This window comes from Ipomoea triloba, chromosome 11, assembly GCF_003576645.1.
Source record: "Ipomoea triloba cultivar NCNSP0323 chromosome 11, ASM357664v1".
Classification (NCBI taxonomy): Eukaryota; Viridiplantae; Streptophyta; class Magnoliopsida; order Solanales; family Convolvulaceae; genus Ipomoea; species Ipomoea triloba.
Window position 1 is genome coordinate 2,505,980 of NC_044926.1, and position 70,357 is coordinate 2,576,336.

The following is a 70,357-nucleotide window of genomic DNA, read 5'->3' on the forward strand; positions in this document are numbered from 1 at the left end:
TGTTAGTCGCGTATAAAATTGTTGTCATTAAGCTAGTCATATGTTCACAAGCCATTTCTAACCTAACATTCGTTGTTATTATTATATTATTATTATTATTATTATTATTATTAGTATAAGTGTAATATATATGCTTTGAACAAAATATATATAAACATATTGAGCATAATCTTTTAATTAAAGTAATTAAAATACAATAGCGTTAAACTAAATCTTATATATGATGCACAAAATAAATAGTACTAGGCAACAACAAATTACAATATTTGAACTTGTACGGTTGAGTAGATCCAAACTCTAGAAAAAAGCAAATATGTTGAACGAAAAAAGTTAATACAAATATAAGTTCATATGAATTGTTGTTTTTAAGTTTTAAAAATGCTAGTAATTCATTCTGTTGTAATTTTTAAGTTATGTACTAAGTTTTAAGTAGGTTAGTGAACCACTATGTTGGATTAAGTTTTTAATTATATTTGTTTCTACACTATAAATAATTTTATCTTGCATGTTTGTAATGTTATTACTTCATTTAATGTTAATTTATAAAGTGCAAACTATTTTTATTTTTTATTTTGGAGTTTAAGTTGGATATGTCGAATAAAAAGGGTAAGCGGGAAGGCTATGCTAAGAAAATTACGTGAGGTGTTTGATAGAATAAATAATATTGTTTGATTATAGAATAATATAATGCAAACTATACTCACTTGTAATTGATGCACAATTAAATTAAGCCGTCATAATATGTACTTGATGATTTCATCGTAAACAACATTTTCTGTAAGATTTGTGCATGTCGATTCATCAAAATCGTTGCATATTACGATTTTCAAAGAAGCTGCAGTCTTTGCACGAGACATCGCGACATATAGTTGACCATGGCTAAAAACAGGTTCCTTCAAGTAAAGGCCAACAAAATCTAGAGTTTGGCCTTGTGCTTTATTTATTGTCATTGCAAAACACTTTTTACGGGGAATTGGCATCTTTTGAATGTATTGGACAGTTTTCATCCTTTGATGGTTGAAGTGGTATTCTAGGTATCAATACATGCTTACCCTTGTATTCCCCCACTGCGATAATGCAACTTATGGTATGCTTAATTGTCAAAGACTTAAATCTTGAATTTATGATTTTTTGGGATTGACTGGCTTTCATAGTCTCTATTATATGCCTTGTGAGTTTTTTGAGTTTATATGCGTTTAGAGTTTGTACTATATCTTTTTCAATAACGGTTTCCTTTTCTTTTATCAATTTTATTAGAATCTTAGAATGCATATTTGAATTGGTAAATTTATATGCTTAGTTCTTGTCTATTTGATAGACTAATGTTTTTGTTTACTAATGGGATAACTGTTGTTATATCAATAATGATGAATTAACTTCCATACGTTATATGTAAACTTTGGACTTGTGCATTAAATTTGTATCAAGTATCATAGCATTATTGAAATTCATATATGAACTTTCACAATTAATTGTCTCTATTGTTGTTTGTTGTAGGGGTTTAAATTATTAAACAAATGAGTAGTAGATAACTTGCTCAATATTTGCTGAGAAGCAAACTAAATTCCACCTAAATGGCTAAATGCGACATAAATAAATAAATAAGCATAAATGAATATAAATATAAATAATTTTGTAAGAATAGAAATTAGTTTTTACAATTAAAAGAGGTGTGCAAAGGTGTAATTTTTAACTCACAGTTTGAGAAGTGCGGCTATCGAAATTGACTCAAACAAATGAGCAACAGATCACTTGATCAATAACCTGTTTTGAAAAAAAAATTATCAAGTAGGAAGATGAATAATATTTTTTTTCTGTATGTATTAACCTTCAGCTCACGTAAAGAGAGATTAAAAAAAACTGGAAATCTTTTGCTTGGTTTGAGCTATGGATATATGCGTTAAAAAAGTTGATAATCTTTTGCTTTCTTTGAGGTGTGAGGATATACGTGTACTTTTACACGATTTTTTTTTTAAATATAGAGATTTTAAACAAGTTGTAAACCATGCGCCCAAGTAAAAAAAGGTGACAATCTTTTGCTTTCTTTGAGATGCATGTATATACGTGTACTTTATAATTAAATAAGAATATTTTTTTTTAAACCATAAAGCTGCAAACCATGTGTCCAATTCTATAAGTTGATTAAATAATTTTTTGTTATATTTTTTAAGAGAAAATTGCCATTTTGGTCCAATGACTATTATAGTAATGTTAATTGCTATCCGTGACTTTCAAAAATATTAATTGCGTAACTTGACTATGCATTTTTTCTAAATTTTGGTCACGCCGGCCAAATTAACAGTCAAATGTGACTGGAAAATATTAATAGTTCAAACACTAAGGGTATTTTTGTCATTTTACTTTATATTATTTCATCTTCGTCGTCTTCTCCATTCAACTGTCGCCGTCAACTTGAAGCTACTGTCGCCGTCGACTTGAAGAGAGAAGCAGCAGCAGATCGAAGAAAGAAGCAGCACCCGTGGCTCTCTCGGCTCTCTCGCTGGTTGAACGAAGAAAGAAGCAGCAGCCGCGAATTTCTGTCACTCGGTCTTCACTGGTAATGGCGACGGAAAGAGGTATGGGAGTTGTCGATGAAGCAGAGTGGCGGCCATGGCAGTCCGGCGGTGAGCACCAACCAGCGACCCCGGGTCTCCCTCTCGAACTGCAGACCGACATCGACCAATAGCGAGCATTGGCGTGGCTCCTCTTCTCTGACGAGCTGGTTGGTAGCTTCAACCATGGCGAAAATGGTGGAAATGGATGATGTCGGTAGCTTCACCATGGCGAAAATGGTGGAAATGGATGATGTCGGTAGCTTCACGTCGCCTTGAAGCTATCGTCTCCAGCAACGATGGTGGGAATCGTCGCCTTGAAGCTATCGTCTCCAGCAACGATGGTGGGAATGGAAAATGTCGGGCTATCGTCTCCAGCAACGATGGTGGGAATGGAAAATGTCGGCAAACATAACAAGAAAATGACTATTTTGCCCGAAAATGTCGGCAAACATAACAAGAAAATGACTATTTTGCCCATTCCAATTAAGAATAATATGTGATTTAATTTTTTCCGATCACTTTTGACCGGAAATTTAGTCGGCGTGACCAAAATTGAGGAAAAATGCATAGTCAAGGTACGCAATTAAAATTTTTGAAAGTCGCGAATAGCAATTAACACTACTACAATAGTTATTGGACCAAAATGGCAATTTTCTCTATTTTTTAAGCATGAAGTTGAACAATTTGTCAGGATCCGTTGTAAATTCTTTATATATGTTTGTGTCTTAAGTAATGATGTATATAATTATATATGTTTGTGGCTTAAGTAATGATACGACGAAGAACAATCATGCAACATACATATATATAAGCTATGAGTTAAGTAAATCGAAGATGAAATATACATATCACGCCAAAATATATAGATATATCAGCCTAACAATGGAAGTTCAGCAGTTTAGCAAATTACATGGATATCATTTGATAAGATCTCATGTCCTTCAAAATTATTGTTTTCACTTATTGTAGTATGGAAATTGTAAATTCGGAACTTAGCTTTTCATCATCAGTACAAAAGAAATACCTGAGCGTCCTTGTAGAAATTTTCTTTTTACATAGATGTGATTCCACAATGGTTTTGTAAGAATTTTTTTTAGCAAAGGTTGTAAAAAATTTTTGGTATGGAAATGGCGTTGTTACAATGGTCATTTGTATTGAATGTTTTTAAAACTGTTTTTGGCATTTATTTCAATGTTATTATATATATATACACGTGGTATGGAAACTTAGCTTTTTGGCATTTCTTGTAAGTGCAGCATGAGTCACGTGGTATCCCACCCTAAATGTCGATTTGTTCTTTAACCATAGTGAATTTGGTCGTCCAATCCAATCACTCCTATCATTTTGTTGTTGTATTCACCAAATAACAGGTTTATGCGATCCTATCTTTCTCATTATTGATGGTTGCGGCTAACTATTCCGACACAAAAAAAAATCCAATCACTCAATTTTTTTTATATATTTATGGTCTTCTTAATCTTGTCTTTTCTTAATCAGTATCAGATCCATAATTAAGAGTGCATAATGAGTCATGTTGTGGTCTCCCACCCTTATATTATAGCATTTTTTTTTGTTTTGTAGATCTTGTTTATGTTGTGGTCTCCCACCCTTCTATTATTGCATTTTTTTTAGATCTTGTTTTTGCTTTATTAGTGGAGTTGGTTTGCTTAGTGGAGGAGTGGGTATGCATGTTAATAATATAATATTGAATCCTAAATTATGTATACATACCATGCGGATATAATATTCAAAGAAGGCCCATGCAAATAGTGTCAGAGTTGTATTTAAGCAGTCTGAATTTGAACGGCACGGCCGATCATCTGCAAGGGCAAATATGGCATTCTGTTTGCAAAGCACATTCGCAAAAGCACAAGGTACAAGAAATTCCGTCGGAAAAAGTCTTGGGCAAATTATAAGTGACTCTTTATATTATTTTAAGATAAATTACTCTAGACTGTAAAGGAATTGAGAAGAGTGAGTGAAAGAGAGTCTGCGATCTGCAACTCCATCTGTGAGGCAAAATGGCTGTCAATGAGGAAGAAAATAACACAGTGGAGTGGGTGGGTGGGTGGATTAAAAAAAATTTAAAAAAAGATGAAAGTGGAGTGGTTGGACGAAAAGACAAAAGGATAAAGAGGAAGAAAAAAAAATGCCAAACTCGTAATTTGATTAAGATTTGGAATCCTGCTTGATTGTCCCCATGGCCCTCATTTTTTTTTGTCGGCAAACTTTATGTATAATATAGAAAGCAGGCCCACGAGAGTAATTGAATATTTGTACTTAAGCAGTCGGAAAGTGAACGTCTTAATTGAATATTTGTACTTAAGCAGTCGGAAAGTGAACGTCTGAATTGAATATTTGTACTTAAGCAGTCGGAAAGTGAACGTCTGATAATCGGCAAGGGCAAATTAGATAGCTATTATTGCAATGTACAACAACATAAGCACAAAGTGCAATAAAATTCGCCTGAAAAATTCTTGGGCAAAAATAAGGTGAATGTAGAGTTGCCTGAAAAATTCTTGGGCAAAAATAAGGTGAATGTAGAGTTATGAATATGGAGTATAGGACCTGTGAATATAGAGTTTTGAATGTGTGAATGCATAACAGTGGTAATATAGTTACTAAACATATAATCATGTAATGTGTGAATGTGGAGTTTACAAAGTATGAATGTAGAGTATAGTGTATGTGAATGTAGACCCAGGTCCACCTTGCAAGATGGACCTGGGTCCACGGCATAACAAATTCCCTCCAACCAAACACTGTAATTGCCAAATTCATTGAATTCCAATTCAATGAATTACAACTCCCCCAAATTACACCTAACCAAACAACCCCTTAGAGCAAACTCAGCTTAGTTCATAGGCTCAGTAAAAATCAAGTCTTTAAATCACTAAATCAATCACAAAATTATCATTCCTAAACTCAGACATGAATCATGAGATACAGTAACTAAAAAAAAAATCAGCCTTTCGAGTTAGAAACATTTAACCCAAGAATGAATTTTGGGGAAGAAGCCGGAATGCAGTAAGCATCAAACTATGAACATGAAGAAGAAGAAGAAGAAGAAGAAGAAGAAGAAGAAGAAGAAGAAGAAGAAGAAGTGAACTGAAAGTTTTACCACCAAAAGCGAGATCAACAAATTTCAAAGAGGACACTTGTTTATGTGAATTGACTGTAAAAATGAAGTTAGTATTATTGAAAACGAAAAAAATAAACATTTCCTAATTAAACCTTAACAACGTAACTATTACTATTACAAGAAATGAGGAACATAAGATTCAAACTGTACAGGCTATAAAAAACAGCGGCCGTGGCTGGCGAGTTAGGTTGGAAAGTGGCAAGCCCAGGCGTGAAGTGCACCGAAGATACCAACCCAAACAACGAACTATTATTATATAGCTCCGTGCCTGACTTTAACCCATAACTATCACGTGGTCTATCATCCTTGATGTCAGCTACATTAACGAATCAGACCAGTCGCCTGCTGGAGATCGAAGGAGCACCATCTCAGATCGTAGACCTCCTTCGCCACCAAATGCTACTGGTTCGCCGAGGCGAAAGCATCCGTCGGAAGATTTGGGAGACGCGTGCGAAAGTTGAGATAGCGGGTTTGATCTTACAAGCTGCTGCAAAATGGGTTGTTTTCTTTTGATTTAGGCAGAATGAAGAATAAGCCAACCACTCTTCCAAATAATGAAACCCAACCACTCTTATTTTGTTGTTTTTGTCTGATCTTCAACAAAGTCACTCCGGGGAAAGAAAACCAACTACTCCAATTGTTTTTGTTTTTGCCTTTGCCAACGAACAAGTATAAGCACCACAACCAGAAATAATTCAACCACTCCAATTTTTTTTTTAATTTTTTTGTCTTTTTTTTCTTGTTGTTTGCTATTTAATATTGAGCTATCACGTGGTGGCCTTCAACTTTTAACTGCCCGTTCGTCTTTTTCAACCGGAAATTGGCCGTCCGATTATCGGCAAGGGCAAAATAGGGTACTAATTATGCAATGAACAACAGTAGAAGCACAAAGTACAAAAAATATCGCCTGAAAAAGTGCTGGGCAAAAATTAACTCGCTCTTTATATTATACATAGATATCAACTTTTTTGATGGATTTTTACTCTATACATGTCTAATATCAACCATTTATAAATGTTTTACCCTCGTCGAAGTTGTTTGATAGGGTTACCACATTGCTTAACCAATACCTCTTATTCACTATTTTATTGCATAGTGTAAACATTGAGTCTTACATTTGGTCTAATTAACATTATTAATTTTTTTTTATCATACATTACTATATGTATATTTAGTGAAATATAACAAATTTTGAATTTTTAAGCTCATTCATAATTCACTTAATCCATCTTATCGAGTCTAACATTTTTTCATTTTTTCTTTTCTCTGCTTTTATGTAATAACTTATAAATCACTCGAATATATTGTCAGACAAATTTAATTAAGAGGGTGGTTGCAACTTGCAAGAATCAACGGGTAAACATTTTATGTTTNCCCACGAGAGTAATTGAATATTTGTACTTAAGCAGTCGGAAAGTGAACGTCTGATAATCGGCAAGGGCAAATTAGATAGCTATTATTGCAATGTACAACAACATAAGCACAAAGTGCAATAAAATTCGCCTGAAAAATTCTTGGGCAAAAATAAGGTGAATGTAGAGTTATGAATATGGAGTATAGGACCTGTGAATATAGAGTTTTGAATGTGTGAATGCATAACAGTGGTAATATAGTTACTAAACATATAATCATGTAATGTGTGAATGTGGAGTTTACAAAGTATGAATGTAGAGTATAGTGTATGTGAATGTAGACCCAGGTCCACCTTGCAAGATGGACCTGGGTCCACGGCATAACAAATTCCCTCCAACCAAACACTGTAATTGCCAAATTCATTGAATTCCAATTCAATGAATTACAACTCCCCCAAATTACACCTAACCAAACAACCCCTTAGAGCAAACTCAGCTTAGTTCATAGGCTCAGTAAAAATCAAGTCTTTAAATCACTAAATCAATCACAAAATTATCATTCCTAAACTCAGACATGAATCATGAGATACAGTAACTAAAAAAAAAATCAGCCTTTCGAGTTAGAAACATTTAACCCAAGAATGAATTTTGGGGAAGAAGCCGGAATGCAGTAAGCATCAAACTATGAACATGAAGAAGAAGAAGAAGAAGAAGAAGAAGAAGAAGAAGAAGAAGAAGAAGAAGAAGTGAACTGAAAGTTTTACCACCAAAAGCGAGATCAACAAATTTCAAAGAGGACACTTGTTTATGTGAATTGACTGTAAAAATGAAGTTAGTATTATTGAAAACGAAAAAAATAAACATTTCCTAATTAAACCTTAACAACGTAACTATTACTATTACAAGAAATGAGGAACATAAGATTCAAACTGTACAGGCTATAAAAAACAGCGGCCGTGGCTGGCGAGTTAGGTTGGAAAGTGGCAAGCCCAGGCGTGAAGTGCACCGAAGATACCAACCCAAACAACGAACTATTATTATATAGCTCCGTGCCTGACTTTAACCCATAACTATCACGTGGTCTATCATCCTTGATGTCAGCTACATTAACGAATCAGACCAGTCGCCTGCTGGAGATCGAAGGAGCACCATCTCAGATCGTAGACCTCCTTCGCCACCAAATGCTACTGGTTCGCCGAGGCGAAAGCATCCGTCGGAAGATTTGGGAGACGCGTGCGAAAGTTGAGATAGCGGGTTTGATCTTACAAGCTGCTGCAAAATGGGTTGTTTTCTTTTGATTTAGGCAGAATGAAGAATAAGCCAACCACTCTTCCAAATAATGAAACCCAACCACTCTTATTTTGTTGTTTTTGTCTGATCTTCAACAAAGTCACTCCGGGGAAAGAAAACCAACTACTCCAATTGTTTTTGTTTTTGCCTTTGCCAACGAACAAGTATAAGCACCACAACCAGAAATAATTCAACCACTCCAATTTTTTTTTTAATTTTTTTGTCTTTTTTTTCTTGTTGTTTGCTATTTAATATTGAGCTATCACGTGGTGGCCTTCAACTTTTAACTGCCCGTTCGTCTTTTTCAACCGGAAATTGGCCGTCCGATTATCGGCAAGGGCAAAATAGGGTACTAATTATGCAATGAACAACAGTAGAAGCACAAAGTACAAAAAATATCGCCTGAAAAAGTGCTGGGCAAAAATTAACTCGCTCTTTATATTATACATAGATATCAACTTTTTTGATGGATTTTTACTCTATACATGTCTAATATCAACCATTTATAAATGTTTTACCCTCGTCGAAGTTGTTTGATAGGGTTACCACATTGCTTAACCAATACCTCTTATTCACTATTTTATTGCATAGTGTAAACATTGAGTCTTACATTTGGTCTAATTAACATTATTAATTTTTTTTTATCATACATTACTATATGTATATTTAGTGAAATATAACAAATTTTGAATTTTTAAGCTCATTCATAATTCACTTAATCCATCTTATCGAGTCTAACATTTTTTCATTTTTTCTTTTCTCTGCTTTTATGTAATAACTTATAAATCACTCGAATATATTGTCAGACAAATTTAATTAAGAGGGTGGTTGCAACTTGCAAGAATCAACGGGTAAACATTTTATGTTTGATTGATTAACATACCATATTAAGTGAGATTTATGGTGTCAAATACATGATTTTCTTTGTTTTCATCTATGAATATGAATATGCTTAATGGCAAATTGGCATGATTATAAGTTATAACAGATTTAAGCTCAGACTCTGAGCAAGCCAATTGACAGAAAAATGGCAGCCCTTTCAATCTCTTCACTGTCTTCATCCTCCAAACCCTTAAACCTCATCAAACCCCTCAGAACTCAACCAATTCTCAACCTTCAAACCCAACAATGGCTTCCCTCTCTCACCCTCAAGAAACCCATTTCTATTCACTCTCTCAAACCCCATCCCCTTCCCCTCCGATTCACCCAGCCTCTAAGAAAACCCTACCTTCTTTACTCCTCCAGACCCCTCCCGATCAAATCCCTCTTCACCGGCATAGTCGAAGAGATGGGCGAAGTCCGACACATCGGGTACGAGGATCCCGAGAGTTTCACCATGAAAATCGGCGCAAAAACCGTTCTTGACGGCGTCAATCTCGGCGACAGCATCGCCGTCAACGGAACGTGCTTAACCGTCACGGAATTCGACACCCAATTGTCGGAATTCACGGTCGGATTGGCCCCGGAGACCCTGCGAAAGACCTCTCTGAGTGAACTGGAACACGGATCTCGGGTCAATTTGGAGAGGGCATTGACGCCCAATTCAAGAATGGGCGGCCATTTCGTGCAGGGCCACGTGGACGGCACCGGAGTGATTTTAGGGCTCGACCCAGAAGGGGATTCATTGTGGGTGAAAGTGAAGACTACAAAGGAGCTGATAAAATACATTGTGCCCAAAGGCTTTATTGCAGTGGATGGGACAAGCTTGACTGTGGTGGATGTGTTTGACGATGAGTGCTTCAATTTCATGCTGGTGGCTTACACGCAGCAGAAAGTGGTGATTCCATTGAAGAAGATAGGGCAGAAGGTGAACTTGGAGGTGGATATACTGGGGAAGTATGTAGAAAGGTTGCTTAGCAGTGGGTTTGTAGATTCCATCAAATCTGCTTGAGCTGAAAACAGGTAGCTCCTTTCAGTGTTGCTCCATTTTCTATCTTATCCCACTGATTTTGAATGTTGAATAAAAAAAAATTTGATCTTGATTGTCTACATGTTTGAGCATGATGCATTATGGCAAACATCATCTTGATAAAGGTGTTATCTTTTTGGGTTACGGGGGGAACCCGCATCCACTACATGACTTGAGTGTGCAATGAGTAAAATCCCGCCTTACGAACCTAGTCTGCAAAGTATCATAATGAGTTAAACCAGTCTAGATTGACTTAAATCAGTCTAGATTGCTTATAGTTGACCGGTTCAAATCAAGAAGGATAATAGGATTCTCCTATTGGGAGTCGAACTGCCTTACGAACCTAGTCCGCAAAAGATCATAATGAGTTAAACCAAACTAGATTGTTGATAGCTGATCCGCTCAAATCAAGAAGGCCAATAGGATTCTCCTATGGGAGTCAAATCGCCTCACGAACCTAGTCCGAAAAGGATCATAATGAGTTAAACCAGTCTAGATTGTTCATAACTGACCGGCTCAAATCAAGAAGGCCAATAGGATTCTCTTAGTGGGAGTTGAACTTATAACATTGTGGTTATCAAGTCCCAGATAAAGGTGTTTTGTTTTAGTTCTTTATTTCAGGAAGTTGTTTAGCTCAGAGCACTAATACTCAACAACATAAGTTGTAGGTATCTGTTTGGGATTGATTGTACCATTAGCCTTTATATTAAACTGAGATACATTAGTTAAAAGAAGAAGAATGATTCAAAGGTCTTGGCTGAGATGCTGAGAATGTTCTGAATTGAGTGGAAATCTTTTATTATTTGGTAAAGGGTAATGAGTGATATTCCATTTTTAAAATTATGATGAATAAACATAGAAAGGAATAATCTCAGTTTCTCCAACCAAAGAAAGCCACTTTCTTTGGTGCCCAATATTTTCATATGGCCATAGAAGGGATTTGCTGAAATCTCCTTCCCAATATGAACTCGTAAGATGATCTCATATTAACCTTTCATTGGTATTGAAATTCTATTCATGCACTCTTATAAGGTTACATCCTAATGTTTTCGTAACAATATCTGAGCCCTGAGGGGTGTTAATGTTATGGCCCGAAAGCTGCCTGCAGTGTTTGAAATCGCCATAATATTTGCCGGTATTGAGTTCAGTACCTCTGAAATCAATGCTTTTTATCGAGCAAGGCAGTAATGATAAGAAAAACTGTAGGAGACAGGGCGCCCACCTAACGATCAAGCATATAAACCAATTTAAAGAAAGCTTGGTTTGGTATTAACTTTATTTGATGGTCGCATGGCACAACATTTTATGAAATGGATAAAAAGTGTTCTGTGAACCTATTCTAAAATCCAAAATTGCCATTATCAACGATGAGAAAGATGTTAGGCGAAAGTGTGTGATCTCTACTTGATTACTCCTTGTCTTTCTTTTTGTCTTTTAACATTTATGTGACAGATCATGAGTAGTCTGCATTCCACCATCCCTTCTCTCCGTAATCCATGGAAAATGAGGGAGGATCGGGGATGAAAGCAAATTGAGTACACAGTAGGAAATTCAGGGGTGTGGGTGCTGGCTTTATCACTTGTAAGTATTGTCATCATCAACACTCAACATTTAGACCCCATGTTGCTGCAAATCATGTGGTGTTGCTCTATTAGATTGGATTTTTGCCTTTTATATTGTGTCCATTGCTGCAAATCTTGTAGTGTTGCCAAAAAGTTTCCTATTTGAGATTAGACTATCACTCCACGGGGCTAGTTCAGTTAGTTCGACCAATCACCTTAAAATCTCGCTCCAGCGGTAGTGTAGGGGTTCGAATCCCATGGAAACCTGGGTGCCATTGTGAGACCTTGACCTGATGGGGCTACTCGCGATTTACTTCCTCCACGGGCTCTGGGAGATTAGAATTAGTTTAGTTTAAGCTGGGATACGTAACGTTTCAGTAGGAAATGTTGCAGGAAAGCACTTTGGATTCTCCTTGTGATATGATGTTAGTGGGTTCAGTAGTGGACAAAAAGCATGCTGCAAAGTTTCTGTAGTTTTTACTATCTGGGAAAACTTCTGTAGTTTCCCTCTTTCTTCCATAGGTGTTGACAGTTCTATAATTTCCTCTGGACTTCAAGAATTGATAAATTTGGTGTGCAACTTTTAGAAATTGGATTAATTAGTCCCTTCTAAAATTGGACAAAATGTCACTCATGACATCATTGTTTGTCTCCTTACAAAACAGAAAAAACTTGATGTTAATGGTGTCACCAACGCACCATACTCAAAAAGTGAATTTATTTCATTCAAACAATAAGGAAGGAGTGGATAAGAATTGCCATCATACTCAAAAAGTGAGTTTATTTCATTCAACATGGGGAAGGGGGTGCATGGGAATATGAGAGTTTCAATATGGTTTGAGGGAATTGTAATTCCCTTCAACCAAACAATTAATTTTCGATTATTATGGAATTGCAAAGAAATTGGATTGCATTTCATATATACCAAACACTCCATAAGTTCACCACCAACACCTTGGGGCATGGGTTGGTCTACCGTTGAGATTTCGTAATAATCAGTTAACATGTTAAAGAGTAAAATGAGAATACATGTAATAAAATTTAATATTATTTTAAATCTATGATATTTTGGAGTGATGCTTTGGAAGCGATGAAAGTGGCAGCACTCTTTGTGATGATCATCTCTGTCGGCGCCTTTATTCTTATCATTTTATCATCACACCTCCCCCTTTGATGCCTGCTTTTGTTTAAACTCTCTTAACCCCATAGACAAACAAAATTCTTTGCTTTTCATGTGATTTGAATGGTTTCATATGCGCCATTTTCTTAATCCATTGCCCCACCATTTGACTCTTGACTTCAAAACCCATATCTTCAACGCATCTCTCATTAGCAAACACCAATCATGTAGCCCACCGGCCACCGCGGGTGAGATCAGAGTAGTGACGGTGAGATTGAAACGATCTATTCATGTGGTTAGAGCAATTAATCATTTTAATTTGTCTAATATCAATTTGTTCAAATGACTTTCTAGAGAGTACTCGACTGTCCCAATCAGTTTGACCGCAAATGCATCTTGAGCATCCGTTTGGAAGGATAATGATGAGGTTAGAGACTTAGAGTGGTGAATCATTTTAATCACTCCAATGCCAATTCGTCAGAGAAGGGAGAGTTCCCCGACAAACTATTCGAGCTAAAATTGATTATTGTTCTTATCCAGTTCGAACTATCTATAAATGACTTTCTGTAGAGCGACTGGTTGCTCTAATCACTTCAATCTCTATCCCAAGCCCTAACATCTGTTTGAAATGATGGTGAAATTAAAATGATTAAAATGTTGACAATAAGATTAGAATAGTTAGATTTCTCTCATTAAATTCTCATCCTTCTAATTGAAATTTCTATAAACAGGGCATAAACCACTCTAATCACTCCAACTACACTTTCTTCCATCGCTCCCCAAACGCCCTCTAACTGTATTAATTAAGTAAAAATTACATATTTAATTTTTGCTCAAATTTAACTAAATCACAACAAAATTTATGACAATGATTAATAGATAATTAGATATACAAAAAATTGTAAAATAACATATCATCAATATAAATTTGATTATAAAATTTGGTCAAGAAAGATATCAATTCCTCGACGATGTGCCGCGGAAAATTGTCGCTGTTAAACACCCTGGCTGGTCTCCGGAAACAACGGAGTACCATGTTCTTAATTTAGTAAATGTCGCATGTCCTTTTGTAATAGCTTAATAATCTTTTATCCATAAACTTTGTCAATATCACTATAATTTTCAAACAATTAGAGTATCTAAGGGGTGGCATCCAAACAATATATATAATTATAAATGAGATCATTCTAGGTTTAGTGAAGGCGGGTCAAAGTCAGTCAAGAGCACAAAACAATATATTCTATTGAGTAGTCTATTCTATAGGTTAGACACATGATGTCTAAATAGATAGTTTTCCGTAAGTGTCGCTCAGTAACTAACTACAAGTCTTGCTGACATGGTATAGTTTTATGGGTCTCAGAGCTAGCTCAGTAATTAACTTCAGGTCTTGCTGACACGGTATAATTTTATGGGTCTCAAAGCTAACTCGACAAGGTGACTCCCCTTGAAAACTGAAGCAAGTATGTTAGGACCTCATCCAATTATTCTTTTAATTTACTGAAAAGTCGGAAAATGACATCTTAATATGGGTGAAACACACTTTGTGACCCTGACTGACAAACAATCAAAAAGAGGTAAATCAACATATGTTGCGACTCAAACTAAAAAGGCCAATATATAGTTACTACAACAAATCAAACTTGAAATCCTGTGATTACCCAACCAACCGTTCTGCCAATTATTCCGTTGAGACTTGAGAGCACCATAAGTTCTGTCCCGAGCCCCACTAGAGTATCTACTTAGCGTATGAATGGGTTGGTTGCACCTTATAAATTCAAACATTGACTTACTTTCTACACCAACTCCCTCCCCATTTTCCCACTTTCCACTGCACTTTCTCTCACTTCCTCCAACAAAACAAAAACTGTGTTCTTAAAGAAAAAACTGAAATTTCCAAAAACATGAAGAAAACAAGCCTCACCGCAGCTTCCATGGCCGCAGCCTCCGCTGCTGCTCTCTCCTCTGCTTCATCCAAAGCCCATACCTTTCACACGGTAACACTTCTCTACTTCTTTCCTAAATGACAAGGCTATATTCTTTTCAGTATGCTGTATTTTCTTTTGTAAATATTGGATTGTAACTGGGTGGTGGGGATTATTTGATCAGAGTGATGATGGTACCGGGAAGAAGACTGGAAAATCATCATCGACAGCAGCAGTGCCACCCCGGTCTGATAAGTTTGCCCCGAGGTTTGATGGATTGAGGTTCATAGAGACACTGGTCACTGCTCACAGATAAAGCTTCATCAATTCATCAGATGAATCTGTCCTATTTTTTCCACAAAAAAAAGTGTGAACAGTTTCCTAATTAGTTCACGAGGAGGAATCAGAACTGTATGGTTTTGTTGTTATCTTTAAGCTGGTCATCACCTTTTTCATCTTGCTTTTTTGATGGGATTTTTTCTTTTGGACTAGTTCAAAGTAACCGTAGAATCTCTAAGTGCAATTGGTAGTCAGCAAAATATCACGTCAGCTTGTTGTGATTTCTAAGGCTCTAAGCTCATTATTCACATTAATGAAAATTTACTTAAGAGGTCAGTGAATGCTATAGTATATTAGTATGGTTATTGAACAGCAAGCATGAGTTTTGCAGACTTACAGAGTTAAGGATGAATCTGCTATCGTAGTTTCCCTGCTTTTCCTTTTCTGATGTAATCTTCTAATCTCTGCTCAAACTCTTCTGAGACCAAAACCCGCTTTTTAAGCAATTTTATGATATCCTCTGCAGCTTGAAATTTTCCATTGGATTCCAAATATGTCAGGCAAGAAGCCAATAGGTGCAGCGGAAGGTTAGCTTGTGTATGAGCTGCTAAGATTGTTTTCTTCAACGCTTGCACTGCCTTATCCATCTGCTTGTTTTCGCAATATCCACATGCCATGCGACTCCAAGTGCCTGCACTGGCTTTCTGCCCACTCTTGATGATTCTCTCTATAATCGCCTCAGCTTTTCTCAAATTACCCTTCTTGCAGTAAACATACACGAGGAAATTTGGGAATCGGATGTCAAAGGATGTCTTGTGGGATTCCCATTCCTCCACTATTTTCTCCATCGCATCAAGATCGTCAAGCTTTTCTAGTGCACTAATCATAGAGAGATAACCATTATTCCGCAATTTTCCCACTCCCTTGTACTCATTCCAAATACGGTACACATCACCTTTCCTTCCCATACTACCATAGAGAGTAAGTAGACACTCGTATTCCCTCTCAGTCCTCTGGCGCCTAGTTAGATGTTCACATTTCTTCGCTGCTGCCAAAGCCTTTTCGAAATCACCAGCTCTAATGTACGCATTGGCAACTATTGTGTAACAAACAACCGAATCAGCAACCATCATGGGATTTGCTTCCATCTTCTTCAAAAGCATTTCCATCCCATCCACATCACGAGCAGTTGCATATGCATTTAAACGGATGGTGTAGAAGAATTTGTCAACAATGACTCGTTTTTCTTCCATCTCTTGCGCTAGAGAGTGTAGCTCCTCAAATTTTCCCACCTTGGAGTACAGATTCAACATAACATTGAACGCCAGACAATGAACATAACCAAACTCCTTTCTCAGCTTCTGCAAGACACATTCTGCTTTTTCCACCGATTTTCTATGAGCATAGCAGTTCAAAAGAGCAGCATACACCTTATCAGCTCTCAAATGGATGGGAATGCTATAAAAATACTTCTCAGCCGCTTCTAGACCACGGGTTTTTTGTATAAGATCCACTCTTACTGCAATATCCCTGGGCGATAGTTGAAGGCGTTTTGACACATCAATCCATTCAAAAATCTGCAGTTAAATAGAAACAGAAATCAGGCACCAAAAACAGAGTTTCTAAAGAAGAAGAGCTGAATCAGTTCAAGCCAGCTGAGTACATTTGCAATGCTAAGGTCTTGTTTTCTAATATTAGAGACATCATTACTATGTAATACAGAAGCAAGAAATGAGAAAACAACAATTTTAAAATATTAGGAAATGAAACATGTAAATATAAATAGAATAATGATATTTTTCCTTCTTAAGTTTTCGGTGACAATAAAATTGTTTATATTCAATTCAATTTTAAAATATTAGGAAATGAAACGTAATATAAAAACAATAATGCTATTTTTCTTTCCTAAGTTTTCAGTGGCAATAAAACGGTTTATATTCAATTCCTTGGGTGCCTATAAATTGGCCAATCCAATTAAAACAAGAATCTACTTAGTTATCAGTCAAGGATATATATTAATTATCCATTAATTCTCTAATTAAAAATATTATACTAATAAATAAATAGAAATAATAATGTATTAAATCACTAATGTATAGAGCAGTTAATGAACCGAGCATGAACAAACATAGGTTGTTCGTGTTCGTTTGTTAAGATTTTTAGAGTGTTCGTGTTAGTTTATTAAGGTTTTTAAAAATCCAATTCATGTTCATTTGTTAAGCGTTCATTAGTGTTTGCTAACATTTGCGAATGTGTTCGTTAAGGTTAACGTGAGCCGTTAAGGTTAACGTGGGCGGATGTATTCGTTAATGTTCATGAACGCTAAACAGACAAACACATGTACATGTTCATGATCATAATCATAATTTGTTTGTAAACCTGAAATCATCTATGTTCACGAACACGAACAATGATCAAACAAAACCACTAAACAAAACCTACCTAAACTGAATGTGAATTGAGAGTGCCGCAGGACTGCAGGAGTGGTAAGAATTAGGAAAAGATAATTCATAAATCATCATTGGTAACCTGGTAGGACTGTAGAAAGAATAGAATTAATTTTTTTTTTTTTAAAAGACTAAACTAAAATAGTATATTAGTACGGAGTATCTTAAAACTAAAATAAATACAATAAAAAATTGTATTTAAATGAACCTGTCCGTGAAGAATCTTAAAGGAACACTAACCAAGCAACGAACACATTACTAAACGAACACTAACGCAAATGAGCATACAAATATTCATACTATGTTCATTTATTAAACGAGTTCTATATATAATGAATACTTAATTCAGTAAATTGTATTTTGATTTGGCAAATGAAAATTAGACCAAGTTGGGCAGGGTTAATGATTAACTGAATAAAAAGGGTTATGAAAATGGGCAAAGTGAAAAACCTGGAGGGCATGTTTGGAGCGTCTATGTTTACGGAGTCCTTTGATGATATATCGAAGATTGTCAAGCTTGATTGGGCGATCTTCCCCAACCCACTGCTCTAATATGGGCACGATTGAAGCCCTGTTCCTCTCCACTGCCATGAGCCGATCGAACAGACCGTCATCCGTTGGTGGAGGAAAAAACGAATCAAGTGTTTTTGCTTCATTGGAAAAGAATAGAACCCTAGCTTTGCTGTTGAAATTCCAGATACATTTCGAAATTGAGCTCGGAAAAGGAGTACTGTACTGAAAGAGCAGCTTCTTCATCTCCATCTTCAGATTACTACACGGTGACATGAATGAAAGAGGGGCGTAGAAGAAGGTGAAAACGTTTCGATAAATGGGCCTTATTCAGGCCATTTTATAGAATTTGGGCCCAATTCCAATCTAAAATTTGCTTTAGCATGTAAACCCAAATGAATAATTTATTTATTTAATTTTTATTTTTTTAAAAAGAAAACGACACCCGCCAAAACTTGTGTTCTAGTGACACTAAGTTTTTTTGGTAAATTAACTGTCTGGGTCCACCACAGGAACTGACCCAGAGGGAATCATCACTCATATGGGAATTGAAACGGGTTCTCCCGAAATTCTTCCCCACAAAAAGGGCTCACTTGCCACTTGAGCTACCCCATTGATTCTAGTGACACAGAGTTATATTCTTATATGGGAGGTTGTGAGTTCGAATCTCCGTGAAGGTAATATTAACTCTTTGTGCTTCAGTAGGTTTTGATTGAGAACCGTTAATTTTATTATGAGAGAAAAAGAGGCTATTTGACAATTAGCTGAAGTTTCCATCACAAATGTTGAAGCATTCAGCTGCTTCATAAGATAACAAACCAATGACTAGGTAAATGCAATTTGTCTGAGGATGAGAACAATCACTTTTTGTAAACAAGTGAATCTTCCCCTTAACATCAATTAGGCTACAACCCAACTCTTTTCTGCTTTCTCTTTCCCTCTCCATATGCCTCCTCATCTCTGCAACCTCCTTCCATTTCCCAGCCAAAGCATACATGTCAATAACCATCAAACAAGCACTGGAATTATATGGTTCAAGTTTCAATATCTGATCTGCCACATAAATTCCCAAATCCAGATTGCCATAAATCCTACAACCATTAAGTAGTGTTCTCCAAAATATAGGTGTTGGATCAAAGGGCATGTTCAGAATTACCTCGTTCGCCTCTTCGAGCTCCCCAGCGCGCGATAGAAGGTCCACCAGGCCCGCGAAATGCTCGGGTCCTGGTGAAATCCCATAGTCAGTCTGCATTGCAAGAAAATGTTGTTTCCCTTCATGTACAAGTCCAGAGTGGCTGCAACCCTGCAGAACTCCCAGAAAGCTGATTCTGTCGGGCAAAAACCGAGCTTTTTGCATCTGGTGGAACATAGCCATTGCTGCTACACCATGGCCATGCTGTGCATAGCCCATGATCATAGAATTCCAAGTGACGGTATCAGGTTTATCCAGCTGGATAAAGACATTCCTCGCGTTTTCAAAGCTGCCGCTCTTGATGAACATGGAAATCGCTGAATTCCCAATCCGCGTGTTGGTGTTGAACCCCCGTTTGTAGAGCTGGGAATACGCCTGCTCGCTCACAGAGAGCGTGGCCGAATCAGCACAGGCAGCCAAAGCACTAGTGATTGAATGAGAAGTTGGGTGGAACCCAGCCACCAGCATTTCCTTGAACACATGTAAACTTTCCAGGGGAAATCCATTCTGCTGAAACCCTGACACAATTGAGGACCACGAAATCGAATTAGCTTCTGGCATTTGCTTGAACAACCTCCACGCCTCATCAACTCTCGATGCCCGACACATCCCCGTGATGATAGCTGTCCAACTCACAACATCTTTCTCCGGCATAACTGTAAAGAGCTTCAACGCAATGTAGAGCTTGTTGCCCTTTATGTAACCCATGATCATAGAATTCCAAGAATACGAGGTTCTCTCAGGCATTTCGTCGAACAGCTCTCTTGCATCATCTAATCTGTTGTTTTCTATATACGACTTGATCATAACATTCCAAGAAACGGCATCTCTGTGACGCATTTCATCGAACAGTACTCTTGCACGTCCCACGTCCCCCTTCATGGCGTAAGCTGATATTCGCTTTGTCAAATTCACTAAATGCTTATTCATTGCTGTACAAAAAGAAGCATATGAACTATTCCTGTTCGCTAAACTCACTACACTACTGGGAAGAGTGCTCTATTTACCGGAGTTGTTTTTGTTTGGTCCACATAAATTTTCTCCCATGAAAGAACGAAATGCAGCTGAATAAAAACTTAACAATTAATGTTGCTGCCCAGGATCGAACTGGGGACCTTTAGTGTGTAAGACTAACGTGATAACCACTACACCACAGCAACTTTGATGTTGAAGTTAACGCTTTAATATTTATGGATATAGTGATTTGAATTACTTATCCATTTGAATAATTGAATCAGAGGATGAATTTCTGCCACCAGCTTAGCGTGAGAGCCGGGACCGTGTGAGGGAGAAGAACAAAATCCCCGAGAGATTCACACAAACACACACAGAGGAGCGTCTCGAAGAACTTGAAACCCTAACCCGCTTGATTGATTTCGATTGGGGATAGGGTTGGGGATCTGTTTTTCCACGCAATTTAACCCTGAATTGAATCCCTAGGGAGGGGAAAATTAAAAAAAAAAAAATGGCATTAAGATTTGCTCGGAGCTGCATCCAGTCGGTGCTGAAGGTCGTGAACTCGCTGTTAGGGATGGTTGGGATCGCCATGATCATGTACGCCCTTTGGATGTTCAGAGTTTGGCAGAAGCACATGGCCGGCCCCTCTCCTCCCCCCTTCTTTGGACCCAATGATGCCCCTATCCCTTGGTAACTAACATCTCAGCTTTTCCTCTTTATATCCTTTCTTTCTTTGCATTTTGGTTGTGTGTATGGTAGTTGAGAATTAAATCCCCAGATGTGATATTTCAGATTCACATGAAAGTTATTTGCTTTTTCTTTTTCTTTTTCTTGTTTTTGAGTGACCAGGAAACTATAGCCACTCTCCTTGTCTTGTGACCCTAGTCGACACACAATTAAATCCTGTTTTGTGAGTCTAATCGGCAAAGAACAAATTAGCATAGGTTGTTCATATCTCACCCTTTTAGATCAGGAAGGTCAATAGGCTGCTCCCGCTGGACTCAGTCCTAGGTTGTTTATAACTGACCGGCTAAGAATAGGCCGCTGGACGCCTGGACTCGAGCTTACCAAGTCAAGAGCCTAACCTACTTGGCTGGGTTACCCCCATTATTAGCTTTTTCAGATAATGTGTTTTTCGGACAATGGCTCCTTTTTCTTTAAATGTGACTTCTTTGCACACAAATCCAATTTGCCTTTCGGTAAGGTTACATGTCATTCTTGGATATCTTTGATTATCCCATTGTTGCTTGCTTTCTGGAAATTTTAAATCTTAAGGTGAATGAAGAAATGCGAAATCTTTGCTATTTTGCATTAGATGTTTAAGCAGTGCCCCCGTTATGCCCACAACTGTTGTTTTCTAATAAGGAGTATTGATTATTACTCCATACCATTCATATCAAATGGATCTTCCCAAAACTGTCATCAAATGAACACTGTGAGTCTGCACTTTAACAAGTAATAGCATATTAGCGTGCCTACTTTGATGTCAATGCTAACCTTTCTTGTCTGTTCTTCATTATTTGAAATCATTTTGAACTTATCTGATATGAGTTTGCTTTCCTTTTGAAATATTATGCCAGGTTCATTTATACTATTCTTGGCCTGGGTATCACTTTATGTTTCATCACCTGCTCTGGTCATATTGCTGCAGAAACTGCTAATGGCTGCTGTCTGTATATCGTATCCTTTTGAGTAAATTCTCGTGCCATTGGAAAGGCCTATGAATTTTTGCAGTTTTTTGTGTGTTTCTTAAGTTGTATTTTGTCTTGATATGTGGTAGTCTGGTACTTCTCTTTCTTGCTGCAATTTGATCATATGCTTCTCTGTCTCTGCACATTAAAAGAATCAGCTTGCGTGGCAATGAATTGATGAATGTAATACACTCGTATCATATGAATGCGGCATTGTTCTTGAGACTTCAATGCTAAATGCATCTCTTTCTTGATCACTGCATTGCGAAAACGTGGATCAATTAAAGATGCCATTTTGTGTCCTTAATAATGGTAGTACATGGTGTTTATCTTTCTACTTCTCGTGTTGGAAGCTGCAGTGACGGTGGATGTTTTCTTAAACAATAACTGGGAAGAGGTATTCTCGCACGACTTCTGCATCATTCAGTTTGAATTTCAGCATTGCAATGGTTAGCTTCATAATTATTTTATTCACGGTTTTCTATTTGATCTGGCTGGAACAGGACTTTCCCGAGGATACAACCGGGAACTTCGATGAGATCAAAAGTTTTGTTAATGACAACTTTGACCTGTGCAAATGGATTGGCTTGTCAGTGTTGGCCGTGCAGGTGTCTGTCTCTATTCCTACTAATTTTTCAAACCGATTAGCTCCTTAATCAAACTCTCCTTTGAGAATGAACTGATGGAAGCGGGCTTCTCTCATGTTTCCAACTTTTTTTTATTTGTTAAAAAAAAAAAAAAAAAACTTTACGGGACCTCAGTTTACGTTTTATATTGCCTAATGGCTGTTTCTTTGCATGCAGGGACTGAGCATATTACTGTCAATGGTTCTCAAAGCTATGGGACCACATCGCGAGAGGTACTATGAGAGTGATGATGATTATACTCCAGATGGAGCCCCGCTTTTGAAAAACTACGTCCCTCAAACTTCATACGTTGTTGGTGACCCCGTATATGGCTCCAAGAGCGATTCTTGGAATATCCGGATTAACAGCAAGGTAACATGCACTTGAATACACTTTATGAGCTTCTAGAGTTACACTAACATCTATTACTTCGGTTAAATTGCTAATTTTCCACGGTTTTCATGTCAATGAGCCGAATCATTGGTTTGATATCTTGTGTACATTCAATTTAAACTACATCGTTCTTGGCTGTTTCTTGTTTCCATAGTACTAGTCATGTGATTCTCTCGTTTTGTGATACATTGACGTTCTACCTAACCTTACTTGCTAGCGAAATTGTGCATTATTCCTTGATTGTAAATATCCTTTTCGTCGATTATAACCCTTTGCGTTTGCAGGCAGCCAGATGAGCAAAATCTTCTCTAGATTATGGAGAATTCAGATTGGCGATGAACTTGTACAAGGTTGGAGATGGAGATTAGCAGGCTTTCGATTTGGTCGTAGGATTCATGTAATATATATGCAGTTAATGTATATTCTCCCCCATCCACTAAACATTTGATGTTGTGTATGTTGTCCCTGCAAATGACATGAAAGTCTTATGAAGATAATATGTAGATCTACATTCTACAAATGCCGCTTCTTGTTTGGCAATTGTTATAATGCCAGATTTTTGTTCAATATCTCAAAGTTAAATTGTCTTTCAATTTGATATCAGAGCCGGTAAGACGGTCTTTTGCCCTACCCAATAAGGGAATATGCCGCTCACGTTATTGAGAAAGATTTTGTTGAGTTTTTGACATAGAAACATAACTGATAGGACTATAGAGCAATCTTAATCCGAATATTGTATGTGCGGATTCTCGTTATCAATGTTCGAACCCTTGAAAAGGTTTTGTGTGGACTCTCGCTATCAATGTTTGAACCCTTGAAAAGCTTGAAAAGTTTTTTGTGCATCGTAATAACAGCAGAATAAAATGATTTTATTCAATGAAGTTGTGGGGGTTTCAAATGAATTCAATCATATTTATAGGCAAAGTTACATATGTAAAATTCTCTATTTTGGGTCACAACAGAAACCCACCGTCACTACCCGAGGGCGTACACGGTATAAACAACGCAACCACTACCCGAGGGGCGTACACGGGATAAACTCTGCGTTGTGGGTGTAAATTTCTCTTTTACATATATCTATTCTTGCTTGCTACCATAGAAACAAGATGCAATGTTAGTTTTCCCTCAATACTTACCACAAAGATCTGTGCTATTACCATATTTATATGCTCACAATGGATGTGAAATGCACCAAAACTATCCTATTGGATATGAACCAATCCTCCATAATAGAGATGAAAGAATTCTTGCAGTCAAGTAATGACTCACTCTTTCTGCACATCTCTGAGCTGCACTTCTTTCTGCACCAGATGTTCAGCATCTCCAACACGGACTTCACCGATGGGCACAGCCTCGTCGTGTCCATTTTGGAACAACGACTCGATCTGCTCCAGGGATTTGCCTTTTGTTTCGGGGATGAATTTATAGGTGAAGGCGACAGCGAGGGCAGAGATTGCTGAGAAAATGAAGAAGGTACCGCCCACTGTGATTGCCCGGGAGACTGAGAGGAAGGACATCGCGACGAGGCCACTGCACATTCGGTTTCCCACCGCTCCCAGTGCAGACGCTTGGGCGCGAAACTTCAATGGAAATATTTCCGAGGTCACAACCCAGCAAACTGGACCCAACCCCACCGAGAAAAACGCGACATTGCCACAAACAAACAGAATTGCTAGTGAAATTCCAACGGATCCTTCCCCGAGGAAAGTAAGGGAAAACGCTAACCCAAACAGGCACGCGGTCATTCCTATAGTGCTCGCGTACATCAGTGGCTTTCTCCCAACTCTGTCGATGAGAAAAATGGCAATTAGTATGAATGCGGTCTTCGTGACCCCCACAGCAACAGTTGCAGCGAGGAGCTTCGACTCGCCAACAATCCCGGCTGCTTTTAGGATCTCGGGACTGTAGTAAACCGTTGCATCGATGCCCGTTATCTGCTGGAAACACTGGATTCCAAAGCCAGTGATCAACATCCTACGAAGGGCGGGGGAAGGACTCAACAGCTCACGCCACACCGCTTTCTCTTCGTATTTCTCAGCATTCGTTACTCCAGCAGCTAATTGTATCTCTGCAAGCCTCTCTTCCACTTCTGCATCATTATCGTTCGTTTTCATTAGCACTGCCTTGGCCTCTTCCACTCGGTTCTGCACAACCAGCCATCTCGGTGACTCCGGGATAACAAAGAGGGCAAACGCTATAAACACCGAGGGAAGAATCCCCACAGCAAGCATTATTCGCCAGTTTATATGCGCTGGAAGTCCAGAAAACGCATAGTTAGATACATAACCGAGTAGGATCCCCAGGTTTATAAAAATCTCGGGAAACGACGTCAATGTGCCTCTCTCGACTGTAGGTGATATCTCCGCTATATAGACAGGCGCAATCATCACGCCAAATCCAATGCCAACCCCAGCAAAAAGTCTTCCTATCATGAGTACTTTAAACGAAGGAGCAACTGTCATAATCGCTGCACCCGTCTGGAAAATAATCGAAGCCAACCCCATCGTCCACTTCCTACCAATGGCATCCGAGGTTCTTCCCCCGACTAAGCTACCCAAGAGCGAGACAATACTCAAAATACCAACTAGAACTTCTTCTTGCACCTCTGTTATCTTTAGATCTTCTTGAATAAATAGGATTGCTCCACTCATGACACCCACATCTGCAAATCAATAAATACATAGGTTATAAATCTTTCTGCAACTTATGCATCTGGCCATATCAGATTCAGACACCATTAATTCGAGCTTGTCAACATATTCAGATCAATTTATGATTAGTATGCTTGATTAAAAGCTCATAGGAAGATTCACTGTTTATGGCAATACCAAAAAACAATTGCATTGCCAGGACCTTATGGTCCAGTGGAACCCGGTTGCACTCCCATATAGAAGGGGTGGGTACGAACCTCAGTGGAGGTGATATTGACTCTTTGAGCTTCAGTAGGTTGAGAAAGTAGTTATAAATAGATACTCGAGGGTGCTAAATCTCACTTTGTGACCCTAGCCCGGTAAAGTACCACCAGAAGGTGAATCAGCCCAGGTTACACATAGCTTATTGACTCAAAACAAGAAGGCCAATATGCCGCCTTGTTATGAGTCGAACTTTACCAAATCAACAGCATGACGAACTTGGCTAGGGTTGCCCTAAACCATTGCACTATTGAAGTGACAAACCATATTATATTGGCTGGAAAGATTGAAATTAAACAAAATTCATATCTTTAAGTTCTAATTTCATTCTTGGATCAATCTAACTTTTGACTACTAATATCAGGCAGGAATCAATAATAAACAAAAGAATCTGCCATCATTCTAAATCTTCATGTCTGATATGAAATCAATCAAAACACAGCAAAACAATCAACAAAGTAAATACAGAAACTGTGGAAAAAAAAACATTACCATAGCCAAGGAGGACATTATTAAGGGATGCAAAAACAGCACAGGCAAAAACATAATTCCTAGTACTCTTCCTCCTCTTCTCAAGCTGATGATGATGGTGTGAAGGATCATCATCATAATCTGCCACTTCATTCTCCATCCTCTTGTATTTATTCTTGCTCCCCAAAGGAAACTCAGACATCCCCATCCCCATCTCCACATTCCCATTCTCTTTCAACCCCATCTCTCCCACCAAGACTCCACCTTTTTCAGATTCCCAACTGCAAAAAGACTGCACCTTTTTCAGATTCTGAACTGCAAAACCAGAAATTTGGACCAACCCAGAAGCCTTGAAGGTGAACTGGTTAAGATCCTACCCAGTTTTGGGAACTTGGGCAAGTCAATCCCAGATCTGAGGGGCAAGAAAGATGAGCAGGAAAAATGGCAACTTTGGTCCACCTTTACCTTTGGATTGTCAGCAACACACTTTAGCGATGAAAGGGTAAAACCCACGCGGCCTTGACTTCAATTTTAGAATTTATGGAGCTTTCAAGGTAACTTCCAATCCTGTAACAGCTGGGTTAAATTTAATAATTTTATTTATTTTGAGTATAAAATAAGGATTTGATTATTGCTAATCAAGGAGCATCTTTCGGTAGCACATGCAACCCTACCATTTACTAGTCAATTTGCCCATTTCATATGCTAATTCAATCCTGACAATTTTTGTTTGTTTCCAAAATTTAACCCCATCAATATTTTTTCCACAAAAAGCTTTTAGTGCAAATAATATATTTTACTGTACTTACTAACACGCTGAATGGATGGATTGGTTAAAGTTAATTAAAGTTTCATGGTATATTCATGTGCGATATTATGGGGAGCTGTCGGTGGAACTAAATGAATGCATTAGTTGTTGAATCTTTGGTTTCCTTGTTTGTTGTCTATTCTGTTTCTCCAACGATAAAGGAGATTCTGTCTGGATCCTATCCTAGTTTGCATATTCAATTATTCATACGCCTCATCCTCGTGTATTTATTAACAATTGCTTTAGGTGCATTTTTTTCTTATTTATATCACTTGCATCATTAATTTGAGATCGGATTTATTGTCTGAACTTTAGAAAAATTTTGTCCCGTCAAATTGACATTATAAAAAGATAGTAGGGGAGGGGGACGGGGCATGTGGTGTTTCTCGTGTGGCAGCATTGTAGTTGAGGAATATAATGTGTTCTCGAAAGGGGTATCTGAAGTAGGTGAAATATGATTATTGTACGTCAAAGTAACGAGTTCAATTCTTACCAATACAAACAAAACCCTCTCGATTGAGTTGATCAGATTGAATCTTTTTAGTGCGATTTATTGATTTGCTGGGTATTAAATAAGAATAGAGTTTATTCAATATACATCTTTAAATAGTGACTGCGAGTTCATCCTCTTTTAAACACAGAAAATTACGGAGTAAATTAATTTCATGTTTTGTATGTAGGCATATATTTTCTTGAAATTCTTTATTTGACAACGACAGCATGCCCTCTTCAATAGACACAGTGGAACAAATTGAGTGCATGTTTCCATCCCAGATATTTATTTGTTGCAAATTTTATTGAAAAAATATACAAATATCACAGGTGGTGCCAAACCGAAATAGTGACCCCAAAAAATTAGGAAAAAAAAAAACTTTAAACTTCCTCAATTTGGGTTTCTTGAAATTAGTATGACCTGGAATTCTGGGAATGGCCCAATCTAATAATCTATATTGGTAGATTAGGCCATGTATACGGACCTAACAATAATGTCCAACAAAACTGTTAGCCCTTCCTCAATCGTTAGAGATTTTTTTCTTAATTTTTTTGTGGACTCCAACTTCCACATCATCATTCATTACTTCATTCAATTATAAAAAAATTTCTCCACATTAGTTTTAAGTTTTTTTCTCAATTTTTTGTGAGTCCATCATTTTACTCTACTATATTTTAATTATTTCTTTATCTATTAACATTCTAAAAAGTATTATTGTAATTATAATTATAAATTTAAAAATTAAATAATAATAAATTTAACAATATTAATTTAATAGCAATATTAATAAGTTAATAAAACTAAATTAGAAAAAAAATCGTTCAACGCCCAACATGTTTTTAAATTAAAAAAAAAAAAAAAAAACTGGCCTACGATTGAGTGGCCGCCGAGTGGACTATATTTATACAAGGAGAATATAGTCAATATACAAGCTTTAGTTTAGCCCCTACCTAGGAAAAGACTAGTAAACCAAATAAAAAATCACACTTTTAGTGTCTAAGTTATAAGGTAATTGTAGGATTTGTACTTGTTAATCGCGCTCACTTCTCCTCATGAAACTATAACTAACCTTGCAAATTTTGTCATTTTTCTAACAGGTCGTGTTCACTTCTCGTCCCTAAACTATAACTGACGTTATAAATTCCGTCCATACTGTTTTGTTAGAAAAATGAAGAAATTTGCAACGTTAATTATAACTTAAGGACGAGAAGTGAGCATGACCAACAAGTCGAGAAAAATCCTACAATTACCATTTAACTTAGGAATGAAAAGCGTAATTTTTCGTAAATTAAATTTGCCTAAATATCAGTTTCTCTATATGAGGATGTGCACATTGCATTGAGTGATCCCGTGTAATGAGTTTGACCGAAAGAGTGTTGACAAAAACTGAACTTATAACTTTTTGACACAAAAATTATACTCCACTTACTCATCTATCCTTTGGAGGCTCACACACTGGGCTCTTAATTTAGAGGATCTAATCGTATGGAGACAGGCCCCCACACAATTGCCAAACAAAAAATTGTCAACATTAAAACTTAGAGAAAATGAATTTCTAGCGGGAAGGAGATTGGGCCACACAATTGAAATAGAGAAAATGAATTTCTAGTAAAGCATCCCCTTAAAGAAAAGATTTATATAGGTATATTTCTTCCGCATGGAGTTATTTAATGTAGGTAATTAAATGTCTTGTAATAAAATTAATTCTGGGATTCATATATAAATTTAACTGGGAAATAAGTTACTCCGTACATGATTTCTTAGATGATAGATTTTGACTGTATACCTCATTACTTTCATTTCGGATGAGATGCTAGTTATATGATTTCAAAAACAATAGATTTTGTCTTTGAATCTCATTACTTTCATCTCCGATAAGATGTATTTAAAAAATTATAATATTCACGAATTTGATTCTGGTAAATACTCTCTTTTGTTTGAGGCGTTGAGCTCGTTGCATATGATCTTCTTAATGTGATTTATCTCTCATGTGTGATTTATAGGCTATATTATACAAGATCATAAGTTTATCGGTGCACACTCTCAAGTAATAACTGTGAACTTTCATCACGATTAAAATAAATAAATATTATAGTGAGACGGGTCAGGTAGAGAGTCCTTTCGTTTTTGTTTTTTTTTTGTTTTTTGTTTTTTTTTTTCTATTGATTATTTGTTACTCCATATTTATTTATAGAAAATTCTATTTGCTTGCAAAATTTTATACTTTACAATAACTTTTAAAATTTTTGTAATCATTAGCCACTTGTGAACTAATCTATCCACTATGAACTAATAAAATGAAGCAACCAAAATTTTTTTACTCAATTCTATACCATAATTTCATCTAATCTTCTGGTGTTTACTAACTACATAAAGTTATGATACTTTATCATAAATTTTATAATTTGATAGGTTAATATACTACCTAAATTTAACATAATATTAATATTAGAATATCTAAAAACATGGTTCTCCTCAATAAAATTTACTGTAATTTTGGTGTAATTATTAACATCTCAAGCATCTAAATGTAACTATGTCAAACATTTTGCAACTACATGTATCCCATTTTTCAATTACATTGTACACCCCACTAGAATTTTTATTTCCTGCATCATCATCTTTCCTAACATTCAACACCCTACAAGTTAAACACAATGCACATATCTCAGCATAAATATCATAGAAAATATTGAGTGTATTTTTTTCTTTACTATGCCGTTGTGATGCCAAAGCATTGTCAAAGTTACACTGAACAAGTTATTCTCACTTTTTGACCGGGTGTAGTTTTAAGTAAAGGATTCATAACAACATCTCTAAAATAGGTCGGATCCAAAATTTTCATAACTCCAACATATGTAGAAACCAATTATTATTAACTAAGTCAAACTTTTACATGAGCAACTGCCTCCCGAAATCAACAGGCTCTTAGGGTTTAAAATTATGCACCTTAAGGTTCAAAGTTATGCACCATAAGGTGGAAAGTTATGCATCTAAAGGAATTGAACTCATTTGTATGTCGTCCGACCCGACTGCAGGACGGGGGCTGCCTCTCCTCTCTGATTCACCTCCACGGGGTTTGGAGACTAAATGATCAATATATGATTTCACAGTGAACGGGAGGAAGAAGAGGGAGTCAGTGCAAAATGAAGAAGTGTGATTTCTTTAATCACCAATCCATTGTATTTATAGGTCGAAAATATGAGAATTATAAATTTGTATGATTTTTTCAAAAGAATACTTTTATTTAAGATCTTTAAATATTAATCCTAAATGATATTTTTGTTCAGATGTTAATTGATATAACTAAATTGTCCCGGCCTGAGTTTGGGCGAAAAAATTTTATAATCACTTTTATAATTATATATATAGATATACATATAAATTAGTATGACAATTTTTTAATGACTAATCAATACGGACTGCATAGAGCATACCAAAAGTAATAATGTCCATACCGATCTATTGCTTAATTGAATATTTAGAGGAATGCAAAAGTCAAGATTGGTGTATGATATGCTCATATGCTTAGTTTTGCAATGAGAATGTTAAGATTTTGATGCTTTCATTATCAGCAAAAAATCTTGTCTTGGGACAAGCAGCCAACTTTTAGACATGCATATGATGTTTGTGAAAAGAGATTTTGTGGAGTAGCTAGCTTTACAATGTGTTGCCATGCATCTTTCTTTGATATGATAAAAATTCCTAACTTCCAAACTATATCTCTACTATTACCTTATAATTAAGTAAAAAAACTCAATTTACTTTAAATAAAATTTGAAATCTAAATTTTGTTAGTGAAAATATTAGGGGTGCAAGTGAATTGAGATGAGCTCGGACTTAGGTAAAACTTGAGTTTGAACTTGAAATAGTTAAGTGGCTGGAGCTCGAGTTCGCTTAAAATTTTTAACTCTACAATCATATTCGAAATGTATTAATAACTACAATTATTTAAATCTAAGAATTATTCAATATTAATTAATTTTGTTAGTGAAAGTAGTATGGGCTAAACAAGTCGAGTTCGAGCTCAAAATAGTTAAGTGGCTCGAGCTCAAGTTAAACTTACTAAAAAATTTAGACTTGAATTCAAATTGCTAATTTTTTGTAAAGTTCGAGTTCGACGAGCTCGAGTCACGAGTTGAAATATTTTAAACTAGAGTTCGAATTTGATCAAATTCGAATCAAGTTTTGATTGAATAGCTTGACTCTTTTGCGCCCTTAGAAAGCAACAATAGACCTGATAGAATTCCTTCCTTAAGTTTGATAGGGATCTTGACTCCAAATTAATTGAAATTAATGACTGAAATATCGAAAAATTTACTCAATTAACATAGTAAATTTAAAAAGAAAATTGTACACCCTTGTTCTATTATTAGAAGAAACAAAACATGGGAAAGTGACTTGATTGTACATGTGTTCTTATTACCATGCATGAATCTAAGAGTTAGAAGGCTCAAGCAAAAGGCCATTATTATTGGAATATTAGAGCTGCAATATAATGCTTGGGACTTGCGAGCTTTAACACCCTTTTGCAGGACATAATCATCTACGGCTACATATAGTGGAATATTAGAGCAGCAATTCTTTCGAGCTTTAACACCCTTTTGCAAGACAACATTATCTGCTTTATGGCATGCATATGAGCATATCTGAGGAACATGGAAAAACACTATGCAGACAAAAGTCGTATTTGCGAATTAGTTGCTAACGAATTGTATTAAGTGATTTGACTAGTTAACGGTATTAAGGATTTGTACGAATATGATTGGTAAAAAAGTCTCACTATATATGTCTCTCTTAAAATTATCTTGAATATAATATATTTTTCAAAAGGGTAATTAAGAATATTGGAAATCACACGCTAGCTCTTATATAATAAAAGATGTCTTGGCAAGAAAGTTGATGAATCTGTTATTTTCTCACCCATCTTAATATCTCAATCACTAATAGCAAATTTTCAAGGTAAAATCAAGTTTATTACTCCATAAATTTATGCATAGAGTAGTCATTTAATTTGAAATTAAATTACAAAATGTTATTCTAAGAGCACCACCATTGGTAGAGATTTTCATTTTCCATGTTTTTTGGACCATATATAGGAGTATTATTAAGAGGATTTAAAACAAAAGAAGAATTTCAAAAACAAAAACAAAAAAAATAAACAAGGAGAGTGACCACCTATTGGCGATCACTCTGGAAGTGATGTGCAACCCGTGATATCAAATCTCCACTTGAAGTGTCTTAGTAAGCTCATTTTATAAGTTTGAATTTTAAACTTACGAATTGCTTAACATACATTCCCTTGAAAACTAACGGGATGTGCCTCAACTAGTTGTATATCATTGCCTACAATTTGAGCCCTACACATTGCTCCTACTATCAAAGTAAAATTTTACAATTTATTTTAGAATGGTTGACCAGTTTAGTTGTACCTGAATAATAAGCTTATTTTATAATTAGTAAGTAGCATTCCCTTCTCCCATAATTGGCTTAAGTTTGAAACAATATAAGTTTGCTTTGAAGTCTAACCTCAATTACAATAGTCCACCATCCACCTAAAACTTATTGTTATTTTTCCCAAAATTAAAGTTATATTATTTGCCAGATCTTTATCCTCATTTACAGAAAGCCCTTTTCTGTGCATTAGATATTAATTAGCATGCAAGAAAGTCAGTTTAAGCTAGGCAACACTGAAAAAACTTCTGGGGAAAAAATGGGAAAAAACTATGATATAACTGCAGAAAACCAGACAAAGATTGGTGCAGTATTAATGTGACCTCAAAATTTAATAAACCTCAGACTAGTACAGAACTCAATGATTGCAGATTAAAACTTGGCTTGTATGGAAGGACTGCCTCCTTCCATATATGCATGCCACTCTTGAACTTCTGGTTTTTGAATGATGAGATCACCTGCAACTAAAAACTCTTGGCTAAGGCGTAATATGCTACTATCTCAGGTCCAGACAGTTGGTAAGTGAACTGCTAATGTAACTTCAGCTAAACGCATGTAATATATATGCTACTCCATATTTAATAGAAATTGTTTAGAACTCAGCATTCGAGACTGTTGGTAAGCAGATTGCTCAGGGCTAATGTAACGCTTGTAATATGTTACTCCATATTTGATAGAAATTGTTTAGAACTTTAGCATTCTGGACTGATGGTAAACGAACCGCTAATGTAACTGTAACTCTGTAAGGTAGAAGGATTCAGGTTTTTTAGTTTTGATCTTTCCAGAAAAAGGGTTTTGCAGGGCATGAAGAGGAGGAGGAAGAAGAAGAAGATGGAGCAGTAGAATTGTCTTGTTTTTGAGGATCATTAGAATGCTGAGGTTCTTGGTGATGAAGATTGGAAAAGGGAAGATTAAATGGCATGAAATGATTGTTTGTGATGTATAAATCATCCCAAACTGGACTTCCTGGACCCCAACCCGCTGGTATTGCGTTTAACCATTCTTCATTCATTTCTCCCCACATAAATTCAGACGATTGCTCCGCCGCCGCCGCCGCTGCCGCAGTCTCAGAGTTTTTTTTAGCTTCGTCATCGTCGTCGTCCTTTTTCTCAGGAGGAGGAGGCGGAGGAGGCGGTGGCGGTGGTTCAGCCTCTGGCGGCGGAGATTTAGGGCTGCCGGGAGTGTTTTCCGACGGGGATGGATCTTTGTCTTTTCCGAGAAAGAGTTCCGGGAAATTGAGCCGAGCATTCTCGCCTCTGAGGTTATAAGCCTCGCGATCATACGCCATGGCGGCTTCCTCCGCCGTGTCGAAGGTGCCGAGCCAGAGGCGAGTCCTGTTTCTCGGCAAGCGAATCTCCGCCACCCATTTCCCCCAGTGCCGCTGCCGCACTCCCCGGTAGAGCTTCGTCGTCGAAACCGGCATCGCCGCCGCCGGCGGCCTCTGCCCTAACCTCCCTCGCGGGCTTAAATTCAAAGTATCATTCCAATACCTCAAAAGCTGCTGCTGGTGCTGCTGCAACGGAACCGAATCCCCCGCAAAATACGGCGGAAAATCCGCGTTCCGTTGGCGCAGAAACGAAACCATACTCTGCTGATTCTGATACGCCGCCGTATTGAGCAAAGGAATCGCGTTCCTATTGTTCCATCTCAGTTGTTGTAATCTCTCCATGGATTGCTCCGCTCCGTCCAAAGCAAACGGAAAAACAAGCCTCGAACTCGAAGATGAAGTTGAAGATGAAGACGGCGGAGGAGGAGGAGGAGGATAAGCCGCCATGGATGACGGGAACGGAAGAGATTGAGATTGAAATTGAACAGAGCTTTTGTGTTCAGGACTTTTCATCTTCTTCAGAGGCCTACTCGACATGGAACCATCTTCAAAAACTTGCCTCCATTGCTGATCGTCTCTTTCAGAATCCGTTTGGTCCGTCACCGCCGCCGCCTTCGACTTTCCACCGTCCTCCGGCGCAACCATTCTCTACAGAAATCCAGGTCAATGAGCGCCGGTTCTCTCAACAGAACAACAGAGACGGTTTACCAAACCAAAGAAGAAGAAATAATAGTAAACAAATCTGCAAAACCCAATCAGAAGAAAAAAAAATCTGTGAAATCAAAACCTGGCAAGCTAAAGTTACAAAGAAACAGGCTTTCTCTCATGTTCACGAAATAATTCGGGGTTTCTTTTGGGGGAGATTATGGAGTTCCAAGTTGAGAAAGTCGGAGAGTATATAAGCAAGAGGGATATGATGAAAGGGAAAGAAAGAAATAATACCTTTCAAATAATGAGTTATATTCTTAAGGACACTCGAGTTATGGTCCAGTTCTATGATTTATCTCTCATATATAGTTTATGAACTATTACATAAGAGATGTTTTCTGGTGTACACTATTAATGATGGTAAATTTCCTTAAACACTCTCAAAAAATGAAGCCGATCAAAGGTTAGATACCAATGCACTATGCATGAAGTCGAATGCATGTATATATAGCAATATCTTTAAAGAAACCTTGTAGACAATACTAATAAAAATTAAACTGAATTAATTTCATAGAGTACAATTCATGCCTATACAACAATATCTTTAAAAAAGTTGTTTGAATGCGGTCCATTAAAAGTCAGATCAAACCGCGTCTTCTAGAATTCTAGTCGAGTTAATGGCACATTATTTTTGCGATTTATTCCTCTTGGTGTACACTATTAATGATGATAGGTTTCCTTAGTAAAATGAAGCCGTTTAGGGAAACTGTGTGGACAATACTAATCAAAGGTTAAACTAAATTAATTTCATAGAGTTGAATTCACGCCTATACAACAATATCTTTAAAAAAGCTGTTTGAATGCGGTCCAATAAAAGTCAGATCAAACCGCGTCTTCTAGAACTCTAGTCGAGTTCATGGCACATTATTTTTGCGATTTATTCCTCATATGTAGTTTGTGAACTATTACATAAGAACGATGCTTCCTGGTGTACACTATTAATGATGAAGCCGATAAAATGTTAGATACCAATGCAGTATGCATGAAGCTAAGTCGAATGCATGTATATATAGCAATATCTTTAGGCAAAGTGTGTAGACAATACTAACCAAAGATTAAACTAAATTAATTTCATAGAGTTGAATTCATGCCTATACAACAATATCTTTAAAAAAGCTGTTTGAATGCGGTCCATTAAAAGTCAAATCAAACCGCGTCTTCTAGAATTCTAGTCGAGTTCATGGCACATTATTTTTGCGACTTATTCCTCATATGTAGTTTGTGAACTATTACATAAGAACGATGCTTCTCCGTGTACACTATTAATGATGGTAGGTTTCCTTAGTCATTCCCAAAAAATGAAGCCTATCAAAGCTTAGGTACCAATGCATTATGCATGAAGTCAAATGCATGTATATATAGTAATATCTTTAGGGAAACTGTGTGGACAATACTAATCAAAGATCCAGCTAAATTAATTTCATAGAGTCGAATTCATGCCTATACAACAATATCTTTAGAAAAGCCGTTTGAATGCAGTCCATTGAAAGTCATATCAAACCGCGTCTTCTAGAATTCTACTCGAGTTCATTGCACATTATTTTTGTGATTTATTCTTCATATGTGGTTTGTTAACTATTACATAAGAACGATATTTTCTGGTGTACACTATTAGCGATGGTAAGTTTCCTTAGTCACTCCCAAAAAAGAAAGCCGACCAAAGGTTAAATACCAATGCAGTATGCATGAAGTCGAATGCATTGAATGTATATATAGCAATATCTTTAGAGAAACCACGTGAACAATACTAATCAAAGATTAAACTGAATGACTTTCATAGAGTCCAATTCATGCCTATACAGCAATATCTTTTAAAATGCTGTTTGAACGCAGTCAATTAAAAGTCTAGATCGAATTAACCGCATCTTACAAAACCGTAGATACAAATGAAATATCATAAAATGGTAAATGAAAAGGAAGAAGAGTGATTGTGGAGGCATGTGAATCAGTAACGTAGTCATGGTTGGTGTGAGCAGCATCATTGGTCCCTCCCTCACCTTACTTTTTACTATTTCCGTGGCTTCCACTCCAATCCTCCTTCTCTGCTTTCCCCACTCAACTCCTCCTCTCCCCTATTGTCCTTTTAAAAATTATTACAACCCGAAAAGATTTTAATCCAGAATTGAACTTAAAATTTTATAATTACTGAACTAACTGTTTAAGTAACTTGGCTTGAATTCTTTTAATGTATTTGCGTTCTTGAATGGCAGTAACCTTCATGCAAAGGATGGTTAATGTAATGTGGATGGTGTGTCATCGACAAATTCCGGGCAAAAACATTTTTGTTGGCTTTGTTGTTGTACGATGATGAATGCAGCGAGCAATGATTGTCTCCTGGACTAAGTTTTGGTCATCAACGGTCTGAGTTAAACCCAACATTAAAATCCACTTTGCTTGTGCTTTGCCGAAGCGTGCTTAATTAGCCACGTGCTTGTCGATTCCATACACATTTTCCAAATCTGTAATCACAAAAGGATCCCTCCGTTTTTCTTTTTTACATACAACATTCCATATCTATTTATTTATAGAGTTACATTGTATACATATTACGTTCTCTAACGCTGCACTATGCTTACTTTCATCCTATTTAAAACCTCCACAACCCCACGTCTTGAATTCCCTTCCTAATATCTATTGCAACTTTGATAACCAAACTCAATTGTGAAACCTAACTCAGTCTTCGCGCCCATCATCTCTTCAGGGGGCTGGACTTGACCCGACCTATGTCCACATCCCATTCGGGACTGGACTTGACTACCGCCTAGCTATTGATTAGAACCTGCACCTACCATCCCCTTTTGGGACTGAATGACCTACTGAAAAGTATGCATAATCAACAAATTAGTAATAAGTATGCGAACATTAATCATTTAACTACATCCCTTCATGATCCACGTCTCAAATCCAGAGTCGAACTCGACTAATCTAACTAACGCTCAACAATTTGTATTTATTTGTAGAGTAGCACTCTTACTTACGAGGTACGAGAATGCTTGTAGGTCTCACTTTCGGTGGACGAATTAAGAGCGCAGACATGGTCGTTAACCGACTACTTGCAAAATAGTCAAAGGCCTATGCAAATGGCCAAAGGCTGTACACAATAGTCGGTGGGAATCGGCAAGTTGCGCTGCTCTATGCCGCTACGTTTACTTTCACGAGTATATATTATCAGCAATTGTGGGCTAATTACATTTCATTTTCAATTCCCATTTTTCTGTTTACTATAACTCGAATTTCAATATTTTCTCTAGTCTCTTCTATCACGTTGCACATATAATTTTTATTGTCAATTGTTTCCGTCACCTATTTTAACACCATCTTTTCTACGATTTTTAAATTTTCTATATCCAAACTTCAACTTTTTCAACTGAATAGCCTCTAGTCTATGCATACATATTATTTGAACAGTAGCATTGTAATATATTGAAAAACTACACGGTCCATATATACTTGAAACGTGAAAATAATTTTGAAAAAATATTGAATATATATAAGATTATTTTTCACTAATCTAAGGATCGGATGTTGCAAGTTGAAAAAAATTTACAAGTAATACTCAATCAAGATTTTTGACATTAAAAAAATTCATAGACATTAAACTTCTATGGAATGTGTAGAACGCAGATAGTTATAAGGTGTAAAGGATCAATATGCATACTAAGATGATATAAATGTATTTATAAAGTGTTTAGTGTCCAATATCTAGTTTATAGTAAGCCATGAAAATACCAATAATACATAAATTCATCATTATTAAATGCATGTCAATTTCATCTATAATGTAAGGACCAACATCAAAGTCAAACTTTTACTTTTCACATCAAGGGAAAGAAAACAATAAAAATGAAATAATTGTATATGATATATATAAAATAAATGTTAAAATGTACCGTTCAATTATCAGTTTCGAATTTTAATTGAGATAAGTTAAAACACATTACGCATAATTTAATTTGATATTAGAGTCAAATATGTCCGCACCAACATATAATATATATAATTCAATTCACGCATCTATGCATATAGATCTAGTTTGACTTGGTCTTTGCTCTTAGTAATGTTTGTATGAATTTTTCTTTTTTAGGTTATGCCTTGTCGATTTTGTCGAATATTTTGATTTACATGTGTTCCTAACTTCTTGGTGTTTGGTTGTTAAATTCTTGGATTACACCCACAATATAATATCCACGTGATGCATTAAAATTCAACTTATATAGGTAGAACTAAGTGCACATATGATTCCAATTCAAACAATAAAATTGTCCATGTATATATGCATGCGATGCATGCGTTTTTTTGGGTGAAGAAAAAATTCATAACGATTACTTAAAAATGTGCACTACATAATCTCCTTTTTAATGAACTGAACCATAAATATATTGACAATAATTAAACTCGTGGCCACGAAATATTAGAATTATGTTTTACATACTTAGTCGCGGATGTCATATTTTTTAAGAAGTTGAATTAGTCTTGGATTGTGTCATGAGGATGCATGAATCCTGTTAAGTCTTTATTTTATTCGCAAGAATTAAATTTGATGTTTTATTTCAAGAAAGTCAAACTCATTCTACTTACATTTAATAATTTTATTAATAACGTTGGGTTGAAGTGGGTCAAACTGTATATTAAGTTTGCATTATTTCAAGCATACATGTAACACTAAATTAGGGAGTGGATGGATCATAAGAAATAAAACTGGAAGGAGACGAGTTTAGATGAGAAGGAGAAGAGAGATTGAACACAATATAATAAGATCATATATAATTGAAATTCGTTAATTTAGTCACTTTTTTTTTTCGAGAGAGAGCAAACACATCGAAACTAAGGTGATAATACCAAACATTCTACTATATATGACATATCACATTCCACCTTTTCAAGAACATATTGTGTATCAATTACTCTTCGATCTCATTTCTAAATAAAATAACAAGCATTAAAAAAGCTTTTATTTTATAGATGAATTGAAATTACTAGTATCATGAAAATTTTCTATAAATATTTAAACCAAAACTAAAATTTACCAACCTTTATATAAGATTTTAGTTTAAAATAACTGGCCTGGGCCGGGGCTAAAGCATTTAAGCATGCAATGCAAGATTTAAAGTTCCGTGCCGCAGAAGCAAAAATCCTTTGCTTTGACTCTAATATGCATACGGAATATATGTTTACTGTCTATATATAACGTGCATGGCAATGTCTTATTAATTGGTAATAGTAATCATAGATTCATAGGACATACCATAGTTTAGGTGCTTTAAGGAAGTGGTCCATATGGGCTCCTACACCCCTTCTTTATTATGCATCATCATTTGACCATGGAATCTCAATAGCCTCATCTCATTACTTTTTATATGTCTAAATTAAAAATTCCTCAATATCAATCATTTTTTTTTAATTGTTCAAAAATATATATAAAAAAATTAAATTTTTAGTGAAGAGAGAAATCTCGCACATAAAAGTTTTATTAGATAAATTACTCGCATGTGTAATAGTCTACAAACGCCACATGAGAGATAAATCGTACTAGAATATCTCTAGTAAAATGGTGGACATTTTGATGAGAATGTCTATAATTCATTTTTCAACTTTTCTGACCACTTTGATGGGTGGTTTGAAAATAAACAACTCTAGTAATTAAAATAAAATTTAAAAAAATTACATGTTTACTAACGGGAGAATTTATCTTCTTTTTTTTTCTTTTTTTTTTAATTTAGAAAATTATAGAATAGAAAACAGTGTAAATAAAAAATATAGAATGGAAAAGAAAAATTATAAAACAGAAAACATAGAACATTTAATTTTCTATTAGTAAACTGGATCACAACATTGCTGGTTGATTTTTTTACCACTTTTCTAGGTAGTAAGTTTTTTTTTTTTTTTTTAAATTTTTTAATTTTTTACTCTTTTATATGAAAAAGTGGCGGTAAAAAGAAAGAATTTTTTTTTTTTTTAAAGGGTAGGGGTGGGGGTTGCTAGCAACTATGTTTTGTTTTGTTCTTCTTTTTTCAACCACCAAATTGTCCGCGACCCTAATTTTATTGATGGGTTGAACTGTCCAAATTTGTTAACAATTTTTTTTTATGTGGTTAGTGTTTTCAGCCACTTCGACGGGTAATAAAAAAGAATAACAAACTTGTTTTATATTCATATTCAGAAAGCTGGTCAAAAACTCAATTTAGTAGCTAGAAGTTGATCTCTACCCACTAAGAAAATCAATTTATTAATCACTTTCTGATGGCGGAAAATCTCTAGTTTTTTTTTAGTATTGTTACAACAACATAAATTATTATGCTATTTTACATTCTAATATGAATTTGATAAAAATTAAATATAGTTTTCTAAAGTATAATCTAATGTTCCTAGATTAACTTTGAAGGACAAGCACAAATATATAGGATAACTGATATTTTGTCACGATTTTGTCCTGTGAATGGTGTTTCTTTTTTTTTTTTTTTTTTTTTTTTTTTTTTTTTTTNACCCCTTCTTTATTATGCATCATCATTTGACCATGGAATCTCAATAGCCTCATCTCATTACTTTTTATATGTCTAAATTAAAAATTCCTCAATATCAATCATTTTTTTTTAATTGTTCAAAAATATATATAAAAAAATTAAATTTTTAGTGAAGAGAGAAATCTCGCACATAAAAGTTTTATTAGATAAATTACTCGCATGTGTAATAGTCTACAAACGCCACATGAGAGATAAATCGTACTAGAATATCTCTAGTAAAATGGTGGACATTTTGATGAGAATGTCTATAATTCATTTTTCAACTTTTCTGACCACTTTGATGGGTGGTTTGAAAATAAACAACTCTAGTAATTAAAATAAAATTTAAAAAAATTACATGTTTACTAACGGGAGAATTTATCTTCTTTTTTTTTCTTTTTTTTTTAATTTAGAAAATTATAGAATAGAAAACAGTGTAAATAAAAAATATAGAATGGAAAAGAAAAATTATAAAACAGAAAACATAGAACATTTAATTTTCTATTAGTAAACTGGATCACAACATTGCTGGTTGATTTTTTTACCACTTTTCTAGGTAGTAAGTTTTTTTTTTTTTTTTTAAATTTTTTAATTTTTTACTCTTTTATATGAAAAAGTGGCGGTAAAAAGAAAGAATTTTTTTTTTTTTTAAAGGGTAGGGGTGGGGGTTGCTAGCAACTATGTTTTGTTTTGTTCTTCTTTTTTCAACCACCAAATTGTCCGCGACCCTAATTTTATTGATGGGTTGAACTGTCCAAATTTGTTAACAATTTTTTTTTATGTGGTTAGTGTTTTCAGCCACTTCGACGGGTAATAAAAAAGAATAACAAACTTGTTTTATATTCATATTCAGAAAGCTGGTCAAAAACTCAATTTAGTAGCTAGAAGTTGATCTCTACCCACTAAGAAAATCAATTTATTAATCACTTTCTGATGGCGGAAAATCTCTAGTTTTTTTTTAGTATTGTTACAACAACATAAATTATTATGCTATTTTACATTCTAATATGAATTTGATAAAAATTAAATATAGTTTTCTAAAGTATAATCTAATGTTCCTAGATTAACTTTGAAGGACAAGCACAAATATATAGGATAACTGATATTTTGTCACGATTTTGTCCTGTGAATGGTGTTTCTTTTTTTTTTTTTTTTTTTTTTTTTTTTTTTGAAAACCTGAGATTGGTGTTTTAATTGATTAATTTTTGACAAGTTTTGGACTAGATTGTACTTTTTTTTTTTTTTTTTTAAATTTCTAGGTAAGAATGAGGCATGTGTGGAACATGCTTAATTAGAAACAGGCATATGTTGGTGCAAATTAAAGTCAATAATTGTGGCATATAGCGAGGACACAAGTACAGGGCATAACTTTGAAAGCTAAAGGAGCAAGGTTTGAAACTTTGAAGTGTGTCACGATCATCTCCACGTCGTGAAGAAGAGCGTGAAAATTCAGACCACATTCTAATATTGGTTATCGCGCTATGTCTCGCGTATATGATTGTCAGCATGACATCAAGGATCAGAACCTAGAGATCAACCATCACAAATACACAAAGTTGTTGGTGATTTATGATTTGGATTATAAATGTTGACACAAATGTTTTCTTACATGAAAAATCACAAATTCCTGATGTATATATAAATCACAATATGACCCTATCTGTAAAAGATGAACAAAGAATAGAACAAACCAATGAAAGTGCATAAAAACATAATGCTCTTAATCCACCAAGCTAAGGACTCTGCAGGTGGCATTTATTCTGGATTTTTTCTCTCTTCAGAGCCAAGAACTTAGCTGCTATTTCGTCGTAATCTGGGAGCTTTGGATGAACATGATCGGGCTGTTGAACCGGGAACGAATTGGATCGCGAAATGCTGTCCAAAACAACACTCTCTTTAGGCCTTTCCGGGGGCATAGTTACTGCCCTGCAGACATATGGTGGCTGATAATTATGTTTTCTCTTCCAAGAATCGCTGTTTTCTGCAGACGATGAATCGGAACTGTCTTCTCCACTCGCCACGCCTCCATCTGATTCGTTCGCGTTGCTTGTTTCCCTGTCGAAACGCTTGTACACTATAAAAGTGAAGAGGCAAGGCTCATATATACTTTGATGATCTGCAGAATATGATCTATGGCTGTCCTTGACTAAAATCTTCATATGATGCCTTGTCTTGCCACTATAATTCTGCAGTGATTTCCCATAGTATATCGCGGTTTGAATGTCTGTCGTGCTGGTAATCTCCCGAGAGATTGATCTCCTGCTCGGCTTCTTATCAGAACCATTCCTGAGCTTTCTTGGCTCCCCTTTCACAACCCGCGATTCGAGTTTTTCCATCTTAAGACCATTTTTAGTCTCTGCATTTGAGTTTTCTGTCTTTGAACCCAGAGATGAGTTGAACATGAACAGCCTTTGATCCTGCAAGTATGCATCTTTGCTCAAACTCGACTCGAACTCTGCAATGTCATCGAGATACACCATCTCCTCCTGCAATTTCCCGAAACTTTCTGAGGAAGATGTTGCAGCCCTACCCCACTTTTTTACTCCCAAACCTGCAAATTCCCTATCAGGATTCAAGCATTTCTTTGCTTCTGATGAGCCATCGATAGACACGAAGTTTTGTTCTGTGTCTGCAGCAGCCTCGGAACCCTGAATCACATTCTGCTCATCTTTACTGTCACTGTTCTGAACATCACCTCTAGAAACCTGATCAACAATACCCTCATTTTCCTGCAATTTCAGAACCATCAGAGCATTGTAACAAAGCACAAAGAAACACCAGAGTTTCGGGTCATAAACATGAGTGTTTCCACCTGTTTTTGCCATTCAGAAGTGTATCCCAGGAGCAAAGGCCCTTGCTGGAAGCAACTCCTGGTAATTTCATCCACTAATTTATACTTCACATCATCTGAGACAGACCTGATTGCCAGATTTTCTTTTATCTGATTTTAATGAACAACTTTAGCTTCTGTGTTGAACATATATAATATATAAACATAAATGTGCAGTCCAACTATCAACTTAGGCTTTTAGTTGAGATTAAGCACATGCTTGAATTTTCTGAATCTCAGGACTATATATACACAATATCATCAAAAGCAACACGATTAACCTGACGATTAACGAGATTTCCAGGGAGCAGATCAAGAGCCACTGCTGCAAATCTCTGGCCGTAACGTTCTGCAAAGAGCTTCCTTATCAACAGAAGCTCTGGCAGATCGCCTAATCTGGCTGACGAATATATGAGAGTCGACACTGCTTCGTTGATGTCATTAGGACAGTCTCTGCAACAGAAAAATTCTCAACACCAAATAAATTAAAGATTCAATCAATCAAAGCACAGAATGACAGAACCATTGAACTGATTCATCATTCATATGTTCTTGTTAACTAACAATGCTCACTTGTTCTTGCGGATGTAGGGAAGATTAATGACGATAAATTCACAGTAATTGTCCAACAGTTCATACACTGCCAGCAGATTCTCATCCATAAACAGCTGCTCAACCTGAAAAGTTCAATCTTTAGTTAAGAGTTTACTTTTTTTTTTTTGCAGAATTTAGATTAACTAACAAACCCTTAATCCCAATCTAATTTGGGAAGAATTGTGCTAAACAGACAGAGAAACATCAGTTTAAGAATGTTCCATACCCTGTCAAACACAAGCTGATGATGTCCATCTCTGAGAAGCTCACCCAAATCCTCCCTTAACTGTCTTGCAATGCAACTTCTCTTGTTCTTCAGCAGCTTCAGCCTGCACTGCACCCTCCCAATCAACTTCTTGCTGCAAAAAAACCACGAAATTCGATCAAGAACAACAATAACTTACAAACACACCAATTTTAACAGAAGAAGAAGCAGTTATCACTCTTTTTTGAGTGACAAGAGAAACCCGGAGTCACTACACACTGGATAAACTCGGCTTTGTAACCCTAGTCAGCAAAGGACCAGTAAACCAGCCTAGGTTATCCATAGCTGGCCAGCGCAAATCAAGAAGGCCAATAAGCCGCTCCTGATTGGAGTCATCACTCTTAACATACCATTTGGAAGCTTTTCTCCACCCAAAGAGTTTATCAAACATGGCTGCCAATTCTTGGTTGCTGCTTAAAAGGGTAGATGGAGAAGAAGAAGAAGAAGCTGAAGATCATTCATCTAGAGCTGGGGAACTTGTGAACATGAAGCAGCCATGGGACTATTGATTAGCAGCTCCAAGAATTGAATAAGGGGACCAAAAGAAAGGATCAAATGGAGTAGGAAGAAGATGAACTGAATCACTGGTGCCCTGACAGTTTTGTTTTATTTTAATTATTATTATTATTTTTGTTTGATGAGTCTTATTGGGCAGTTATTTTAGGATTGTGGATTAGTGGAGATGAGTTGGTTTGACAATAACAAAAACTATAAATGAACTGGGACATCTTAGTATTCTATAATTATTCTCAGATACTGTTGGTGTTGATTGACATCAATATGGATAATACCCCAGCATCAAAACATCAATATCAATAATATCGAGTATCAAGTATTAATCATAATTGAAGTTAAACTAATAGTTGCATTACACATTTATATTTATATATTAATGACTACTGAGTATATGTTTATATAAGAACATTGATTCTTGAATCTTGATCAACTCCTAGGTAAACTGCTCCACTTTGTCGACAACCGTTGGGCAACGAGAATGCGGAGTTAGTTACAGATTTACAGCCCTACTGCATTTCTTTTCACCAACTTTTTTTCTTCTCCAAACTTGAATCCCCAACTCCCATAACCTTACACTCGATCCAACAGAGTACGTGAGAAGATTTAAATCACGGTAACTCAATGGCTTAGCAAACATGGTCAAATGTCGATACACACCAGGGATCTGTCCACTTTGATCAACCAAGTTTCGAGCCTTGGCCTCTTCTCTCAAATATTATCTACTGAACCAGTGAAAAGTCCGCAACCACTATTCAAAGATGTATAAACTAGTATAAATTGTTCACGCCAACTCAAATAAAAAAAGTCAAACCGTTAACTGATTTCAATTTGTAACTTTATAGATATCGTTATTAGTTTATTTTTTTTACTGCAATGGGAATCTTAAAGCTTACGCACTGATTTCTTGTCGGGTGTAAACACAGGTTTCGAGGGTTTTGTTGTTTTGCAGGAGTCAAAGGAGCAGGTTATCGAACTGGGTTTCCCTCCAAATGAAAACTTTATCACTTTTAGGAATTTTGATTGGGTTTGGTAACCAACTCAGAAACTGTTTTTGTGGGCGTGGCATGCGAATGTGGGAAAACGTGACATCCTCAAAAGTGCGCATGAAGCTGAAACCTAGGCAGTCGCTAATCATTGCGGCCACGCACAACTAGGTCAGCCGCTCTCTCCCTACTGCTAGCTATCATGCTTAATTCTTTTAGCTCTGGGAGTCTGGGACTGTAAAATTGTTGGCCAGTAAAGCGTGCAGGTCAGGTGTTTGTTGTATTGACCCAGAGACTGGTAAATTTTGAGAAGTTAATTAAGTGTAGGAAATAACTTTGAAAATTTTTGTTGGTTGGAGATTTCATTTTTGAGACTAATGAGTACACCTTCATACTCGATTAAAAGATCTAATCTTCAAAAAGATGCTAGATTGGAGTGAAAGGGCTTTTTTTTAATATTTTTTTTCTGGGTTTTTTAGTTGTTCTCAGCCAGTATGTTTGACAAGTTGACACTGTTAAGTTTGAGCATCGGTAATTTCTTGAGCCAGTTCTTCAGTTAATCTGTCTGCACGGTCATCTTGGCCTCCTGCAAAGCTGTAGATGCGAAACGCGAGCTGAAATGCCCTCCATAATTGCTTTACGCTCCCTCGCCTTTTCGCTTCACTTGCTTCCCTTCTTTCCTGTGGTGGAAATGAACATGTTATTTACAGATACACTCTGAAATGCAGAAAAATGTTGTGAAAGAAAGGACTTCTATGCTGAAATGCAGAAAAAATGTTGTGAAAGAAAGGACTTCTAGGCTGAAATGCAGAAAAATGTTGTGAAAGAAAGGACTTCTAGGCTGAAATAAGCATAATATGTCATTTTGTGTCTGAACTTTTCAGTAGTCCAATTGAAGTTGGAATGGCTCTAATACCAAATTGAAGCATGTGCTCCATCTCAACTAAAAGCTTAAGCTGATAGTTGGATTGCACATTTATGTTTATATATTATATATATATGCTCAACAAGTCCAATGTTGGGCACTATAGATTTATAGTACCTTGAGTGCCAACTCCATGCAACTTGAAGAAATGTCCACCATGGATTCTTTCACTCTGACTAGGATGTTGAAGTCAAATGAGATGTTGTGTCCCTGAAATTTCTTTGCCTGCTCATCTTTGTTTCTTTCCACAGCTTCCATTTCTACTTTAATCTGTTTTCCAAAGTTGATGCCTTGTTAAATTCAGATGAGCATAAATTTTTACTCGAATTCTAAAATTTTTACCTTGTTGAAGAAGCTCTCAACCTTATCCAGAAACTCCCCAAGAGGAGACTCAATCTTCCAGTTCTGCAAGGTGTCGATAATCTCTTTCAGTTTCGAGTACAATGCTGATGCTTCCCTCAGCGATTCCAGTTTCTTTACGGGGAAATCTTCGAACCTTGTCAGCACCTGAATCTCATAGCATTTGAGATCATGTCTTAAGAAATAGATATGTTTTATATGCCCTCTTAAAACTCGGGCTTATCGAAGTTCACCTTAGTTTCATCGATTAACTTCTCTAGTTGTTCCTCCACTTCCTTGTGAAATTGCAGAAGCTTCTGCATGTCCTTTGTCTGGAAAGAATGTATGGCTGATCTCAACTGGATGATTTCTTGGTGGTGATTACTAACATCTTCCTCGATAAGCTGAAAATATGCTGATCTGAAATGATCCAAATAAAAATGCACCCCTTATTACACTGCCAGAAACAGCATTGAGTTGAATGTGTTTATTGATCAATGATCAATAATGTACCTCTTCATCATCTCTGCAATTGCTTCATCCAATCCATGTTTTTCCCCAGAGGTACCCTGAACCCGAGTTTTCTTCCCCACCGCATTTTTCACCTGTTGCATCTGCCCCTCCAGTTTCCTCTTCAGAGTTTGATACCATTTCACCATCCGGACTGATCTTTTCAGTTTGCCAATGGCCTTCTTGGCACGGAGGTGTTTTGAAGCCTCGGGTGGTGGAGGAGGCGGTGGAGCAGCCCCCGCCCCCGGTGCCATTGCTTGAGCTGGTTTGGCAGGTGGGCTCGGGCTCGGGCTCTTGCCAAGATAAGCTAATCTAAGAGGCTTTGCAGGTGAAAGTAGGGGGAGATTAATCGACAGTGACCGCAGCGGAATTCCTCTCTGCAATTCAAGACTGGGAGTTGGTGGAGAAACTGGATGGCTTTTGGCATTGGAATTAACAGGATCATCATCTTCATCCCATGAAGGCTTTCCAACCTAAAATTTCAGAGATTCATCAGGCATATTGAGCCTGTTGAGCATATAATATATGTTAATAAATGTGCAGTCCAATTATCAGATGGAACACATGCTTCAATTTGGTATCAGAGTTAATCCTGATAAAAAATGAGACCCCCACAAGCTGAGATGGAGCACATGCTTCAATTGAGCCATGCAGGTACCTGCAATTCAATAATTCATTAATGATGATTACCTGTGGCCTTTTGCTGGAATTTTTTCTTGATGGGGGTGATGGTAAGATGCGTAACCCAATGGCCATTGTAAACCTTGGAGATCAGCTTCTCCGGTGCATCAAAGATCAGTCATTGGGATCTAACAAGACTGCAAATGCAAGAACAGCAAAAACATTGTGGGTTTGTGACGATTCCCAGGCTATTCATGTTGTGGCAGAAAGGAATTTCCGAGAGGTCACGTCGGGGTCTGATAATACGAAGGTGGAAAAGAGAGCAGAAGGGGAGCTGTGGATCGATCTCTTCCTCCTTTTGAATGGCCAACCTTGTTCTTGCTGCCGGCCAGACTCTTCAATTGCCCTCAGCAATTTTGGGGCCAATAACTTTTCCATTTACATGCATACAAATAATAAATTATTTAATAGACCAAGCTAGGAGTCCTTGTCTACATTTCGTAAAAATAGAGATATAGAAAATATAGACCAAAGGTCCAAAACTCGACACCAGCAATGTGGGGATTATGTCTAAAGTTGACGAATTCCTTGTGCCTCTCAAATGCTTTGTTCGGCTAGAATGTGGAAGGTTGGGTTTTATATAAAATGCACCATCAGATAGCGGCCGGTTGGTTAGGTTTACCTTCTTATAATCCTTCGCCAACTAGGGCCAAAATGCGGGCTTCACTCAAAACGTGCCCATTCGAAACCCCAAGTGGGGTACCCAGTCGGATTGGCCGAATAGGCTATTCGGTCAAGACTAAGTGGTCGGGGCAACAAGTGGTCGGCAGCCGGGAAGGTAGAAGAACTGTGGGACGACTTAGGTGAGAGAGACGAATATTTCCATATTTTCTTTGGGATTTAGGGCAAAATTTTCCCCTTTACATTAGGAAAGGGGTCTCGTAACTTAGGGAACAAGGCCCAACATAGTTTAAATCAATTGTTATACCATGCACCATGGTGCACATAACAATGTGCACCACGTACGTAAAACGACGTCGTTTCGGTGTTAGTTAACGCGGACGCGAATGACTTCAGGGAATTCATTATCTATAATACACATAATCATTATCTAGAATACACAGAACGTTTGCCTAGAATACACAGAATGTTTGCCCAGAATACACAGAATATTGACACAAAATACACAGAACTCATCCTCTTTACATTCGAATGCACAAATACATAACAACCTGTGTTAATAACACGAATACACAGAATATTGACACAAAATACACAGAACTCATCCTCCTAAACATTTGAATGCACAAGCACATCATAACATGTGTTACTAACATTAACACACATAAGGTTGTCTAGAATACACAGAACGGTTGCCTAGAATACACAGAATAATTGCCTAGAATACACAGAATATTAACATAAATACAAAGACTGGCCGAAACGGGAAACATGATTTCCAAAAAAAACGGACAATTAGTTTACAATACTCAAAACGACGTCGTTTAGGTACGTGATGCACATTGCTATGTGCACCGTGGTGCACGATATAATTTGCCAGTTTAAATAGGTTTCTCATACTCAAATTTGTTAAGCTTTTCCTTGCTTATACTCTACCACTTGAGCATGTATAAATAACACCTTGAATCACAATGTAAGGGATCCAACTCTCAATTCTTACAACAATAATACTCCTCGTACTCGTTCTTGCCTCTTTTCATTGTTTCAACATCTTTTCTTATTGTTTTACAGTTATGTTGACCCATTCACCACTTACCATGTAGCCATGAAACCAACAACGCCTTCCGATAACGGTCACAGACTTTCTAGAGAGATATAGACAATATTACTATTTATTGTTGGTCCAAGCACAATTAGGGTAGTGCAAGGAAATCAGATTCATAGATGATCTAGAGTACAAGACTGCAAGCTAATTATATTGAATCCAAATTATTGGTGTCATAGTGAAACTTTACAAATGAGCTAACATATGGCACTACTCAATAACTACAAATAAAACATAAATATGGCTTGATAGAATACAAATTGTAAGATCGAAATTGTAAAATTAACCTTTTTGGGAGAAAAAATTGAAAAATAAACGTAATAAAGAGAGATTAGCCGCACTTAATAACTTGAGCAGGAGAAACGACAGCAATGGCGGACTTGGAGTTACAGTTCCCGATCGCCCTAATCCTCTTCAACGACGAAGCAAACGAAACCAAAGCCGATTTCATAACCCTAGCCACCAGTTTCCTCAGCTTCTCCGACTTCAATTTCGCCGGCGACGACGCTTCCAGCTTGTATCCTTGAAGGAAAACCTGTCGCCGCCGCGCCCTCTCGCGCCGGTAGCTCAACGAACTCCACGCCACGGCGGCGGTATGGCGGCGGCCGCTCTGCTGCCGGCGGCTCCTGATCAGCTTCCTCGAAAACGTTCTCCAGCCGCGCTCATCGTCGCCGTCGCCGTTTTCTCTTTGGATTTGATCCAACGGCTCGTAGCGATCAGCTCTCCGGCTAAAACGCAGCGTGGTGCTTTTTACTAGAGTCTCCATTGCTAGCTCAGCTCAAGCTTTAGCTCAATGATTCTAAGAAAGTTAGTCTCGAAGACTTGTTGATAGATCACTCCTTCATAGGTTAGATTATATAGTATATGCTGATGATGTGACTAAAATGTGTTATTTAACATAGGTTTGACTATGATTAAGGTTTTCTTGTTTTCTTCCATGGCGGGCGGGAGATGAAGCTTCGTGTGGTCTACACTCTACACTCAACTACAAATAATGAATGCCTTAATTATATTAGACGGTCAAAAGATCAACAACCATGGATTGTCATCCTTCCATACCAAGAAAGAAGAACTCTAGCCCCTCCGGGCTTAGCTTATTTGATTCGTCGTCTGACTTAAAGGTCATGATTGGAGTCTGGAGGTAGCAATGTGGGAGTTTAGATTTCACAGAAGTATATAAGGGAAAAATGCCTAAAGATGCTGAAAAGTCAGGATTGGATCCTTTGTGTGCACATGAAGATTAAGATTTAACCGGTGGGCTAATCGCGCGACTCGCGATTTACCTCCGCAAAAGCTCTAAGGGCAGAGTCATATGAACTTAGATTAATTCGGCAAAACTGAGATCACCTAGGTTAAAAAAAAAAACACTCAAACTCTACTTTGAGAGAGGTTGCCGTCTAGATGAAGCATAATTTTCATACCAAAAGATCATTAATTTGATTCTTACTAACAACCTTTTGATTGAGCGCATAAAGTCTTTTTAATATAGTTTATTTCTTAGTGTAGAAATAGGTTTATCCCATGCTCACATTTGGATAATAATTTTCTTATCATTTAAAAGAAAAAAAAAAAAAAAAACTCTCACAAGGTACTAGATAAAAGTTAAAATATAAAAATGTGATTTTAATTAATCTCTAATAATTTAAGAGAATTATATAATCATACCTTTTTTAAAATTCAAAAAGACTTTGATTTCTCATAAAATGCTAGCGGAGTTTTAATAGTATAGTAATCTCTATTGATAATGGTTGATGACAATATTAGGGACTCTTGACGAGAAGTTATTAGGCCTCTAGAAGTTTGTGGAGTGATTAACTATGCGGATATGTTTGGTCTTAATTAAGCAGCCAATTAATTTGACTATGGAGCATGTAAAATCAGCCAAAATTTTCATATTTGCATAGTTATTCTATGTATGTTATATTAAATTTGGGGTCATTTTCTGTGACGGCTTGGTTTACCTTGTTTCATCTATCTCCAAATTATTATTATTGAAAATATTAGTCTCGAATACCACATTCTTATTGACCAACTGTTTAATTATAATTTCTAATTAGACAACTAATAATCATTAAAAAAAATCATCTAAAACATTCTTATTGTTTGTTTGTTTTTTTAAACTAAAAATTTTAATTGAATAATTAATCAATTAAAAATGTCATCTAAATCGGATTTTGTCCTATTTAAGAAATATATAGTACTAATTTTGATTATTTATTTGGACTGCTTGCTAGCTAATAAGAAACGTGGTATAAGAACTTTTCAAAAACGAGCATGTGACAATATTGATTGGTTTTGTATTAATTGGATAATGATTAGTTTTTTTTCTTAGAATGGTTTAATTAATTAATCATGCACAACATATATATGCCGGCCGGCCTATAGCTTAACAATCATTAACAATCGGAGTATTTATTTATTTATTAATTATTGCATTAGGTCACATCTTATCTTATACTCCGTACTAAAATAAATAAATTAAGTTTATAAGAGCAACTGCATGCTATTAAATGATTAATCAAAACTAGTAACTTAATTAAAATACATAACCAACAAAGAATAATACCCAAAGTGATAATGATTGTGGGATAAGGTTAAGTGTGTACACAACAATTTAGCTGAAAAAGGAATTCAAGGATTAAGTTAAAACAAAGCAAGATGTGCATAGATTCTACTAAGAGGAATTAGGAGCTAATTGTAGAAAAGTTGTAAGGGTAAAGAGCTTCTCTCAGCAATTAGTTGGAATTGTTGTTGAGATTTAAAACTTAAAACTCGTTTTTCACTATGAAGCAAAGTATAGTGCTAGAAAGAAGGGCATTGGAATGTGGGTCTTAATCCACAAAATAATTTTTTGTTGTTGGAGTAATGGTAAATTATATTATTATCTCAAAGACTACAATTACACGTACGGGACATACCCTAGTCCAAAAGGAAATACAATATCTTTCATATTAATGGTGAGAAACAACAACAACAACAAAAAAATAAAATAAAAAAAAATGCCTACGATTGACAACTAGAAAAACTTAGATTGGTAGATCAAAATTATGTGATTAGACGTTATTTCATCAAACCGAGATAGATATCCATCCAAGGGACTACCAGAAAGGGGAATAGTTCATTCCCAAAATAAAAGTTTTTACCAAATAAAGTAATAGGCATATTACTTAAAATGTTATTTCATTCTAGGCCTATTCCGCGAACTAGACGTGCCATAAGACCTTCTTAACAAGATAGCTCATAAGAATTGGGCCAATCAAGGCCCACTAATTGAATGGCTACAAGGCCCATATAATAGATCCAAAGTGAACTATATCGCCCATTAGTCCGATCTAACTTCCAAGTTTACATCCCAACCATAGACTATATCCGGATAAATTATTTGGATTTTGGTTACATTCTTAACCGATTTGGATTCTTAACTTTTAACGGGATTACAATCGGTTAAATCTTGTTATCTAGGAGCACCAATTTATAATTAAAAATAAACAATATATAATTGAGTTTAATTTTGAGACAGTGGTCAAATAAACTTTTAAATTATTTATCTAACAACAATTAAATTAGGAAAATATGTATTCAAAAAAAAAAAGGAAAATATAAAACTTTATGATTAAACGCCACAACTCATAAGAACAGTGCAATTGAGTCATTTAATTCATAAATTTTTAATGAAATGTCTTAGTTGGTGCTTACTTTTATATTGCTAAAACAAATAAGTTGATATGGTGTGCTGGTGTTGATGATCGGGCTAATATGTTTTTTTTTTATTTTTAAATAAAAAAAAATTGCTTTCTTCGCAAAAATGTTTTCTTTGACAAATAATTATCTTAATCATATCTTGTCTTATCTTAATCCTTATGCACTACATCCTAGAAACTGCAAAGTGGGACATTACTTCAATACTTAAAAAAAAAAACAAAAAAAACAAAAAAAACAAAAAAAAAAACAAAACAAAACAAAACATTATTATTAGTGGATGACATGGGGAACGTACCCAAAAGCGTACACTGGATAAACTCTACTCATGTATAATGATAAACTCAATCTAGAGAATTCGAGAAGGTGTTGCATGTTAACTCCGTGACCTTAATAAAGATTAATAATCATGTTTCACCTATTTGGCAACCTCTTTCAGACCCAACGTTATTATTTTCATTATATTATTAGTGGTTCATTCACATGTCAACCTCTTTTGATATACATCTCCTTCATTAGTAACAAACTAACAACTGGATGAGCTTATATATAGAGAGAAGTGAGAAGTGGCATATATATATATATATATATATATATATATATATATATATAACCAATGTTAAGAAGCCACATATAAGTCCTAGACTAGAAGGAAGAAGTAATAATTAAAAGATATATGGTGGTGATGTATTAGTTATTGTGGTACAAAATTTAGGGGTTGTGGGGATGGGAGTTGTTTGTTGGTGGTTGCACTCACATACAAGTGTTGCTAGCTGGTCCAATACTTGGGGTTAGTGGTTCCACTTTTAGGATTAGTGTCCGATCCGATGATGTTTGTCTCAATGTGGGTGGGTGGGTGGTGAAATCATGTTATCAGATTATCACTTCCCCTCGTTTGGACCATTATATTAATGCATCACATCACTCAAATTATGTGAATTGTGATGATGGATAGATTATTGGATCATTACAATATTATCTATATGCATATATAAAACACAAGACAAAGACATATTCACACAAAAACAAATTTCAACCACAAGTTTATATTGGGTATCAGTAGTGCTTCTTTTCTTGCTTAGTTTCTAGCCCAAATCAAGAACTAAAAAGTGCAATTAAGCTCATTTCACATGTTATTGCACGTAACCTCTAAGTTAAAGGTGATCGAAATATCATATATGTTTTGATGAATTAATTTGAATGTTCAATTCAAATAATAATAATAATAATAATAATAATAATTATTATTATTATTATTATTATTATTACTATTATTATTATTATTACTACTACTATTGTTATTATTATATGAATTGGGCATGGAAGTCATCAAAACATATTGATGTAGTATTCCAATTACATATAACATGGTGGTTAATTGTAAAAAGATCTAACGATACTACCCATCAAATATATAACACGTTACACGTGTATAATTCCATTCCCAAGTATTTATCTAACCAATTCAAAAGTAGATAAGTATGTCATATTCTGACACAGACTGTTCCCTAAACACACAAAACTCAACCTGCTAGCTGAGGCCTACCAACACATGCAGATGGAAAATTTTTCAACTTAATCTTCTCATGTACACACTGAAGTAAGTTCATAGTTGGTTTATATATATATATATATATATATATATAGTAACTAATATATAAAAACAAGATGTATATACAAATTATTATTATATGTTATGATAATTTAGTTGATTGTTTCTTAAAATTGGATATCTTATATCAATAATATCATGGAATTAAACCCTACCAGCAACACTTTCTCTTTATTATAGCTTTTTCCTACCTCTTCACTCGATTTTTTTTACTCTTTCACAAGGCTGGGAGGAGAATATATATATATGTGTGTGTGTGTGTGTATATATATATATATATATATTTGTGATTCATATCAAATTTTGATATTTTGTCATATACATTTTTTACCCTATAACAAGGGGAGTAGAATATATTTTGTCATAGACATTTTTTAATTCATTTGGACTTCACCCCCACTCAGAAAAATTTCTTGATCCGTCCCTACTTGTAGGTACCATGTCTAACCACCTAAAAGGTTGTTGAGTTATTGTGATTTAACTCTTGTAGGGTCACGATGTGGATGATCCAGGATAAGAGGTTTCACCTTTTGTACTCAAGGAAAAGATTGCTTAATTAATTTATGTATAATTAAATCATTGATGATTCAATGGGTCACAAGCAAATGTAATGATGGTTTTAGAACATTTTGTTAATCATGGTCTTTGCACCAGGCATAGGCTTGGCTCGCCACTACACATATAGTTGTCTGTCCTAATTTAATCACCCTTTGGATAAGGATGAACAAGTTTTTCATTTTTCCAGTCAAAAGTCAAAACTTATAAATTACATTTCAGTTTTTTTTTTATATGATGTCAAATTTATATATATTGTGTTCTTGACTCATAATTTAGATAACCTCTTCCAATACATGCATGGGAAAAATTTATTCTTTTAGTTTCATGTCTATGGCGTAAAAGTCAAAGAAACTAGATATTTCATAATGTTAACTGATTATCGATTAACTTTTAATTTATATTGTATCGTTAATTTTTAATTTAGACAAATTATATGTATAACTTTCACGTGATTAGAGTTGTCTAAATATTCTTAACCACTTCGTCTTACCACATAGTAAAGTGGTGGGATACTGGGATGGAGACGGGGTGAGGTGCGGGTCAGAGTATTTTGAGTTTTTAAACTTTGCAGTAATTTCATTTTGATTTATTTGAACTTATTATTAAGTATTAACTTTAAAATTTTGCATTAATATTTTCTAACTATTTAGACTATTTTATTATCCAATTATTAACTTTCTAAATTAGTATTTTACTAGTTTTTTCTTTAAAAAAAAAAACAAAAACAAAAACTTTTTTAGTATTGGCGGGCTATAGCAAATGCATGTGAGGTGCTATAATTTAGGTATTTTTAAATGACAAGTTGTCCCGTTCAAGATTTTGCATATATGTGTGTGCGCGCACACACAAAGTTAATTCTTTTAAGTTTCTATTAAAATGTAATCAACCGTACCTTTGGTATTAAAGTCAAGAAACTAGATATTTCAATGATAACATTAATCAATTAACTTTTAATTTATATCACGTTGTTGACTTTTAGTTTAGACAAGAGAAAATTTTCATTTTTGGTTCTATAACTATTGGGATGTTGTTAATTGTAGTTCACGACTTTCAAAACTATCAATTTAATACTGAAATTATACAATTTTTCTCAATTTCGATCACTACAGCTAAATTATCGTGTAATAAAAATAACTGAAAAGATAAATTTATCTTAAAATTTCAAAAATACTAAATATTTTAATTTTTTTCCACCTGCAAGTGCATTCCGGAGCTTCGCTTTCAAGATAGCAAAAAGCTAACAGAGCTCAAAGGATGAAGACATATCTTTACTGTCTTTATTAGTCGTTGCCGAAAAAAAAAATCTTTAGTAATTTTAAAATTTAAAGGTAAATTTGTCTTTCCAACTATTTTTAGCTAGTAATTTGGCCGAAGCGATTGAAATTGAAAAAAAAAATTGCATAATTACGGTATTAAATTGATAATTTTAAAAGTCGGAACTGTAATTAACAACACACTAATAATCATGGGGCCAAAAGTAAAATTTTCTCTTAACACGAATATTGTATATACCTTTCACAAAATATATGTAATTAGTCCTCAAGATTTGGCACATACATGTGCAAAGTTAATCTTTCACAAAATATATGTAATTAGTCCTCAAGATTTGGCACATACATGTGCAAAGTTAATTCTTTTAGGTTTGTAATAAAAAGTAATTAATAGTAGTCTCTATCATATAAAAGTCAAGAAAGGCATTCTATGGAAAGCATTAACTAATTAACTTTTAGTTTATAATCTGTTAAATTTTAATTTAGACATTTCACGAATGTAGGTTAATTTCAACTAAGTTAGTCAGTCAATTGATTTGAAAATCACAAGGTTTCTATATTGACTTCATGTAGGAGTTACTTATCGATCATTTTGATTTTAGCTAATCAATTATAGGCAACCTAGACATGTTTATTTCATTGTAATCATTTGCCGGCTATAGTCACAAAACAAGCGAACGAGCTTCAATCAGAAAACACTTTCCTATAAATCAAACACCCATTCGCTATCCTAATGGTTTATTACAAAAATTGACGATTTCGATCATTTTCTAAAGATTACAATGGGATTGAATGTGGACAAATTTTGCAAAATGCAATTGATGTCCAAATATAACCTAGTTAAACATTATCAACGATGCAAAATATAAAATTGTTGTTACAACTTACAAGTAATATCAATTTTGATTAAATATTCATTATAAATAAGCAAAATGTGGTCCATTTCATAAAGGACCAATTGCTCTTTTGATCTTATCCCATATGGTTCGATAAAATATTTTTAAAAGAGTGAAGAGGCAAGAGTTTCTATCACAACAATTATCCACGTGCAAAATTATCGGACCAAGAAATTATTAATTTGGTTTGCTAAAAGGACAAGACCACAGCAACTGCATCGTACCATGAAACCAGACATTGTAGCATGTGAGAAACAACGATGATCATTTACCTCGGACGTATTAGAATCCAAGACCAAAATGGAATCACCATTTTTTTTTTTTTGGAGTTATTCAATTTCTAGCGAGAGGTTTGAAATGTCTAATTCAAAATATGATGTTAACTACTCATCATGTTAATTAGGTAAACTCATGAGTATTATGTCACAGTTCTCAGTGTTATTACCATTAGGGTAACTAACGTCTAACGGGTCTTTAATTTACAAAAAAGTCCGTTCCGATTGAAATCCGTCTAACTTGTGATCTAAATGGCAAATGATTACACTGAGGTAAACGTGCCTAGTTGCCTATAACTAATATTTTATAATTCAAAATATGGTATTAACTACGTACTAACCATGTTACGTTAACAGAACAAATTCAGCATCGTGTCACAATTTTCGATATTACTTAAATTTATCGTGACGTTAACTATTAGTCTTAATTGTTACCCTGCCAAATACGACATCATTCTCAATGTTGGCTACCACATCTTTCTAGCCAAATCATATATTGAAACGAACCAAATCCATCTCAAAACGGACCAAATTCAACCAAATCCGTCTTAAAACGGACCAAATCCAACATCTAAACATAGTTTGGAATGGTAGCAAATTATTGTGTGGACCATAAGGTTCAAAACGACGTCGTTTTGATGTTAAAAAAAAATTATTGCTTCCCACGTGCTAGAATAATAAATAACATTCTGATTGACTATTTGTATCACAACATATCATCATTCAGACACCTTAATAAGCACAAAATAAAAAACTACAAAATCCTTAACTGATTAAGAAAATGGTGATAATGATACATTAGTGAGTTAATATACACCTTAATTAGTAGATGTGCAGACTGAAAGCTGATATCAGATGTTCACAAAAAGTTTTTGAGGGCAAAAGCACTAACAATCTCATGAACATGCACTACTACACCAAAAAAAGTTAAAAGAGCCTCCATGGAGGTTTGGCCTCTCTCTCTCCCCTTCACTCTCTATCTCTCACTTTCAAACTCTTGTCTCCAAATTCAACCCTATATACACAAGTCTTCAAAAACTCCCAAAAAAAAAAAAAAAAAAAACGAAACAGTTAAAATTCGCGCTAGGAATATTAGCAACGGGAGGAGGTTCTCTGTCCCCGGTTAGTTCATCTCGCGTGCTCTAGACAACATTGCACCGCGGTTTCATCAGCTCCGAATGCCCATGAAGTGGTTGAAATCGTGGTGTTGGACCCCTAACTGCTTTAGCCAAGAATCGGCAACGCTCAGCAGCGACACCAGCCTCTCTTGGTCCTTCCCGCTTTTGTCCGAAATCCACACGTCCCCTTGCAGCTTGTACGAGGCCAAGCCGAAAGGCGGGAGGGGGACGCTTTCCCCCGCTTTCTGCTTCCTAATTCGACCGTTCAAGTCATCATCGAGGTCCATATCTGCAACACGGAGCAGCTAGGGCATTACAGATATTTCAAACACTACAATGATTGCTAGTCAAAAGCGGAATATAAAGTTTTTAAAAGTGAATTGGAATATAAGCAAAGGTGAATGCTTGATGGACCAAAGTGAATAGTACCTTGAAAAGACGACGAGAGAGTGTGGAATGTTAGAAAGCATGTAGACAAGTCCTTGCTGGTTTTTCCCATGGGAATGTGATATATCGGGTACCTGAATATTGTTAACATCATCAATCACTCGATTTTTCCTTTATTCCCTTCATATTTTATTGGTTACGAGAGAATCAAAGGCCATTTGATCCACCGTAGGAAAATAATCCACTTGAAAACCAGAATATTGACCACAATAGATGAATTCTATTAACCGAATGGAAATGTTGATGTTTTTAAAGAGAGGGAGGGGGAATATACCAAGCAACCGCCATCCAACTAGCGGGTGAAAGGTCTACACTTCTTAGAGACATTAATCCCGGGTACCTTTGAGCTAAGCCATTAATCTGTAAGAGAAAAAAACAGTCATATCAGATAGACGTAAACACAAAACACAAAGACAGCCCCATTCGTTACTGAACAAAGAAAAAGGGGCTTTAAGAGTCTAACAAAATCGACCAAACAGAAGCAATATGAATTGTTATGGCTTTTGTTTAGAAAACATGACTAGAAAGTGGCTTTGTTTCATTTTTCACTGTCAAAGAATCACAGGCCTTTATTACCATTCAAGAAAAGACTTCGCCTTTTTGTTGCATAAGAAGTCAATATAAGTACAATGATCTAAAAATAACTCATCCATTCATGTTATCTGCCAAAAGATTCACTATCGCCATTCTTTTAATTCACTAATCATAAAAATGATTTCTAGCGGTTCATCATATGAACTTAATAGGACAAATTCCCAGAGCATAAATTGGAGAACAAAACGAGAAGCAAGATATATTATTCTGTAAATAAAACGAGCTCGAAGGTGGAAAAGACGAACCTTGTCCATGAGAGGAACTCTTCCATACGGGGTAGAACGCTCAAAGTACTGAAAGTATTGGTATCCCAATCTATAATTTAGTTGCAAGAGGCTGTCGTGCTCGGGCATACCCTCCTCAGAGGAACACCCATCCCATCTCGAGAGCTTCTCGCTCTCGCTCTCATCACTGAAGGAATCACTAAACGAATCCCTCGTCTCGCAGGACGAATCGCTCTCGTCCCTACAAACATATACATACATACAAACTCAGCCAAATTCCAGCACAGATATAATCATATAACTGATCACCATTCCAATTAAACAACACAAAATCATCTTCTTAATAGCCTTCATAGCTGCAATTAAGGAACAACACAGCCAACACTGCAGTCCATTCATCATAATTACAAACATTAACCATCTCTAATCAGTGCTAAGCAAATTCAGACTCACAAAATCAATCCAAGAACACAAAAGCTAAACATATTACACTAATGAAGAATGGAGAAATGGTACCTTAGACTATTTGCAGAGGCACTGCTTGTGAAGATTTGAAGGGCAGACAAATAAGGCACAAAATACTGAACTATGGTTTCCCCAGTGTCCAATCTGACTGGAACTCCAGCCCCATAAACACTCCATTCATCATAACAGCTCCAAAGATCACCCAATGTAAAGTATTCAAACCCCTCTCTCTCCAGTGGATGCCAGAGCCTATTGAGGCTCCCAATCTCATTCTGCCCACAAAACAAAACAAAAATCAAACAAAACCATCAATACACATATCAGAATCACATCTGTGGATTACCAGCACTGAAATTAAAGATTCATCAATGGGTATTCCCAATTTCATCTCTTTTGGGGTGGGTATGAGAGATTAGAAACAAACCTTAGCTAAAAACTGGGAAGGGACCAGAGGGGTGGTGCAATCCAGAAAGCGAACAAGATTCGATTGCATTGAGCTCCTGTCCACAGCCATGATTCTTAGAGAGACAAAATCAAGAAAACGCAGAAAGGGGAAGAGAGAGACACACACAGAGAGAGAAAGAGGCTTGCAATTTCTCTCTCTATACAAGCTCTGTCAAACAGAGGATGAAAAAACCAGAACCGAAACAGACAGAGAAGAGAGAGAGAGAGAGGGTGGGAGAGAGAAGAGAGAAAATTTTGTGAGGGAAAGAGAGAGTGGGGAGAGAAAAAAATGGGATTCTTTAACTCTTTATACATGAAATGAGAGAGAAAAACAGTAACATAAATATTTGACGTTTGGCGAGTAAAATAAAATTAATTTAATCAAATTGCTAAAATCCGTGGCTAAACGATACAAAAAATCAGCGACTTTTTAAAGCTATCCTCTTTCTATTCTCTCTCTTACGAAACTCCCCTCATTGGGAGTCAATTCGCAGACTTCCCGGCGACCGGCAAGCCAACATTCCGGCGAAACTTTCTGATCGTAAAAAAGTCAAAACCCACACACTAATTAGCCCAAAGATTTCGATTTTCCCGTAAATATAGCTCAAACCTACGACAAGACACCCCTGTCTTCAAATACAATGCAAATTCAAGCGTTTTTTGTGTACTTTTTTTCTTCCGGGAAAAACTAACCCGCCAGTTTCGGGCAATAAATTATTGATACTAAGAGAGAGAAAACGAAGAAGAAAGATAAAAGTGAAGAAAAGTTGAGAAAGTGTTCGGAGAGCTTAGAATTACGTTTGTGCCACGCTAACAATCCAAGCGGTCTGTTAAGAGAGAGAAAATGTTGAAGATGATGCGGGCGACGGTCCCTTTTCTCGACCAGAATTTCATGGTTTCCGATAAAAAGGAATCAACTTTCTATATAAAGAAATTGCGCAGTAAATAAATCAAATAAAAATATACTGTATTAAATTAAATAAAAAATAGAAACAAAATATGTGCACAGTTTTATTATTCTTAAATAACTAGATTCTTAGGTATTTACTTTTTGAACTTTTTTTTAAGTGAACCGGCTATAATAGGTGTAAAATCCGTCTTGTGATTCTAGTCGGTAATATTTATAGCTGACGATTTTAATTTGAGAAGACCAAATCAATGTCGTCCCCGGTCAGGACTCAGGACGACGGTGCAGGGTCCTCACAAATTATTTAAACATATTTTATATATAATCTATTATATTTGTACTTGATATTTATTTTTGTCCAAATGAATTTGGATTCAATTACCTTAGTTACAAATATTTTCTAGAATAGAGTTTGATATTTATCTTTAATGTATTTCGCGATTATGTTTCATACTTTTATAAATAGAGATCTATATGTATCATTATAACGAAATCTAAATGTTGAACAAATTTGTTTTTAAAAAAAAAAAATCTCTCTCCTCGGCCTATGTTCTTGTCTATATATTACCAAGTATTATATTTGTCTTTCTCGTTTTATTCCATTTTATTTGTATTGCATATCGAAACAAAAACGATGAAGATCCAAATTAAACTATTAGACGACCCCTATTATTAATGAAACGGTCATGGACCAAATACAACTTCTATAAGTTATCGAACTTGGAACATCAGACCAACTCAATTAGAATTACCCCTTATCGTGTATGTTAATAATGTTTAATAAATAACTTTTTGACATATTATTTGATCAAATCAAACCACTAAAGTAAATGTTAGTAAATAATTGTTAAGCTTTTTATTTATTAAAAAAACGAATTTTAAAGTTTTTTAAGTTAAAAATTATTTTTTTAAAAGTTACTTTGATCTGCGTTTCAGACTTTAAAAAAATATTAATGTCTTTTATAATCTTACTTGTCTTCTTTTTTCTTTTTTTTTTCTTTTATTGAAAGTAATCTTACTTGTCTTCTTAAGTATGCTTAAATCATATGTTCCCTTCTCCACAGTTTTTGTTTGATTGTACAAAATTATAATATTCTATAACATTATAAAATATATTTTATATTTATATTAGATTGGTTGGGATAATAATTATGAAAAGTTTGATAACACAAAATGGTACAGTACTATGCTAGTATGCTTCTTATGGGTACTTCAAAATGACACTATATAATTAACTCTCCATGATTGACACAAAATATAATGCCACAAATTTTTAACATAATTGTACTTGAGGTCACATGTACATACTTGCAGTTGTATTGATGGTAATTAAGTTGATAACTTATATATTACAAAGTTACAAATACTTTTTCAGTATGAACAAATGACTATGTAACATAGAAGTGAAACTATATTCAGAAATAGCAGTGAGTATAGTTAGTATTGGAAGGAATCGAGGCCTGATTAAGGCATTGCAACTCTTTTTATGTAATATATAGTCAATAGTACTTAAAAATAAAAAAAAAAAAAACTCTAAACTCTATAAGATTTTACCAACATTCCAATCTTTGGCCATCCACATATACTACATCATGTTTTGCCAAGTCATTGTTGCCATGTCATCTTTATGATATCAACTACTACCACCACATCATCAATGATTTTATAATTATAAGAAATCAAAATATTATTATTAATTAAGAATTGAACACAAGTTATTCATATAAAAATTAAAACTTTAACCCCACCACCTCTACTACAACCTATTTTAATTAAAATTTCTTTTACTTTGTTCAATAGATTAAACATTTGACCCCCCAAAAAAAAAAAAATTGTACTATAACTCCTATAATTTGTTCTTTTACTATGACTTTTATTTTATTTAGTTAAACATTGTTTCTAAATTTATAAAGTCCATACGATAAAATTATTTTTTAATATTGTTTTCAAAATTTAAAAAAATAAAATAAATACATTAATAACTTTTTTTTTTTAAAGTAAATTGAGTTATATACAATGTTTTGTTTCGAAAGGTTATTTTTTAAATAAAATATTAAAAATAAATTAAAAAGTCATCGTAATTTGTAATAGGGTGGTTAAAATTCTAGAATAGTATATAAATGATGACTACAAATTATCATGAATTTTATCAATATCCGTATGTGACACGACATTATGAAGGGGAAACTTTTTTCATAAATAAATACGAAAACTAATAAAACATGGTGCAAATAAAAATCTTGTTAAAACTTTATTAAAATTAAGAATAAGCATAGAGGCTAGTGATAGACTTAATTAGTATTAATAATAATATTAATGTTTAAAGATTTGACCATGTGGATTATTGGAAAACTTCAATTCAATTAAATTCAGGGCAAGCAATTTGTAGCCGGTCTAATTAATCTAATAAGTACGGGAATGTTTCTACATCTGACCATGATGTTTCATTTATCTAAATGTCTAAGTTCGTGGAAGGATTATTGATAATTTAATTAGGTTAATTGTTCCATCAACATTTATGGTTGTGCTCCAATTTCATCCTCTAAATCTGCCCATTTAAAAGCCAAATTACAATGTTTGCAATTATGAAATTGTAAAAGTTGGCATTTACTCATCGCTAATTTTTCTTCCCAAAATGTTGAATCCCCAACTCCAAAGGCTCCGTTCCGACCTGATGTAAATTATGGTAACTCAGCTAAACAAAAAAATGGTAGATCTTTGCTTACTATGCACAAGGTTACTCTCACACTGCCAAAAGATTGAATCTCAACCCTAATGACTCCCCACGTCCCGAGCTAATTTAAATCATGATAGCTCAGCTGAACACATAGACTAATTTTATTTATTGCGTGAGATTTCTATAGCCTATAGGGCAATACCAACTGAATTGATCAGACGATTTAGTAAAAAGAAGATCCCAAGTTCAACTGAATGAAAAGTTATCTATTTTGACTTTTTTTAGTTTAAGTTGTCAATCTAAATTTATTTATTTATTTATTTCTTGTGATATTTCTCAAAACATACATTTATATAGCGGTTGCATAATATAAATTAATGTTAGCAAGAACTATAATATTAAATTTTCCGATAAGGTCGAGAATGTAACTGATGTATAATGTTCTTCAAACCTCATTGTTGACGATGTCTTCACCTTTTACTTTTACATTTTTTTTATTAAAACAATGATGAGAAGGAGTTAGTTGTTAGGTTGGAAAAAGCTAGCTAAGGTAGTAAATAACAATAAAAAGTTACGGAGTATAATATATTATGTTGAATAAAATTCTTTACCTGTGTGAGTTGATCGATTCGAACCAATAATTTTTGGCATGAGATTGATGATTATATGATATTAAATTAAAACATGTTATCCATCTCAACTAACCGTCTAAACTAATAGTTATATTGTACATTTATGTTTATATATTATATATGCTCAAACCTGAAAGAGATGGTCGAGTGTGCGAATTATAGTTTTTATACCAAACTACCAGGCCAATGTGTTTGATTCTTTACAATACCATCTCGGTCAAGTCTATCGTATAGTTAGGGTCTTTCTAGTGTGGAGTATTACACATAGAAACAGATTTTACCCGTTATACACGCTGAAATGAGAGTTGCGAGCTTTTTCTCGTCATCTAAAAAATTTGCTATATATGTATGTATTTATTATATTTACAAAGTCAACATTATCATGGGGATTTGTTATTTGAGTACGTTATGATGTTTGAGCTGTTATTTTGTTTTGTTTCGATCAAAATGCCGCTGATGTATGTGTGTGTGTAGCGTCTACGTTAGTAAACCGCGTGAGCCAAACAGTAAGATACCTTTTTAGCTAGTACAGTTTTTTGTATTTACAATTTTACATATTAAATTGTGAGTATTATAATAAAGTATTTTGATAATTTGATAATATAAGTTCAAATCTAAAACTTAAAGGATACTCCACGTTTAATAATATATAATATGTGTAAAGAAACATATATCATCTTTTATTATTCTATTAAGCGGGATGTTTTGTATGGACGTATACTATATTGTAACAGAGTCAATAATACTCAAAAGAAATAACTGATAAAATTAGTTGTCATTGAATGAGCTAAGTCAAGACATAACCTCCATTACACGATCATCATTACACCATTATTTCATCATAAAGACTCATTCTATTAACTATAAAGGTGCACTTTCGTCTTTTACTATAAAAGTGTAAAATATTCATAGTTTAAATGGTCAATTAGCTAACTCAAAATAACTTCATTGCATACAAATATTTGGAAGCATATAAGTCACTTATTATACACTTTGCAATTTACGTGCTCCATCTATCTTCAAGACAAAACACTGACTAAAAAACTTCATAGTTTTTTCTCTTTCATACACACATATCTTTTGTATGCATGTATGTATTGTGTTTTGTTTGCCATCATGTCGACATATTTAATTCTGCATAAATATAACAAGGGAGTGGCAATTATTATTTCAGTTTCAGGACAAAAAAAAGAAGGTAATTAACCATTAATCCTTTTGGATAAATTAAAGATAATGTTTCTTAACCTTCTTTTTAATTTGCTATAAATTTTGTTTATTTGATTTTTTATTTTTTCAAAAAATGTATTGTTTTTAAAAAAAATGTATAGGTTTTATTGACTCATTTTCTGTTTCCTATTGTAAAACACACATTAAATTTTATATTTAAAAATTATAATTTTAGTCCGCCTAACAATAAATCATATATTCTAATATAAAAAATATACATCTTTTATCAAAAATACCACTAATCGTAAATGAAACATGATTCAAATTAAACCGTTAATAGAAATTGAGTGTCTCATCAAGATTTGCAGGTCCCTCTCCTTTGGTTTTGAAGAAATCATTTTTCAAAATACCCTGCCGGAGGGAAATAAATGTGCGGATCACCGACTAACATTAGACAGACTAAAAATTAGGAGACCACTGCACATTGTTAGAGTTGCCGCCCACTAGTTTAGACTCTTTACTTGCAACTGAAGCCTTTGGGGCTAGCGTCATTATAAATTGGTAACACGCTTTTTTTCGTTGTCTACGGATCTTGTTTCAAATATATATATATATATATATATATATATATATATATATATATATATATATATATATATATATATATATATATGTATGTATGTATGTATGTATGTATGTATGTATGTATGTATGTATGTATGTATGTATGTATGTATGTATGTATGTATGTATGTATGTATGTATGTATGTATGTATGTATGTATGTATGTATGTATGTATGTATGTATGTATGTATGTATGTATGTATGTATGTATGTATGTATGTATGTATGTATGTATGTATGTATGTATGTATGTATGTATGTATGTATGTATGTATGTATGTATGTATGTATGTATGTATGTATGTATGTATGTATGTATGTATGTATGTATGTATGTATGTATGTATGTATGTATGTATGTATGTATGTATGTATGTATGTATGTATGTATGTATGTATGTATGTATGTATGTATGTATGTATGTATGTATGTATGTATGTATGTATGTATGTATGTATGTATGTATGTATGTATGTATGTATGTATGTATGTATGTATGTATGTATGTATGTATGTATGTATGTATGTATGTATGTATGTATGTATGTATGTATGTATGTATGTATGTATGTATGTATGTATGTATGTATGTATGTATGTATGTATGTATGTATGTATGTATGTATGTATGTATGTATGTATGTATGTATGTATGTATGTATGTATGAGAGACTCTACAAATACATTTTTTTATAGAAATAATAAAAAAAAACAATTATATTGACGATTTGATTGGTTTAATTGACTCAAATTTGATTATTATTATATCATAATAGTCATTTTATTATAGGCATATAAAACAAAAGAGCAGTACTCATTGTTGAACCGAAATTAAATAGAAATGATGAAAGAAGAGTTCGGAGTTCCGACATCCTGGTCCGACACCATAAACAGATTCCCTGCGACACACAGAAACAATGCAACCCTACTTCTATAGTTCTATCTTTTTGGGTTCTCCGCATATTCTTATCATCTCTCAACTCGTTTGCCACGTGCCCCTCAACCCAACATGCTACCGCAGCCCTGCTACACACTTTTTTTTTTTTTTTTTTTTAATAACTCCGGTTTCTAGATTTAACTAGATTATACCAAAATTTCATAAATCTAATTTCAAATTTTAATATCAAAATGTTTATTTTTTCACACAAAAATCCAATCTAAATGCAAACTCTCAATATTTATGGTCGATGGATATATTAGAAACGGCCCAATAATAGAGACCCGGGGTTCAGAAGTGCATAACTCGAGGCCCATAATGATGGGCCTTGACTTAGTCTCGCAGGCCCACTACATGGGCCTCGACTTAGTTTTGTGGCCTACCATGACTTTAGGGTTGTTTGTTAGCCCATGTCTAGTATAAATACCGTATTGTATTGCCATTACAAATGAGGTCTAATTAACTTGCTTTGATCACATTTGTCTTATTATTACATTGTCAACCTCTGTAAATATACATCTACCCCACGGTATACATTCAATTCATTAACTTGTCATACCCCCTTATTTAATCGGATTTATTAATTCAGACTACCCGGGTTAATTAAATCCATCAATGGTAAGAATCGAATTCTACTTATCGATGGAAACGAGTAGTGTTGCAAAAATTTCACTTACACACTGATTAATCAGTAATCGATACTTAGCCACCTAACGTATCACCATAATCGGTGGTCTAGGCGGTCGACTATAGCGCCTAAGCGCCGCTTAGGCGCTGACCGCCTAGGCTTCCTAGGTGCCAACTAGGCTGCCTAGTTG

General features: G+C 35.2%; 9 protein-coding genes, 1 long non-coding RNA gene and 1 other non-coding gene across 15 annotated transcripts; 3 read left to right on the forward strand and 8 right to left on the reverse strand.

Moving 5' to 3' along the window:
• Positions 1-9,313: 9,313 nt before the first annotated feature.
• Positions 9,314-10,357, forward strand: LOC115995672 (riboflavin synthase-like). The gene has a single exon (XM_031234773.1). The coding sequence runs from the start codon at positions 9,367-9,369 to the stop codon at positions 10,228-10,230; it is 864 nt and encodes a 287-aa protein (XP_031090633.1). The 5' UTR covers positions 9,314-9,366; the 3' UTR covers positions 10,231-10,357.
• Positions 10,358-14,517: 4,160 nt separating this feature from the next.
• LOC115997534 (pentatricopeptide repeat-containing protein At2g20710, mitochondrial-like) lies at positions 14,518-18,345 on the reverse strand. Of its 4 annotated transcripts, none has more exons than XR_004093748.1 (4): positions 18,029-18,345; positions 15,529-16,708; positions 15,051-15,154; positions 14,518-14,946 (listed from the first exon to the last, which is right to left on the reverse strand). XR_004093748.1 is itself a non-coding variant. In XM_031237107.1 (3 exons), the coding sequence occupies exons 1-2, from the start codon at positions 18,338-18,340 to the stop codon at positions 15,548-15,550; spliced, it is 1,473 nt and encodes a 490-aa protein (XP_031092967.1). In that variant the 5' UTR covers positions 18,341-18,345; the 3' UTR covers positions 14,518-15,154; positions 15,529-15,547. The 4 variants fall into 4 exon arrangements, 2 of the variants coding, with proteins under 2 accessions (XP_031092967.1, XP_031092966.1); XR_004093747.1 differs by having other exon boundaries at positions 15,051-15,198; XM_031237107.1 differs by having other exon boundaries at positions 14,518-15,154.
• LOC115997535 lies at positions 14,797-15,467 on the forward strand. Its single transcript, XR_004093749.1, has 2 exons — positions 14,797-14,924; positions 15,037-15,467. It is a non-coding gene; the product is annotated as an uncharacterized LOC115997535 (long non-coding RNA).
• Positions 18,346-19,001: 656 nt separating the features above from the next.
• On the reverse strand, positions 19,002-20,357 carry LOC115997380 (pentatricopeptide repeat-containing protein At4g02750-like). The gene is made up of 2 exons (XM_031236925.1): positions 19,245-20,357; positions 19,002-19,141 (listed from the first exon to the last, which is right to left on the reverse strand). Exons 1-2 carry the CDS (start codon positions 20,208-20,210, stop codon positions 19,130-19,132), a joined length of 978 nt encoding a protein of 325 aa, XP_031092785.1. The 5' UTR covers positions 20,211-20,357; the 3' UTR covers positions 19,002-19,129.
• Positions 20,358-20,367: 10 nt separating this feature from the next.
• TRNAV-UAC lies at positions 20,368-20,440 on the reverse strand. Its single transcript has one exon. It is a non-coding gene; the product is annotated as a tRNA-Val (tRNA).
• Positions 20,441-20,527: 87 nt separating this feature from the next.
• On the forward strand, positions 20,528-23,523 carry LOC115996599 (tetraspanin-19-like). The gene is made up of 6 exons (XM_031235901.1): positions 20,528-20,927; positions 21,818-21,917; positions 22,245-22,325; positions 22,432-22,536; positions 22,732-22,926; positions 23,232-23,523. The coding sequence occupies exons 1-6, from the start codon at positions 20,746-20,748 to the stop codon at positions 23,241-23,243; spliced, it is 675 nt and encodes a 224-aa protein (XP_031091761.1). The 5' UTR covers positions 20,528-20,745; the 3' UTR covers positions 23,244-23,523.
• Positions 23,524-23,795: 272 nt separating this feature from the next.
• On the reverse strand, positions 23,796-26,825 carry LOC115996598 (probable polyol transporter 4). The gene is made up of 2 exons (XM_031235900.1): positions 26,352-26,825; positions 23,796-25,609 (listed from the first exon to the last, which is right to left on the reverse strand). Exons 1-2 carry the CDS (start codon positions 26,572-26,574, stop codon positions 24,213-24,215), a joined length of 1,620 nt encoding a protein of 539 aa, XP_031091760.1. The 5' UTR covers positions 26,575-26,825; the 3' UTR covers positions 23,796-24,212.
• Positions 26,826-33,334: 6,509 nt separating this feature from the next.
• LOC115997395 (ethylene-responsive transcription factor ERF054-like) lies at positions 33,335-35,306 on the reverse strand. Its single transcript, XM_031236940.1, has one exon. It carries the CDS (start codon positions 35,055-35,057, stop codon positions 33,852-33,854), a length of 1,206 nt encoding a protein of 401 aa, XP_031092800.1. The 5' UTR covers positions 35,058-35,306; the 3' UTR covers positions 33,335-33,851.
• Positions 35,307-43,182: 7,876 nt separating this feature from the next.
• On the reverse strand, positions 43,183-45,956 carry LOC115996337. The gene is made up of 6 exons (XM_031235544.1): positions 45,660-45,956; positions 45,271-45,403; positions 45,024-45,127; positions 44,732-44,903; positions 44,433-44,561; positions 43,183-44,349 (listed from the first exon to the last, which is right to left on the reverse strand). Exons 1-6 carry the CDS (start codon positions 45,698-45,700, stop codon positions 43,354-43,356), a joined length of 1,575 nt encoding a protein of 524 aa, XP_031091404.1. The 5' UTR covers positions 45,701-45,956; the 3' UTR covers positions 43,183-43,353.
• Positions 45,957-47,139: 1,183 nt separating this feature from the next.
• Positions 47,140-49,593, reverse strand: LOC115997495 (uncharacterized protein At4g04980-like). Its single transcript, XM_031237059.1, has 6 exons — positions 49,273-49,593; positions 48,586-49,055; positions 48,327-48,492; positions 48,076-48,240; positions 47,851-48,003; positions 47,140-47,488 (listed from the first exon to the last, which is right to left on the reverse strand). The coding sequence occupies exons 1-6, from the start codon at positions 49,336-49,338 to the stop codon at positions 47,324-47,326; spliced, it is 1,185 nt and encodes a 394-aa protein (XP_031092919.1). The 5' UTR covers positions 49,339-49,593; the 3' UTR covers positions 47,140-47,323.
• Positions 49,594-60,039: 10,446 nt separating this feature from the next.
• On the reverse strand, positions 60,040-63,479 carry LOC115997441. Of its 2 annotated transcripts, XM_031236996.1 has the most exons (7): positions 63,391-63,479; positions 62,573-62,648; positions 62,200-62,420; positions 61,705-61,924; positions 61,140-61,225; positions 60,848-60,939; positions 60,040-60,707 (listed from the first exon to the last, which is right to left on the reverse strand). In XM_031236996.1, the coding sequence occupies exons 2-7, from the start codon at positions 62,639-62,641 to the stop codon at positions 60,469-60,471; spliced, it is 927 nt and encodes a 308-aa protein (XP_031092856.1). In that variant the 5' UTR covers positions 62,642-62,648; positions 63,391-63,479; the 3' UTR covers positions 60,040-60,468. The 2 variants fall into 2 exon arrangements, with proteins under 2 accessions (XP_031092856.1, XP_031092855.1); XM_031236995.1 differs by lacking the exon at positions 63,391-63,479 and having other exon boundaries at positions 62,573-63,344.
• Positions 63,480-70,357: the final 6,878 nt, after the last annotated feature.

What these genes read in the sequence shown, in the direction of transcription:
- LOC115996599 (XM_031235901.1), top strand. Translation starts at nt 20,746, where the DNA reads ATGGCATTAAGATTTGCTCGGAGCTGCATCCAGTCGGTGCTGAAGGTC. An exon ending in TAAACAATAACTGGGAAGAG is followed by an intron (nt 22,326 to 22,431) that starts GTATTCTCGCAC and finishes TGGCTGGAACAG; the next exon opens with GACTTTCCCGAGGATACAAC. An exon ending in TGTCAGTGTTGGCCGTGCAG is followed by an intron (nt 22,537 to 22,731) that starts GTGTCTGTCTCT and finishes CTTTGCATGCAG; the next exon opens with GGACTGAGCATATTACTGTC.
- LOC115996337 (XM_031235544.1), bottom strand. Translation starts at nt 45,700, where the DNA reads ATGTTTGATAAACTCTTTGGGTGGAGAAAAGCTTCCAAATG. An exon ending in ATCAGCTTGTGTTTGACAGG is followed by an intron (nt 45,128 to 45,270) that starts GTATGGAACATT and finishes TGAACTTTTCAG; the next exon opens with GTTGAGCAGCTGTTTATGGA. An exon ending in CCCTACATCCGCAAGAACAA is followed by an intron (nt 44,904 to 45,023) that starts GTGAGCATTGTT and finishes TTTCTGTTGCAG; the next exon opens with AGACTGTCCTAATGACATCA.
- LOC115997380 (XM_031236925.1), bottom strand. Translation starts at nt 20,210, where the DNA reads ATGAATAAGCATTTAGTGAATTTGACAAAGCGAATATCAGCTTACGCC.
- LOC115996598 (XM_031235900.1), bottom strand. Translation starts at nt 26,574, where the DNA reads ATGGGGTTGAAAGAGAATGGGAATGTGGAGATGGGGATGGGGATGTCT. An exon ending in TAATGTCCTCCTTGGCTATG is followed by an intron (nt 25,610 to 26,351) that starts GTAATGTTTTTT and finishes ATTGATTTGCAG; the next exon opens with ATGTGGGTGTCATGAGTGGA.
- LOC115997441 (XM_031236995.1), bottom strand. Translation starts at nt 62,662, where the DNA reads ATGGCTGTGGACAGGAGCTCAATGCAATCGAATCTTGTTCGCTTTCTG. An exon ending in AGTTGGATGGCGGTTGCTTG is followed by an intron (nt 60,940 to 61,139) that starts GTATATTCCCCC and finishes AACAATATTCAG; the next exon opens with GTACCCGATATATCACATTC. An exon ending in TCTCTCGTCGTCTTTTCAAG is followed by an intron (nt 60,708 to 60,847) that starts GTACTATTCACT and finishes TCCGTGTTGCAG; the next exon opens with ATATGGACCTCGATGATGAC.
- LOC115995672 (XM_031234773.1), top strand. Translation starts at nt 9,367, where the DNA reads ATGGCAGCCCTTTCAATCTCTTCACTGTCTTCATCCTCCAAACCCTTA.
- LOC115997534 (XM_031237107.1), bottom strand. Translation starts at nt 18,340, where the DNA reads ATGGAGATGAAGAAGCTGCTCTTTCAGTACAGTACTCCTTTTCCGAGC. An exon ending in GCTCCAAACATGCCCTCCAG is followed by an intron (nt 16,709 to 18,028) that starts GTTTTTCACTTT and finishes ATTTAACTGCAG; the next exon opens with ATTTTTGAATGGATTGATGT.
- LOC115997495 (XM_031237059.1), bottom strand. Translation starts at nt 49,338, where the DNA reads ATGGCCATTGGGTTACGCATCTTACCATCACCCCCATCAAGAAAAAAT. An exon ending in AGTTAATCGATGAAACTAAG is followed by an intron (nt 48,241 to 48,326) that starts GTGAACTTCGAT and finishes TATGAGATTCAG; the next exon opens with GTGCTGACAAGGTTCGAAGA. An exon ending in TTGAGAGCTTCTTCAACAAG is followed by an intron (nt 48,004 to 48,075) that starts GTAAAAATTTTA and finishes TTTGGAAAACAG; the next exon opens with ATTAAAGTAGAAATGGAAGC.
- LOC115997395 (XM_031236940.1), bottom strand. Translation starts at nt 35,057, where the DNA reads ATGGTTGCGCCGGAGGACGGTGGAAAGTCGAAGGCGGCGGCGGTGACG.